Source organism: Homarus americanus, unplaced genomic scaffold (genome assembly GCF_018991925.1).
Source record: "Homarus americanus isolate GMGI-L3 unplaced genomic scaffold, GMGI_Hamer_2.0 scaffold26351, whole genome shotgun sequence".
Lineage (NCBI taxonomy): Eukaryota > Metazoa > Arthropoda > Malacostraca > Decapoda > Nephropidae > Homarus > Homarus americanus.
In genome coordinates, this window is record NW_024724368.1 from 5,475,109 (window position 1) to 5,531,216 (window position 56,108).

The 56,108-nt window shown below is 40.5% G+C and overlaps 5 protein-coding genes across 6 annotated transcripts; 2 read left to right on the plus strand and 3 right to left on the minus strand.

Annotated features, from left to right (window-relative positions):
• Window positions 1–1,031: 1,031 nt before the first annotated feature.
• Window positions 1,032–2,548, plus strand: LOC121864217 (41 kDa spicule matrix protein-like). 2 transcript variants are annotated; one of them, XM_042363261.1, is made up of 2 exons: window positions 1,032–1,138; window positions 1,544–2,548. In XM_042363261.1, the coding sequence occupies exon 2, from the start codon at window positions 1,544–1,546 to the stop codon at window positions 2,378–2,380; it is 837 nt and encodes a 278-aa protein (XP_042219195.1). In that variant the 5' UTR covers window positions 1,032–1,138; the 3' UTR covers window positions 2,381–2,548. The 2 variants fall into 2 exon arrangements, with proteins under 2 accessions (XP_042219195.1, XP_042219196.1); XM_042363262.1 differs by lacking the exon at window positions 1,032–1,138 and adding an exon at window positions 1,167–1,241.
• An 8,620-nt stretch (window positions 2,549–11,168) lies between these two features.
• On the plus strand, window positions 11,169–12,315 carry LOC121864294 (keratin-associated protein 6-2-like). The gene is made up of 2 exons (XM_042363380.1): window positions 11,169–11,220; window positions 11,635–12,315. The coding sequence occupies exon 2, from the start codon at window positions 11,635–11,637 to the stop codon at window positions 12,175–12,177; it is 543 nt and encodes a 180-aa protein (XP_042219314.1). The 5' UTR covers window positions 11,169–11,220; the 3' UTR covers window positions 12,178–12,315.
• A 9,878-nt stretch (window positions 12,316–22,193) lies between these two features.
• On the minus strand, window positions 22,194–25,163 carry LOC121864218. Its single transcript, XM_042363263.1, has 3 exons — window positions 24,968–25,163; window positions 23,716–24,136; window positions 22,194–23,040 (listed from the first exon to the last, which is right to left on the minus strand). The coding sequence occupies exons 1-3, from the start codon at window positions 24,968–24,970 to the stop codon at window positions 22,859–22,861; spliced, it is 606 nt and encodes a 201-aa protein (XP_042219197.1). The 5' UTR covers window positions 24,971–25,163; the 3' UTR covers window positions 22,194–22,858.
• A 4,150-nt stretch (window positions 25,164–29,313) lies between these two features.
• Window positions 29,314–35,276, minus strand: LOC121864219. The gene is made up of 4 exons (XM_042363264.1): window positions 35,160–35,276; window positions 33,353–33,482; window positions 31,443–31,639; window positions 29,314–30,565 (listed from the first exon to the last, which is right to left on the minus strand). Exons 2-4 carry the CDS (start codon window positions 33,457–33,459, stop codon window positions 30,402–30,404), a joined length of 468 nt encoding a protein of 155 aa, XP_042219198.1. The 5' UTR covers window positions 33,460–33,482; window positions 35,160–35,276; the 3' UTR covers window positions 29,314–30,401.
• A 3,154-nt stretch (window positions 35,277–38,430) lies between these two features.
• Window positions 38,431–41,738, minus strand: LOC121864295 (glycine-rich protein A3-like). Its single transcript, XM_042363382.1, has 4 exons — window positions 41,634–41,738; window positions 40,550–40,710; window positions 39,896–40,197; window positions 38,431–39,132 (listed from the first exon to the last, which is right to left on the minus strand). The coding sequence occupies exons 2-4, from the start codon at window positions 40,708–40,710 to the stop codon at window positions 38,960–38,962; spliced, it is 636 nt and encodes a 211-aa protein (XP_042219316.1). The 5' UTR covers window positions 41,634–41,738; the 3' UTR covers window positions 38,431–38,959.
• Window positions 41,739–56,108: the final 14,370 nt, after the last annotated feature.

A 56,108-nucleotide genomic window follows, 5' to 3' on the forward strand; every position in this document is an offset into this window, starting at 1 on the left:
CTAGCCCCCCCCCCCTCCCCTCACTGATCCAGCCCCTCCCCCCCTCTCACCAACCCTCCTCTCCCACTCACTGACCCAACCCCTCCCCCTCACTGACCTAGCCCTCTCCTCCCCTCCACACCGTAAACCGTCTTCATCCCACACTACAACATGTTTGGAAGGTCTTGGTTATTTCCTGTTGGTGTGGGAAGTTTGTGGGTCTTAATTCAGGTACAAATCTTCCTCTTTCAGTGTGTGTGTTGTGTGTGTGGGGAGTGTGTGTGTGTGGGGTGTGTGTGTGTGTGTGTGTGGGGGGGTGTGTGTGTGTGTGGGGGGTGTGAGGTGTGGTGTGTGGGGGTGTGTGGGGTGTGTGGGTGTGTGTGTGTTGTAAAGGTTGATATCATGGGCCTTGTGGAATATAAAAAGGGATAATGTTAGATCTTTACCTCCATAGGAGTGCTGGGGAGGCAAGGTGGGGTGTAGGAAGGGTGGGGAGACAAGGTGGGGTGTGGGAAGGATGGGGAGACAAGGTGGGGTGTGGGAAGAAGATGAGTATGGAGAAAGGTGACAAAGATGACAAAGATTTATCTGGGATGAAAAAACTGGAGTGAATATCAAGGTCATCTGTAGCTGTGTGCAGGTCCCTTATCACTCCAGGGGCTCACCACGTCGCTCTGTGTAGGCCTGTTATCCCTGCAGAGGAATGGCGCCTGCAGCTGTGGGTTAAGGAGGCGCTATAATCTAAGGAGAATTCCCACCAATGTTGTGTGCTGGATGGACGGCTGGTGAGTCACTTCCTGGGAGCACCACCACGCTGAGGCTGCCCTCCCACCAAGCCTCCGGACGTCCTCGCTTGATTATATGATTGACTGAATATTTGTGAAATTACTTGGGATCATAAAGCACCAATATACAACTACCAGGGATATTTCTCAGCTGATGCAATAAACAACAGTGGAAAGTAAATACCCATACGGGGCTTTTTGTGACTAAGCCAAGGCGGATGAACGATGTGAGTGGTAGAGCTGCGTTAGGCACAAGGTGGGCCGGAACTAGTGCCGGCTGTATCCCACACAAGGCCATGGCCCCTCTCCTCACTACAAAAGGAGTTAGGAGTTCCTGTGAACCTTAAGTCAGTTCCCCAGCTACTACGGCAGAGGTAAGTTCTGCCGACTGCGGTTCAAAGTCGATACTCAGTAATCAGTTGCCACGTTCCTCAACTCTTGAAGTGGTATTTTGTTCACAATACAGGAACATTCTAAGTGAGTTTATCATGAATAATAGTTGTATTGAAATAGTAACTGGAAAATTTCATTAGAAAGCTAACACAACCAGTAAATGGAAGAATGGGTTATCAAAACAAACATGTGGATTAATGGATAAAAAATCCCCGGAGAATTTGATAACCAGTTCCGACCTCATGTTTAAGTATCCATGTGTGTGTGTGTGTGTGTGTGTCGGGTACGTAATATTTATCCTGAAGTTAATTCCGCACTTAACACAGGATGCCATTTTCTTTTCATATATCTGTTATCATGTAGTTAATGAGATTGTAACGTTGCAGATGAGGTCGCTATGGTTATTGGTTGTGGTGGTCGCTCTTGTGGCTGGAGACAAGGATTCGGACGCAGGGAACAACAACGCTGCTCAGAAGGTCGACTCGGGCAGCGATACAGCGGGACAAACACGTAGCTCTACAGGCAACAGTGGTGCCCGTAGCGGCCCTGGTGACGCAAGGATCCTGGGTCTGAACAATGTCATCGGAATTGGACAAGCTCTCTTAGGTGGACTTCTCGGGAATTCCGGACGGCCTGGCAGACAACCAGGTTTTGGTTCTGGCAGACCTACGTTTGGCTCTGGTTTTGGTGGTCAACCTGGTTTTGGTGGTCAACCTGGTTTTGGTGGTCAACCTGGTTTTGGTGGACAACCTGGTTTTGGTGGTCAACCTGGTTTTGGGTTTGGTGGTCAACCTGGTTTTAGTGGACAACCAGGTTTTGGTGGACAGCCTGGTTTTGGTGGACAGCCTGGTTTTGGTGGACAACCAGGTTTTAGTGGACAGCCTGGTTTTGGTGGACAGTCTGGTTTTGGTGGACAGCCTGGTTTTGGTGGACAGCCTGGTTTTGGTGGACAGCCTGGTTTTGGTGGACAGCCTGGTTTTGGGTTTGGTGGACAACAGGGTTTCGGTGGTAACAGCTTCAACCAATTTGGCGGCTTTAATAACCACTTTGGGGGGAAAAGGGGACAATGCCCGCCGGTGCGTCCAGTGTGTACTCACAACAGGAGCCTCGGGCCCCCATCGCCCTGTAAAAGCGACTTCGTCTGCAGTGGCGCCGACAAGTGCTGCTTTGACAAGTGCCTTCAGGAGAAAGTATGTAAAGCTCCATCAGGGTTCGGCCGCTAGAAGACTCTGCTTCCCTCAGTACCTACCTCCTTATACTGACATCTCTTCGTCTACAAGATCTCTCAAGTAATTTAATTGTATATAATTACTTTTATATGTACTGTTGTCCTATAACTTATTTGTATTTTAATTTATAATATTAACTGAATGAAAACGATAGGTATTTTGTGAATGGTTTTTATTCAACCCAAAACGACTGAGTAGAAATGCTACCTTCGACATCTGAGACAACGTTTTCTAAAGACTTAAAACACAACAGAGAGAATACTTGAATTTACTAAACTTGTAGTGTAATATTAATTAAAAATGAAAATCAGTGTCAGTATAGAAAATTGTGAAAGGAAAATACCTCGTAATTCCAATTCTGTAATCTTGAACTCTCTGCTGGTCTGATTTCTAACAGGAAGAGAGGGTCGAGGTAAACATGAGTGTACGATGAGTCAGTTACCGGGATTCAGATCCTTGTTCTATACATTATTCATCGCTTCCACTGTAAATCAGGACTGATGCTATATCATGAATAATTATCAAATCTCAAGTGACAAGAGAGGTTATTTATTAATTTGCGCTCTTGAAAAATCTCAGATATATTAAGAAGAAAGTGAAAATAATGTTTGCAGATAATCCTTGGTTACAGAGGTGTTGGTTAGTACACAACACCAGAGAGATGAGTTACTCAACTTCAGCCTGGTGGGAGGAAGGAAGGGGGGGGGGGGGAGGAAATAGTGTATGGTCACCCCCTAGGTACCCTGGGGCCTATAGAGGATGGTCGTAAAACAGTAAATCATTAAAAGACAAAAGGGTTCTTATTTATTACTTCATGGAGGCCTAACTAATACTACATATACAGGGTGGATATATGATTTTGTTTAGGAACCAAAATATTACTACTCATACGAACTAATTATAAATATTGTCGATGCGGTGGTTAATACATAACATGAAAGGTTCAAGGGTAAAAATACTGATGGTGTATTGCTGACAGAGGTGGAGAGTTAGGGTGACAACTCAGGTAAATCTGAAGCTGAGGGCGATATTAAGACGCCTGCTGAAGTTTACAAATATACTGCATCAATGTTAGGAATTACAGAGATTATGGTAATTTTATCTTCCTCCTACAGTAGACATTACAAGGAGTGATGTAAGTTTAGGTCGCGGGTTTGGACCTCGACTGTACTGTACATCATTGATTAAAAATAAGGTAAGTGATTCTTCTTATTTTGATAATTATTCATCAATAGCGATAAAAACGTTGATTTCTAAGATTTGACAAAAACACCTGAAGAAACTCGACTTGTTAGTTTCCTTTGTAAAAACTAGTTTGGATTTCGCAAGGAACATTCCATTATTATTGAATGAGTATTAATTCCCAGAAATTTACCTTTTATTTTCATAATGCGTTTAGTACATCGTCTTTTATATGTGTTAGACATTAAGAAAACATTTGACAAGATAAATCTTAAGTCGCTCTTACTGTTCATTGTCGAATTCATCCTTGTATAAGTCAAAAGCTGTTGGTCACTATGTCAGCCTCCTGTTGTGTGTTGGTTGTCAAGTTGTTGGTCACTGTGTCAGCCTCCTGTTGTGTGTTAGTTATCAAGCTGTTGGTCACTGTGTCAGCCTCCTGTTGTGTGTTAGTTGTCAAGCTGTTGGTCACTGTGTCAGCCTCCTGTTGTGTGTTAGTTGTCAAGCTGTTGGTCACTGTGTCAGCCTCCTGTTGTGTGTTAGTTGTCAAGCTGTTGGTCACTGTGTCAGCCACCTGTTGTGTGTTGGTTGTCAAGCTGTTGGTCACTGTGTCAGCCTCCTGTTGTGTGTTGGTTGTCAAGCTGCTGGTCAGTGTCAGCCTCCTGTTGTGTGTTGGTTGTCAAGCTGCTGGTCAGCGTCAGCCTCCTGTTGTGTGTTGGTTGTCAAGCTGCTGGTCAGTGTCAGCCTCCTGTTGTGTGTTGGTTGTCAAGCTGTTGGTCACTGTGTCAGCCACCTGTTGTGTTTTGGTTATCAAGCTGCTGGTCAGTGTCAGCCTCCTGTTGTGTTTTGGTTATCAAGCTGTTGGTCACTGTGTCAGCCACCTATTGCAAGCTAAAAACATGACTCTTTAGCATAGTATATGAGAGCTATTGCAACTTTCATAGTTAAATATCTTTGACAATAACATTACGAGTTATACAAGGACAAGTGTTAACTGAGCTGATTGGCCACGTCGGGTACGTTTTCAATCCCCTCTAGGCAACGATAGGGAGTTTAATCATCAGGTGAAATAAACTGGGGTGCCTAATCCTCAGGTGACACTTCCTCTTTTTTTTATCTTGGTAATAGTAGGAAGAGATAAACGAGGTAAATGATAGAGTAAGAAGAAAGAGAGGAATGTGGGAGAGGGAGGAGGTGGAGGAAGAGGAACAATAAGAGGGTGTGATGAAAGATGGGTTACGTAAGACTGGGTAAAAAAAAACGAGGAGGAGGAGGAGGAGGAGGAGGGGGAGGAGGGGGAGGAGGAGGGGTGACTGTGTTGACGGGCCGGAGCAGCGAGACAGTGTAATGTAGAATGACAAAAAAAAAACCGGAAAATTCTCTTTACGATGTAACTATTGATTTCTGGAGTTAGGGTAATAAGAACAGACTCAAACTCTCACGAATATCAGCTACACAAACACATTTATGCTGGAGGTGAAAATTTATCTAGAACCAGCTGCTAACACTGTTTTGTAACTTACGATTATTATCTAGTATCTATGTTTAGTGGTTTTTTGCCTCGTTTCTAAGCATGGGAAGAGGGGGGTTGTGACCGTCTCATGACCATCAGATATGTCTAATTGAACACGTAATTGAGCCAGTCGACATAGACACAGAGTTACGTGTGATCAGAGAACAGGTATACTAAAGGTCCATCAGGAATGTGCCCAGAGGCGAAATCGACATCCCACTGGTGCATCGTCAGCAACACTGTACAGTATACACGTCCCGGCCTCAACTCCCCAATATAGCATAGTACAGTAGTTATTGAGGGGGGTCAACTGAAGATTAACCCTCCTCCCCGCCCCTCCCAAACATAATTTACCTTATGATTAAAAAAAACTATGTTAGGTAAGGTTATCTTAGCTTATGTTAGGTAAGGTTATCTTAGCTTATGTTAGGTAAGGTTATCTTAGCTTATGTTAGGTAAGGTTATCTTAGCTTATGTCAGATCAATTTATCTTACCTTATGTTATGTTGGGTTAGGTTAGGTTAGCGTCAAAGTGATTAAACTTAAATCATTATTCAATTAATTAGGTAATGGGTGAAATAAACTTGGGTGTCTAATCTTTATGTGATCCGACTGATATTCTGTGTGAACCAGTACGACCATAACCACGACGTCTTAAAAATTCAGGTTAAACTCAGATACAAAAAAAAAAAAAAATAACGATAGACATATAGTTTGATATACTTAACCTAACCTAATCCAACAAAGCCCAACCTAACTTAACTTAACCTAACATACATAAGTGATGGTGTAAATCTGTAAATGCTTCCTATGTTAAGATTAAGGTTATGAGTGTCAATAAATCCGTGTTCTCGAGAGTAAGAATGAAAGGCGTCAACATTAATACTTGTATACTGACATAGACATATTCTTCACCTCTTCCTTCTTACTAACTCGTGACCACATTATTTACTCGCTAACCTTAACTTCTGTCTCAATGTTATCTATGTTACTTTTGCTGTATTTTGGGTGAAATCTTCATTCCTGTAATTCATAGTTTATCTTGGGCGCTTCTAAACTACATAAGACATACTCAGGAATCTGTTTTTGGCAACTTTATCTGCTCAATGCCTTTACAGTTGTGTTTCACAGGTTTGGGGACATGGCTACCTGTTTCATACCTCCACGTTATGCATCGAGAAGTTCCTACGCACCACCAGCTCGTCCTGTTTAAGGTGTCATGAATAGTTAAGAAATGTGACCTCAGAGCCTCACGCATGCTAACCTAACCTAACCAGACCCAACGTCACATAAGGTAAACCTGACCTAAACTACATTAACCTAAACGGAATAAACGACACCAGCGTCACGTTAGGAGGCCTCGACCCGACTCTTCTAGTCTAATACATCATAATGGCGGATAAGGTTGCGTTGGCTCCCTCCTGTAGTCGGTTCCCTCCTGTAGCCGGTTCCCTCCTGTAGCCGGTTCCCTCCTGTAGCTGGTTCCCTCCTGTAGCTGGTTCCCTCCTGTAGCTGGCTCCTTTCTGTAGCTGGCCCCTCCTGTAGCTGGCTCCTTTCTGTAGCTGGCCTGCTCCTGTAGCTGGCTCCCTCCTGTAGCTGGCTCCCTCCTGTAGTCGGTCCCCTCCTGTAGCTGCCCCCCCCCCTTCTGTACAAATAAACACGCGCACACACACACGCGCACATATATACGTACAAATACACACACACATATACGTACAAATACACACACACACACACACACATATATACGTACAAATACACACACACACACACATATACGTACAAATACACACACACACACACATATATACGTACAAATACACACACACACACATATACGTACAAATACACACACACACACACACACACACATATATACGTACAAATACACACACACACATATACATACAAATACACACACACACACACCACCACTTCTTTCCAGCCAAAACACTGAGGATCCACCCCGATGATGTCCCGTGGATTACACCCCGTATCAAAAGACTAACTGAGCAGCGCAACAAGGCATACTACACCAACAACCGCCTGTACAAAAGTCTACGTAACCAGGTCATCAGGGAAATCAAGTCAGCCAAGAAGTCTTATTATCCCAGGAAAGTGCACGGCCTCAAGGAGGTCGGCATCGGTCAGTGGTACTCCAAGGTAAAAGATCTCTGTGGTCTTAACCGTCAGTCTACAAAACTTCCTTTCAACTCACATTTACCTAGTGAGGAGGCAGCTGAGATAATTAATAACCACTTTGCTACCATATGTCATGCCTTACCCAGTCTTGACCTCACTTTCGTCCCGGCTTACTTACCTTCCCCCTCCCAGTGTTCGACTATTTGAAATCGCCAACAAAATCCTGAAATTTAAATCCAAACGCTCCACGACCCCAATTGACCTCCCAATCAAAATTTACAAGGAGTTTGCAGTCGAACTTGCCACCCCCGTCTGTTCTATTATTAATGCATCACTCAGACAAAGCAAATGCCCTAATGAATGGAAAACCGCATTTGTTACCCCTATCCCCAAGGTCACCACCCCACAGTCCCCTAACGACCTCAGGCCAGTTGCCATTACCCCCATACCCAGTCTACTCTGTGAAGACTTTGTTTTTGAGTGGGCATTTGCTAGAATCTATCAGTCAATTGATCCACAGCAATTTGGCAATATGAGGACCTCCTCTACATCACACTGCTTAGTAAGTTTCCTGGATTTCCTGCACAAAAACCTGCAGAAACGTAAGACATCACTGGCCGTTGCCCTTGTTGACTTGAGGAAGGCTTTTGACCTTGTTGATCACTGCACTGTTATCAACTTATCAACAAGGCCATTGCACTAGGGCTGCCCACCAACCTGGTCTCATGGCTCACTGATTTCTTGAGTGAGCGTCCAGGCAGTCAGGTACCAGGGTTCTGTCTCTACATTCCAACACCTCACCTGCGGTGTTCCTCAGGAGACCAAGATGGGAGGGACCACTGTGCTTCCTGATCAACGACGCTCTATCGGACACTCCTCACAGGTGGAAGTACGTGGATGACTGCACTGTGGGGGTTACAGTGGACAACACCTCACCGGACTACTCATCGCTACAAGGCACCCTGGACAAGCTACAGGCATGGACTACGGAGAACAAGGTCACCATCAACCACACCAAAACCGTAGTCATGCACATCAATACCGCCACCACTCCAGTGCAAGCTCCAGCAGTCCCAGTGGGTGCCCATCCTCTCCAGCTAGTGCAGTCTGCCAAACTCCTGAGTGTTACCATATCACCATAAACTGGACTGGAAGGCTCATGTAAACAACACAATCAAGGCAGTCTCGTACCGACTCTACATGCTACGACGACTTAGATCACTTGGGGCACCCACGCCAGAGCTGAGGACTATCTACAACGCCTTTATTCTCCCCAAACTAACGTATGCGTCACCAGCCTAGTCGTCTTCTCTCAACTCTACCCAACAACGTCAGCTAGAGAAGGTACAGAAAAGGGCCTGCAGAATCATGCTCGGCGCAAACTACTCCGGCTACAACAACGCTCTCTCCACCCTGGAAATGCCATCCCTCAGTGACCTCCACCACCAAGCACTAGCAAGGTTTGGCAGTGGGCTACTGCGCCATCCTCATCATCGCCACCTTCTGCCACCGGCAGTCCCCCGCCCACCTCGCGCAGTCCGCTACTACAACAAAATTCAGCCCATAAGAGCCCGCACTGATAGATATGAGAATAGCACCATCCCATCTATTGTTAAAATAATAAACAACTCCTGATTTATGTACTGTACAGCCCTGTAAATGTATTCAACGCATATCATTATGTCTAAATCCAACTTAAGCTTGTAAATTTTCAGCCACCGGCTGCAACTCTATTAATAAACCGTTTATTATTATTATTATTTAAATACACACACACACATATATATATATATATATATATATATATATATATATATATATATATATATATATATATATATATATATATATATATATATATATATATATATATATATATATATATATATATACGTACAAATACACACACGTACAGAGTGATAGAGAAAGGATTGTTTATATAGTAATTCAGATAATAATAGTTTCTGGAATATTGTGTTTACGTGTTACAGTACAATTTCAGTTCCTCTGTTTTTTAGGAAATGGGTGATGTAGGAAATGGGTGACATAGGAAATAGGTGATGTAGGAGACGGGTGATGTAGGAGATGGGTGATGTAGGAGATGGTGTGATGTAGGAGATGGGTCATGTAGGAGATGGGTCATGTAGGAGACGTTTTTTTTTTTTTTTCTTTTTTACGGGGATTAGCCCACCCGGGCACAGGTCACTGACCCACATCGGGGCCTGGGGGGCGAAAATGTAATAATAATAATAATTCATACAAAATAAAATTTATAATAAAAAGTAAAATAAAATATTAATGGTAATACTAACACTGATAATAATAATAAATACAAAGAAATACAAGAATGAAAAAAAATCAATAGTGATAAACGCTATATGTATTTTGTGTTGTCAATGGTAAGAGAAACAATTGAGACCCTGCAATTGTGTGTAAATGAGGCAGAAAGTCAGATCATCAACCTGGGACTTGGTCACAATTTTCGTGATGCCATCTGGCAGCACGGTCTACCATTAGACAACACATTATGCTTCCAATATCTTCCCAGGCGGTAGTACCTCCCTGTTTGGTAGCTGCCTACTACCTACAATGTAGGAGATGGGTGATGTAGGAGATGGCTGATGTAGATGAGTGACATAAGAACATAAGAAAATAAGGAGTCTGCAATAGGCCGGTTGGCCTGTGCATGGCAGCTCCTGTCGAGAGTTACTACCACTCTCTATCATCCATGAATTTATCCAGTCTCCTTTTGAAACTTTCCAGCGTTCCAGCACTTACTACATAGTTGCTAAGCTTGTTCCACTCGTCCACCACCCTATTTGTGAACCAGTTTCTTCCTAGCTCCCTCCTAAACCTAAACTTATCCAACTTAAATCCGTTGCTCTGAGTCCTATCCTGCTCGGATATTATAAGAACTTTATCTATATCCCCTTTATTGATTCCTTTCACCCACTTAAATACTTCTATCATGTCTCCCCGCACTCTTCGTCTTTCTAGGGAATGCAAGTTTAGTTTCTTTAACCTATCCTGATATGGAAGGTTTCTAAGTCCCGGAATCATTTTCGTCATTCTTCGCTGCACCGACTCCAGTGAATTGATATCCATTCTATAATAAGGGCACCAGAGCTGAACCGCATAATCGAGGTGAGGCCTGACTAGCGCAAGATGGGTGATATACCTGTATGGGATGAGTAATCTGGTCATTCTATCTGATACTCCCCGGACAATCCACCTGGTCACTCCCCAGACACTCTACCTAGTCACTCCCCTGACACGCTATCTGGTCACTCCCTGGACACTCTACCTGGTCATTCCACCTGGTCAATCCCCGGACACTCCATCAAGTCACTCCCCGAACACTACACTTGGTCACTCCTCAGACACTCCACCTCGTCACTCCTCGGACACTTCACCTGGTCACTCCCGGTCACTTCACCTGGTTGGGTTTTTCCTTTCCCCACCCAGCACCTGGTCTTGGCCGCCATCTTAGCTTATACTGGGTAATACTCTTTGTCGCCAACTCTCTTCGGGGGAAATCCTTGGCGGGAAATTCCCAGAAGACCTCAGTTACATAACACCCTGACCGTACACTTCATAGGAGTCAGCGGGCTGTCTCGTCTCCCGCCTAATTTTTTTTTTCTAAACCTCTTTAACAAGTTTTCATTGTTTAATATCTATTTAAAATTAGGATTGTAGGTTGTTAAAACATTAAACTTTGTTGGTTCAGTTACTAGTGCTGTAGAGGATCCAAACGTTAAGTAAATATGAAGATCAGTAGTTGTTGACCACGAGTAAACTTACTACCGAAGTTGTTATAATGGTTATTTTTTACATCTAACGGGAGCGAAGGGTAAGGACTACGTAACCGGCATTCAAGGAGGGAGGGGGAGGAGGGGGTGAAGGCCATTAAGTCCCTCAGCGGGTATATAAGTCGCGGCCATCCGTAAACCGACACAGACCTTCCAGTTCATCTCCCAACCAGTCCGCCGCTCCTCCTCAGGTGAGTCCATATTACTTTTCTATATCAAACATCTTTTACAGATAAATCTCATGTGCGTGTCTATATACATCCAATAATCCGTCTTCCATAAATTATTTTCATTACCCATCATTATATCTGTATCTTAACCCCCACGTCTATAGCCTTCTTAGTAACACACCCCATCAGTGGTTCACACACACCCACACACTTTCTTGTGATTAATTTTACAACAGCTGCAGCTACCACTGAGATATTTCTGTTAATGAGACCCTTCAATAGTGTGTACACAGTATCATTCATGAAATATTAAGAAGACTAGTAACTGTTCATTTACCGAAAAGTGAAGTTAAGTTCTCAGTTACATAACATAAACGCCAGTTGCTCTGGATAGATTATCGTTATAATTCTCTCCCATTTTATGAACTGTGACAGATGAAGTTCGTGGTGGTGCTCATATTGGCAGTGGCCCTAGCGGCAGCCGATGACGATGCCGCTAGCAACACTCCCCAAGGACGCACTAGGACTAGGGGCTCCGGCAGCGGCAGCCAGTCTTCTAAGATCTTTGGAGGTGGACTCCTAGGTGGACTCGGTGGTGGACACGGAGGTGGGTTCGGTGGCGGACACGGAGGTGGGTTCGGTGGTGGACACGGAGGTGGACACGGAGGTGGGTTCGGTGGTGGGTTCGGTGGTGGACACGGAGGTGGACACGGTGGTGGATCATCTGGTTGCCGGTACTGGTGCAGGACACCCCAGGGTCAGGCTTATTGCTGTGAGAACAGCAGCCAAGTACAAAGTCAAGTCGCTGTGAAGCCCGGATATTGCCCACCTGTCCGTCCTAGTTGTCCCCCTGTCAGGAGTTTCGGTCCCCCACAGACCTGTTCCAACGACGGTTCCTGCAGTGGTTACGACAAGTGCTGCTTTGACACTTGTCTTCAAGAACATGTGTGTAAACCCATTCAGCAATTCGGTCGCTAAAATGACGAACTTGGATAATGTCGGACAATTTATTCAGTATACAATGTAAAGGTGAGACATGTTACCTAAGGGAGGGACAGCTTCATATATACTCACCTTCCGATGTTTGTAATATAAAATAAAGAACAAGATAAATCCTATACACTTTTTATTTCCCCCTGAGCTGTGTCTTTCGTGCTGCCTAATTTAATACATGATAACATAGCAATACCAAGGTGCTTCCCCAGCCCTTGAGAGTAAATACCTTTAGTTCTGAATATTTATTGGGCGAATAACTGCTTATGCATAGAAATCCACGCCAGCCACTGAAGAAACTCTTTGGTCTGTTCAAGGATATCAACATTACTGGCCATTATTAGAACGTTAGATAGAAGAATGGATAACATGAAGATCTGATACCCCAGCTTATTTCATTTGGTGATTAAATGCCCTAATGCTAACCTAACCTAACCTAACCTAACCTCCCCAAGTTCTGTATACCAAATATGGTATTTTGTTTGCTACAGGAGTTGTTACAACAAATTTGGGGGAACTCAACTGCGCCATCACGGCTTAAAATGACCAAGTGGAGCATGGAAAAAGAGCCGACACCACCATAACACCAACACTGAGCCACCACCACGACATCACCACCACCATTTTGTCACCACCAATACCTTCACCACCACCACCACCTATAGCAAGGTAAACTAAAGGGGCAGCTTTCATATTTCATAGAGAAAATCTTTGTTCCCTCAAACTATAGACAAGCTGTTGTAATTGTGCTCCTGTTTGTCATTTGTCTTTCTCTCTCTCTTCCTTTTTTTATCTTTTTATCTATCTAACTGCTTATGTATTCTTGTGTCTATCTTTCTATCTGTCCGTGTTTGACTTTCAATATACTGTTACGGATTATTAAAACTTCAAGTTTACAGTATGGTGATTTGTTACAGCACTTCCAATAATCACTTGATAATTAGGCAAGAGTGTCAACCAGAAGTTTCAACACAGTACACAGGGCAAAGTGTACTCAAGGTAAATAGCAGTCAAGTAAATAGTTACCAATTTAGTGTGGTGGAGGATACGGAACACGATCAGCGAGTACGGAACACGATCAGCGAGTACGGAACACGATCAGCGACAGTTTTAATATTATACAGTACTTAAAATATTTAGTTACATACAAATGTTAATCCTAATGAAACCTAAACACAGGTCAGAACATAATAATAATGCTTACTGAAATCACACAAGTACTATATTAAATATTAAGTAAACACTTGTAAGAATGATAGAAAGTGATTCTTTGTGTATTGGCACTAAGAACCACTTAAGTAAAGATAATGATTCACTTCAGTTATAGTTAGAATTACTTGTATTGGTGACACTCATATAAGTACACTATTAAATGACAGTATGTAAGGTAAGGTTGTCCCGTCACAGGGTGTTGGGCGTTTCACAGTAAGTAGGGGAGCTCTTAGAAGTCACTTATTACACATGGCATAACTAAGGCATGTGCAAGACCCCTACGGCGATAAAAAAATAAGGACTTAGTGTGTACAATGAGCCGATGTAGGTGTGGCCACATGAAGGACTCGTGGGTAAACCCAGCAGAGACGTAGTAGCCCTGAAGAGATGACCAGTCAGTCGAATACTGTACGGGTTTTTATATTAATCTACGCGGGTAAGGAAGTCAATGCCGCTCCTGGGTCTGTGTGGTTTTTTTTTTCACCTCGTATGGGCGTGGCTTGTGAATGACGTCACTTTTCTCTCCTAAATGATTGGTTGAATTTTCGCTACGACTCACTTCCATCCACCTATTACACTGGTCTACAAAAAAATATTTTTTTTTCTGGCATGAAACCTTTTAACTGTTTTTTACTAACTTTAAGGTGCTGAATCCAAATCTGATCTCAGATTTGCTCCATCACGTAACGTGCCAGAATTTACTGAGCTACCAGAGATTGAGGATATAGACCGGAATTCACCTGTTTCTACTGATGAAGATGAAGAGACTGATCTTTTCAAGCCATCTGGTGAAGACTGTGAAAAGCCAACGTTGTTTACTCAGTCAGAATTGAATGATCTGGTCAGAGATCTAAATTTGCCAAAACAGTCTGCTGAATTGTTAGCTTCCAGGCTTCAAGAGAAACGACTCTTAAAACCTGGCACGAGTGTCTCCTTTTATCGCAACAGAGAAGAGCAACTGCGGAAGTACTTTCATTCATATGATCAGCTTGTTTTTTGTAATGATACTAAACGCCTGGGCAATATTTCTATAATGTGGGTTAGTTTTTATAAGACACAATTGAGGTGATTGTGATTGTGGTGACAGTGTAGTGATTTTGGTGATGATGAAGATTGTGGTGATGGTGGTGAAGCGATTGTGGCGAAGTGATTTTGGTGATGGTTAAGTGATTGTGGTGATGTGATTGTAGTGATGGTGAAGTGATTATGGTGAAGTATTTAAGTGGGAATGCAAGATTAATTTATTTAACCTATCTTGATAGGGAAGGTTTCTAAGTCCCGGAATCATTTTCGTCATTCTTCGCTGCACCGACTTCAGTGAATTGATATCCATTCTATAATACGGGCACTAGAACTGAAAAGCATAATGGAGGTGTGGCCTAACAAGCGCAAGATATAGTTGCAATAAGACCTCTGCATTCTTAATACTTACATTTCTAGATATAAAACCTAATACTGTTTGTAATGGCCCATGTTTCATAAACTTAAGAATTATATAAATGGGTTATTTACATTTGATTTATATACTGACTCATCCCTGTAACTTTCCATTGGCTATGAGGTGACATGTTGAATGCACGTGATAAGGTGTGCCCAAGGGAAGCTGCGTCATACTATGCTGAGTAAAGGCATAAAGTAGCCGGCTCCTGGCCACCTAAAGTGGGCAGTAGCTTGATATCCTTGACTAGAGGAAGACGTTATTTGAGAGCCGCAGTAGATGGCTCCGTCTTCCCTCGAGGGAGGACTAAGCGTCTATTCCGTTCTCCCTCGATGGGTCACTACTCAGTCTCACTCACAAACTTACATAGAACGGACGTTGATTCACGAATATTTACATAGACGCTGTCCTTTCTTATCACACTCATATATAGTGGAACTTCCGGTTGATCTACACTCAGAAATTATGCAAATAACACTTTTTAATAAAGGAAGAAACTTCAATTGGGTTTCGTTACTAAAGCCTAATAATAATATACATGAACTAACCTGGTAACTTTGACTTAACCAGCTGGTTCATGTTTGCCTTATTTCGAACATTAACGCACTGTTTTCTAGGCCGTAGGTCCGTGCTTACAAGTACACCTAAGTCTCTTTCACAAGTCGACTTCTCTAGGTTGATGTTGTTAAGGCTGTATATATTGACAGAATTTGTTCTTCCAATATTAAGTACACTACACTTGCTGGATGTTGAATTTCATTTGCCATTTTACTGACCACTCCTGCAGTTCATTTAAATCTTCCTATAGGGCATTTGCATCCTTCCCTGAATTAATCTGCCGCCCTATTTTGGTGTCATCCGCAAACTTACTTATGTCACTGCTGATCCCAGTATCTAGATCGCTTATGTAGATTATGAACAAGAGTGGGCCCAGTACTGACCCCTGGGGAACCCCACTGGTTCCACAGCCCCACTCTGACTTAACACCATCTACGTTGACCCTCTGTGTTCTATCGGTAAGCCATGATTTTATCCAATTTAAAAATTCCCCTCGATACCATGAGCCTTAACTTTTCTCAGAAGCCTCTGATGCGGTACTCTGTCAAACGCTTTGCTAAAGTCTAAGTAAATAACATCGTAATTTTCGTCATTATCTACTACTTCGAAGACTTTCCTAAAAAAAAAAGTCAGCTGATTTTTAGAGAAGATTTTCCCTTTGTAAACCCTTGTTGAGAATCGTAGATTAATTTTTGTTCTCTAAATGCGATCGGATGTTATTTGCTATAATTGATTCAAGAAATTTCCCCACTACTGACGTCAAACTAATCGACCGGTAATTTGACGCTAATGTTCTGTCACCCTTTTTGAATATGGGTACTACATTTGCCTGTTTCCACAAGTCTGGCACAATTCCCGTGTCTAATGATTTTGTAAATAAATTTACGAGGGGTCCGCTAATCTGTTCCTTACACTCTTTCAAAACTCGAGGGAAAATTTCATCCGGACCTGGGGATTTTGTCTTCTTTAATTTATTTATCTTCTTTAGAACATCCTCTTTTCTGATAGTGATATTCTTTAATTTGTCTTCTTCATTTCCCTAAATATCAGTGAATATCTTGCGAAGGTCACAAATATTTTTTCCCAACACAGTAAATACGGTGATAATGGAAAGTAAACTGTTTATTTGACCATTATGCTTCACTTGACTGTAATAATTTATAACACAAAAGTACGGCACAACGAATTACCCAAAAGTACCCAAAAGTATATTAAATCAGGGTAAATCTTAACGAATATATGTTTTACATCAATAAAACCTGATTAATAATGTTTTCATTGAAATGTAGTCAAAATAATGAAATAATAAACAGCGAAAAACGCTACATTCCAAAGAGTCACCTATCCAAAATGGAGATATAATTACCGATGTTTCTGTTACTTTGGGGTATTTAACGTAGCCGTAGGATTTACTTTTCGTTAGGTTAGGTTAGGTTAGCGAAGTGCATCACGATGGATCTGAGTTATCTCCCTTGTTCACGAACTCTTTGAAATTTAGCGTTCGCCAATACTGAAAGTATTTCGCTGTTTATTATTTCAGCTTAAAAATTATTTCTACAAAATTATACTAAAAATAATATTAAATATGTTTTGTGTATGTATAACAGATATTCGTTAAGATTATACTCTTATTTGCTATACTTTTTTGGTACTTTTGGGTAAATCGTAGCTCCCCCAAAAGTATATTATTCTACTTGTCGAAAATATTACCTTTACACTGGTGATTGGAGGTTGACAAGCGAGTTACCTACCACCACCACAGACACTTCCCCACCACCACCAGACACTTCTCCACCACCACTATAAACACTTCCCCACCATCACCACAGACACTTCCCCACCACCACCACTATAAACACTTCCCCACCGCCGCCACCACCACAGACACTTCCCCACCACCACCATTCCTCCACAGTGACCACTGATGTACTCAAGATGGATCTGATTGTTCCTGGCTACAATATTTGACTGTCAGGTGAACAAGGTAACACCGCCTCTTACACTGGGATTTAAAACGTTCATATAAATCGTGTTTGGTTTAAACAAGATAAAATTATGAAATCACGAAGATATAGCAGCAGCCCATCTTATATCACCTGAAGATTAACTACCCTAACACACCACCAAAAGTGGCACTTCTGTGTATAACAAGTAAAATCTGATTGGGTGCCTAATATTCACGTGGTGGCCAATGTCGAGCTGAGTTTGGCTGCGCTGAGTGCTTAGTTACTTATATTGTTACATACGTTTTAGCCTAAAAGTGCTGTTTACATTTTGTTCCCGACAATCATAGACCACTTAGAACACTTAAGAATACACCAATGAAGACTGAAGGCATAATGTACACAGTTGAGACATTATTACGCCGACTGGGAACAACCACTTATAAGGTTTGATCATGGACACGATTAGGTGTTAATCTAATGTTCATAATCCTCTAAAGCCGTGTTAAAGGACTCCGTATAAATGGTAAACTGGATAATGGTCTAGGGGAGAAGGTCGGATTAATCAGCGTGGGTGGTCGCCTTGTTCTGGTACCTAACCTTAAACTCCTACAACCAAATCACGTTGAAATGGATTTCTACCCCAGTGAAGCTGTCAAGATCATTCAGTATAATTAAGTCCCAGTCATCAACATTTCTATATAATTAATGGGCTATCGAATTGACGTAGATTGGAGAGAGAAATAAGTTGTAAGGGAAATATACACAGCGACATACCTTATATTTTTCAACACCAACACACACATGATGGCGTCTGTATTTTATAATCCTTGACAACTGGATGTATTAATTTAGGAGCATTTTATAAACGTTAACTTTCGTCACACATCCACTAATCGCCTCGACCGTCTCACTACTGGCCGGCTCCCTCCCTCCACGTCTGGCTGTCCCTGGTCTAAAGGTCATCCACATCTCCACCACACACTGAACCATCTCCAGTACGAACATACGCTCTTGTGGTGTTGAAGCACATGATATAAAGCGTCACTTGGGAACTTAGTAATAACACTTAATCGGATGGCTGGCGTGGCCATATTTGTTTTGCTTAATTTGACACCATAAGAAAGTACTGATACCTTCCAAAGTGACAACTGAGAGCTCGACTCCCAGACACTGAACCACCCGATCGAAACTTCTATCTAATCGACGCTCTTGTAATGATAAGGACCGGATATTACATGTAAATGCTCACTAACAGAAAAACTGAGTTGCTTCTGCAGGAAATAATAGGAAAAGTTTTTTATTCAGCTCATCAACAAAAATCACAGATGGTTCAGAAAAATGTGGCCCCAAGCTCGACTCCTGATTCAGCGCTTCGTTTGTGGTACCCAGCCACTCATAACTCTCGATACAGATTCAGCCCTTCCTTTGTGGTGACCAGCCACTCAGAACTCATGATACAAACGACAGGTTGACATATTCCCATAGGTAGAGGTTCTGCATGATGAATACACTCTGAATAAATTACACGTAATGTCATGTAGATAATCAGAATTTATTGCATATGCCAAACAAAGATTTTTATTTGGTATGTTACGATATATTTATTTTTTATGAGAAAAATCTACAAAATGTCGTAAACGAACCGAAATAACCACTAATTTGTACCAACTGACACTGCTGGTAGTCAAGGCGGGCGGGGGAGAGGTCTCAGGGGTGGTAATGTGTGGTGTGTGATGATGATGATGATGATGATGATGATGATGATAATGATGGCGTATATGTGATGACGATGATAAATAATGAATGATGACGATAATGATGGCATATATGTGATGACGACGATGATGATGAATGATGATAAATAATGAATGATGATGATAATGGTGATGATGAATAATGATGATTGATGCTGCTGAATGATCCCCAGTTATTATAAGACAATTCATCATCACTACAGACACACTTGGTTTGATTTACAGGGGTTAGGTTAGGTTTCATTTCACCCCACATTATGGCTTCGTCCCCGTGCAATAATAACCTACCTCAGAGTTCCTCATTTACTATTTATGAATGTTCAGTCATACTAATTCCCTCAGTGGCAAACCTCTGGATGAAAGGCTAAATATAAAATGATAATACACGCGTAGTTGCTAGTGGCGTAGTTGCTAGTGGCGTAGTTACTAGGGGTGTATCCAAAGGCTGAGTATTTTTGTTTACCATATGTAAGAACACCTGATATCGGGACATAAGCCATCTGGGAGGTTAGTTTATCCAATGTTGGTGCAGGCGAAAACCGGAAATCGTGCTACGTCAGACATACATTTAAACCAGAGGCGATTCGAACCCTGGACCTGTGGGAGAGAAATACGCACGTTACGATATACAACCCAAGATCCAAGTGAATCCCTGCTGTTGGTTCGTCTCCTTCTCCCTGGCTGGATTTTCAACCTGAAGTGATTGCCCTCGGTGGACCGCTCCCGAAATCCCACGTGAGCCCTGTTATTTTCTGCAAATACCACCACAACTCCTGTACACACGGCGGAGAGCTACACTACCTCCTCCTCCTCCCTGGACCCCACAGTACAACAACACAACTTGTTATCACCTTACCTTCACTCAACTGCTAATAACCACAACGTAGAGTCCTGGAAGTCCTCACGACGCCACAAACACGAGGTAATCCAAAAACAGCAAACGTAAAACATGGAAATAGCGATCAAATACTGTATGACCTCACACACACATGTTGCCGCCACCACTGCCGTACCTCTAATGATCACTGGCGAGTGGCGAATCTGAGGTGCTTCGGTTCCTTAATTCATTGGTTCGCTTTACTGATTCATATGAAAATAATCGACTGGACGGCGGAAAGAACACCATACACGATTGGTCCGTCATCTATAATCTCATTAATTTTCTTAAATCACTTCTATCCACCATTACCTAAAATAAAACTGATAAGTATTAACGAAGGATAGTCATGAGTTTCGAAGCTTCGTCAACGATCCGCTCTTACGTCACTAAACTAGTCCACAACCAAACAAACAGTTGGCTTCCACGGTTAACATAAGCGTAATACTTCCATTACTATTACTATATGAGTTCTCATATTCTATGTTATTATTTCGAGGTAAACTTATATATTTTTGTAAATATGTTCAAAGTTAACTTAAGTATAAATTTAAAGAGTTACATCACATTTCCTTCTACTTCAAAGCCTTGCCCACTTTGAACAACTAATGTTGCGATGTGTTGTTAATTTTATCGGTCAAAATACTCGAAAAATATACATTTCCGACGGAAACGTTATGGAGTAAACTATTTATACTTTTTTCTTCTCTCCCTTTCAAAGACTCAATATATAAGTAAGTGTTGGCAACTTCTAAGTCTTAATTCATGTTTCCCCTTAGTGTAATATAATGTAATGTAATGTAATATTTGATGTAACTCCTTTAACTTATACCTAAGTCAACTTTGTACATATTACAAAAATATATAAGCTTACCTCGCAAATATTAGCATCATAGAATATGAGAAGGCAATGGATAACTCCCTCAAACCAGCAGCTTGCTAGACGTTATCAAAAGTTTAATTACCGACCAATATTAAGAGTAAATCCTGTGCAATATTTCATACCTGAGAATTTTTATGGGTGAAAGTAGATTAATTGTGCGCATTAACTATCCACTTTAATTATGGCATTTCAGCCTTAAACAGTTTTTCACCTCATGAAATCGAAGAAAAATACATGTTTTGTGAAAATCACTTTTATACTTTTTACGTCTTTTGTCTGCTAATGTGCTGACCATGTATAATCAGACGATTCATATTACGCTCAATAGCCCATAAAACACGTAGCTGTAACTTCTTTATTGAGTCCCCAGTTGAGACGTCCGTTTTCTCACCGGTTCAGTTCGCCTGAGTCCTCCGTTTTCTCTCATTTACCTTAAGGACTCTGATATTTATTAATACCTCATATGATGTTCAGAGATTTGAAACTGATAGTGAATGCATATGTTTTACATTAAGTTAGATAGGTCTGATTACAGATGATGCATTCAAGGTGTACTGAGTCTATGTTGAAAGCAGCATTTAACTTTATGTGTAGAGTACATGGTGTTAAGAGATATGTTTTGAGATCTTACACACAGCCAGCTGCTCAGAGGAGGTAGCCAGAAGTGTTTTTTGTCCTACTGTTGATCTCACATGTGGAGTAAATATGACCAGCTCATAAGCATTGTTACGAGAGAGTTACTTATTGGGTGTGTTATTCATCCGAGTATCCATGTATGTAGTTTGAGTTGTTTGGGTGTACGGAGTGAACAAGTGTATGCGGGTCGCACTTTACTTTTTGGCGAATGTAACAACGTAGCGCAGGGAGGCTTTTAGTCCTGGTGTTATTACTAAGAGTCCTGTTAGGAAGAGTAATTACACACTTATAAAATATAATATCATTAAATTGAATATTTGAAGCATCACCGACCCCTACAAGACTTTTAATTACTTTTATCCTCTTCGCCACTGATCGAGCACGTCTCTGTTACGCCCTGTTGGCAAGTACTGGCTCCAGAATATATCTGTACCTGTGCCAGTGTTGGTCAAATCTGGTCTTGAAAGAGCTCACACTCGGTGCCATCACAACACTCTGTCGGATTGTTCCAAGGGTTTGCAATTCTCACAATTTTCTGGACTTGTGGCATCTTCAACCTTCAGCTGTGACTGGAACAAAGCTTCGACTCCTGAATACATCTAACTAGACACACACTCTTAATTGATTTCATATATTTTCGATGCTCCCCAGGATTTTTGTTATCACATCCTCCCCAAAGGTTAAGGAAATAGAAATATACCGGATAAAATGTAAGTTAACAATACATAATTAAGATATTATTTTAGGCACACTGAGGCCGAAGTGGCTCATCGTAAATTGTGTACAGTATATTCTAGATTACAAGAAAATCTTTGACCAAATTCATAGCTGCAAAATTAATACTTTCAGTAACCATTTAATATAAAAATGTCTTAACTGTTTCTTGGGTAAAATGGCTAACATTATTTTTTCCTTCTTGTGTTACACTCACATGAACCCTAACGCTTATTGAAACGCTGTTATCTTACAGGAATCCTAATGCAGGTCAGCAATTTACCAGAGTTATTCATTAGCTGTGTTTATGAAAATTGAAGTACTAGCAACCTCTAAACCGCTGCAACACCTAATACATTGCGATCAATATATTGTGATTATTGTTTGGTGACGCCTACTGAAATTACTGATGGTCTGCGAAGAATCTAAAGCAGTAGCCATGGGGCACCACACACCTAGTAACCGCTGGTAATGGTCGCGGGACATCGCAGACTAATGTGGGGCCCTTCAGACATGGTGACGATTGATAACAGGAGTAAAGCTGAGAATTGGAGTGTATAAGTACCAAGAGTGTCTGGCGGTAGTAGTACTGTAGTAAAGACTGAATTCTTGGTGAGTGTGACTGCTAGTGAGGTATGGCAGGAGAGTTCAACCATACCGTCGCTCAGCAGCTTTACACACGTGTCGATGTACACACACATCGAAGCAGCATTTCTGACCATACTGACATTCTCTGTCCTGTACGCAGTATTGCAAGGCGCTGTGACGAAAGCTGCCAGGGCAGGATTCTCTTATCTCTGGACACTGAAGTTTCCCGTATGAAGTTGACTCTGAAGGCAGTAAAGCAAATTGCAGTTGTAAATAATGCATCTAACAGTATAATCTCATTACTCAACGAGACACACCCTGAGTATCTTACATGTACAGTCGTGAACAGAAGTCCTGTCGCCCCTTTTGCTGCTCCACGAACCCCGAGATTCAGACTCATGAATCCGAAGCATTTATGGGCAGAATAATGCACCAGTGTCTACTGCTTCGGGTTCATGAGTCTGAATCTCTTGGTTCGTGGAGCAACACAAGGGGCGACTGTACCATATATAATCCACATTGGAAACAACTTTCAACGACTTTGGGTGAATAGACTTACCTAAAAAATTATCATTGTTTGTATAACTTGATTATTCAGGCACACGGTGAACCACTGTAAATTTTTATAAATATTTATCTTTATGTGCATGCTGAACTAATGCAAACTTGTATAACTTATAAGTCTTATATGGATCAATGTAAGCGTGTAGGACTACTTTACTGACTCTCTCTCTCTCTCTCTCTCATAAGTTTAAGACTTTGAGAGACTCACAATAAGGTGAATGCTAATTTTAGAAATCAAACCAACAGGTCGACGATCGCTGGCATCCTCATAAGTTGTACTGTATTGTATAAATTATGACTAAAATTTACCTCAGAATCTCCTTATACTTAAAAAAGCAGTAAAGTTGACTGACCTTCACAACAATAGATGTCCCAAGGGTTGTAACGTGAACAGTAGTATTTACACCCGGTTGTGGGGTACCTCGGCTCCGACCCATGTTGGCCGGGGTGCACCACTGGCCATTTTCCGGGCAAGTTTTGGTGGCCCGGGTACAGTCCTCCTGGGTACTGTTGACTGGGCATGTGCACGTTAGGTGTGTTCGGGTACTGCCCTACGCTTCCAAAGTTACCAAACCCATTACCTCCCAAACTGTTGGGTCCCCAGTTGAGGATGCGATCATGAGGTTTCTCTTTCGTATCATCAGAAGTTGAGTCACTTGGAATTATGGTCGTCAAGTCTTGGTGAGTCTCGGTCAGAGCATCGGAGGGAGTAGGTGAGGATAAACTCCCAACAACAACACAAGCTACCACCACGAGGACTAAGGTATTCATTCTCTGAAACAAGAATAAGATCAAGATGTACAGTAAGTCACATAATAGTAAATTAGCCACGTTGATCACCATTGTCAGTTGTTCTCCACGGACTATATTTCTTATACCCCCACCCCCAGGCAACTACAAGAATAATGATAACAAACAACAATTATTATTATTGAAAACAAAATGATAAAACCTGAAAGCTACTTTATTAACCTCTTACACATCAGTTTTCATATTAATAGCTTCACTTAACAGCGCACAGTATCTATGATTCACAGTTGAATCATAAATAAATTTTCTGTTGATTGTCAATAGAATAAAAGAAGAGTCGCTAACATGTTACTGAATATCAAATGAAATTCAAATAATTACTGTACCTTGCGAGAGTATGGGACACTTAAGTTAATGATGTAATAAATGATGTTGACAAGATACATTTATATTGTTCCAAGTCAAGCCACAACAACAGTAGTTTGTAACAAAAAAAGATTAAAACAAGAGTCGATTATGGTAACAGCCTGAACAATAAAGTTGTCCAGGAGTGTCGCTGAAGTGATACATAATTAGTACAAATACTTAATTGGCTTTCCTTAATATATAAAATAATGATGAATTAACATTTCAAATAAAAGTAAAGTCAACTCTTATGAAGATGAGTTGTCTAATTTTCGTTTTTTTATTACTACGATACTTACTGTATATTACTCTTTATATGACAACCTTTTGAAATCTAAATCATAGTTACAGAACAAAGAACTTAATGGGGAAATCTCAGCCATGTAAACAAATTAAAATAAAATTTACCGTGGAAAACATAAACTGTGTACAATGACAATGATCACTTACCATAGCTGTCGAGTGACTGTATGAGTAACTGGTGCTTGTACAGACTGTAGGAGTGTCTAGCAGTACACCGGAACCTCGCCTTCAGCTGTAGCAGCGTTGTCACGGCAAAGTACTGGGAGGGAGAGTGACTGCAGTGACTAACAGAGGAGTGTACCTGTTGTGGTTTACTTTCCACGTGTGACTGACGTACAGAGAGTTCTAGCGGCCTTTAAATACCCACAGAAACAATGGCCGAGGCAAATGAGGGACCCACACACACACAAAGGGACACCTGCCTGACGCCAGCCCGCCCTAATGTTACTCATCATTGTACAAAATTTGTCTGCTTCACTACGCGGTGGCCTTTGTATACGCCCAACACCACGCTCCGCTCCTTGTTTACTCCAACTAACTGGCTTTCCCCCCTTAACCTACCGCCCTAATGTTTTGTAACCACCCGTGGAGTTTTATCCACTTTCTACATTAGCTAATGACCCTTCACCCATTTGTTTATAATAATCAACGAAACTAATAACACTCCAGTCAAGTTTAAGCCAACTAACCACGCTCCTGTCACGTCTAGACCAACTAATTACGCTCCCGTCACGACTAAACCAAATAATCACGCTCCTGTCACGTCTGGACCAACTAATCACGCTTCGGTGTCATCTTGACCAACTAACCACGCTGCCGAAACGTCCAGACCAACTAAACACGCTCCTGTGATATCCTGACCTACTAATCACGCTGCATTCCCTAGAAAGACGAAGAGTGCGGTGAGATATGTTAGAAGTATTTAAGTGGGTGAAAGGAATCAATAAAGAGGATATAGATAAAGTTCTTATAATATCCGAGCAGGATAGGACTCGGAACAACGGATTTAAGTTGGATAAATTTAGGTTTAGGAGGGAGATAGGAAGAAACTGGTTCACAAATAGGGTGGTGGACGAGTGGAACAAGCTTAGGAACTTTGTATTAAATGCTGGAACGCTGGAAAGTTTCAAAAGGAGGCTGGATAGATTCATGGATGATAGAGAGTGGTAGTAACTCTCGACAGGAGCTGCCATGCACAGGCCAACGGGCCTATTGCAGGCTCCTTATTTTCTTATGTTCTTATGTTTTGATCACGCTTCGGTGATATCTTGACCAACTAACCACGCTGCCGACACGTCTAGACCAACTAATGACGCTGCCGACACGTCTAGACCAACTAATGACGCTGCGGACACGTCTCGACCAACTAATCATGCTCCGGTGATAGCTTGACCAACTAACCACGCTACCGACACGTTTTTTTGCACAATTATCTTTTGCTGGTAATTTTTTCAGACAAACAAACCGCTCTTCATGTTTACAGAAACTTGTTTAATTGAATGCTATACACATTTAGCGTATTAAATCCAACTGTAATTTTCATTTTTTTTGTCGTGTTATCGATATTGTTTTAATCTTTTATGCCAAATTAAAACTCTTTGTAGTCATATTAAACTGAAGTTCAATATTATTCCCCAGAACCATTGTGACTACGTGATACAGGTAGTGTCAAGGTGTGCACACAGACAGCAAGCTGACTTGCGGAAGATTTGTGATTTTATGTTCAGCTAGTCGATCTCTCTATTTGTCCAAAAATAATTTGCCTTAATGAAAATTTTATTTTATTAAATTGCAATTTTTATTTTATAAATTGTATTTGTAAATTTATTATCTACCTTTTCTTACTTCATAATCTAATATTTCTTAGCCATAATTGACCATTTCTTGCTTTATGTACTGTACAAGCGTCACTTCTCCACCTCAGTGCTTCTTAGTATTGTGAAATCGTAGTGCAGTTACGCAATATTTAAGGCGGAGGTGGCAGGTCGAGTTTACATATTGGCACATTGATTAGGGTTGGTTACTTCAGGGAGTTGCGACCATGCCACCTACCTTGCCAATAGTTCACACCCTGTGGGTTGATGCTAAGAAGGGCATCCAGCCGTAAGACTTTGCTTCAAAATGCCTGATGGAAACCTGGTTACCTGAGCTCTACCCATCCCTGGTCTGGGGTCTGGGCTGCATTTTCTGGTGGTAGTGAACTGACGGGGGTGGGCATCTCGTTCTGGTTTTACCCAACAGTTACCACCAGGTAAATCGCGGTTAACCCACACAAGCGTGAAAAATGGCTGTGAAACGATGATGATGAAGAATTTCGGTATTATATGAAAATTTATTTAGACCTTGGAGGTGTTATTTTATATTGTCCAAATTATTATTGCTACAATATAGGAGAATCATTATCAATATGCAACAACGGAGACGAACAATAATTATACCGTATAATGCGCAACAAAAATGAACTGTGATGAATATTATCAGCAGGTATGACATGAACAAAGGGATCTAGCAGTTTGTCCTGGAATTATTCATGCGCGAATTTTTGTGGCGGATGCGAGGCGAGGTACAGTATGATGCCAGGGAAATGCTTATCACATGCATATGCAGCAGTGACACTCACAGCTGCGCTTTTGTTTATATACAGGATGTTCTCAGAAGATTATGGTTATAACTAAATTATCTAAGCTCACGGTTCATAATACCCTTGGCCCTGGGAGTATGGATGAACAAAAGATCACTTATGATTGGATATTAGCATTTTTGAGTTTTATATTAAAAAGGCGATCGCCACTGCACGAATAACTGCAGGTCGGTGATTTTGACCTGTACAGTTATAAAGTATTAGAGAACATTAAAAGTGATGCCATGATGGACCATCTACAGTACAAGGGAACACCCTAGTGAAGGACTACCAGCACGGGTTTATGCCCGGACGTTTTTATTTGTCGCAGCTGCAGGAGGAGTTGGATAATGTGGCCATAGCTCCCTGAGCGTGGCGGCAATATTGGCACTATAATATATGCCTTGAATTGCCGAGGTATTTGAAAGAGTAGGCTACCCTACGAAAGGCCGAAAATTAAACTGGAAGGATTCATAATTTGGGGAATATTTTGGCGTGGATTGGAAATTTTAAGAACCCAAGCAGCGTGTGGAGATTAATTACCACGAGGTCGTCATGTGCAACCCATGGTAAGAGGTGAGCCACAAAACATTGTGCCGAGACCGATGGTGTTTGTTTCATAGAGGATATGCCAGGTGCTGTTCATTCTCCCGTCCACAGGCTAACAGATGACGCTAAGCTATTCAGAGAAATTAAAAACCTAAAGGACTGTTGTGAAATGCATGATAATGCACCTTGGTCGTGGTAATAGTAGGGTGGGTGTTGTAAGGGTGTAGAGGGGTGGGTGTTGTTAGAGGGTGTGGGTGTGGAGAGGTGGATGTTGTGAGAGGGTGTGGGGACCTGAGAGTGGGTTGGGGTGGGTGTGGAAGGGTGGGTATCGTGAGAGGGTGTGGAGGGGTGGGGCTGTGTTCACTCAGTATACTGGTGATACTATTGTGTGTCAGGTGAGTAAATGTTATTGTTTTCAACTCTCCCCATCACAGCACCTGTCCTAACCCCCCCTCCCCCCCACTCTCCTCCGTTTCCCTCGGCCTCCCACTTCCTCAGTGTAACGTCAACGACCGAGGTTTAGCTCCCCTCTCTCCCTCCCTCTCTTCCTTCCTGCTTCCCTCCTACATATATTTCCTATTCTCTTCTGTTAATTAACCTTTCTTGACTACCAACACTATATTTGGGGGGGAAACTGAGACGAAGTGAACCCACCCTCATGTGTACAACCAGCGAGACAGAAAACATTAGTAGTGTTAGGTTGTGATTCTCTTTTATTATGTTTATTTGTGATGTCCTATAGTCACAGTCCTTTTTCCGGAGAGCTGTTGACTGAGTGTAGCGCGAGCATTGAGATAATAAAAGACAACAACAGACTGTATAAGCTCATTATCACAATACGAGGTGGAGGATTTCCTCGACTTCGCGCAAGAATAATTTCTCTCACATTGTAACAAAGTTCATGTTGGGAAAAACTTATGTTTGTCAGCCACCACACTACTCTAAGACGGAACACAATTTTAAAAAGTAAAGCTGTGGTATTTGAGGGAAAATATTATGACGTTCATGATGACTACCAGCGCTAGAGGAACACATTACATGAGAGTATAAACTGGGAAGAATCTACAATTGGAGAGGTAAAGCTGAAATTTTTGAAGCTTGTTTATGCAATGTTTGCCCCGGAAGACAAGGAATATAAGAAGGAAGATAAAGAGCATTAATCTTACGGTAGGTACAGAGTAATTAAAAGCAAACATTACCAGCGGGAAAAAGTACCGCACAAACAACGAGTGGCGGACGAAGTATTTGGAAAAATTTACTTGAATAAAAAGAGTTTATAAAGTACTCAAGTACTCGGATAAAAATTACTATAATAAAACAAAAATTAAAGTGCCAATACTGTACTCAACATATCAGATAATTCTGATTCACCAGGTTCCTGTAGACAAAAAATTTATATTAACGGTAACAACAAACTAAGTACACATTATATGATTTTTAATTTACAGTAAATACTATTGTGTTGGACTTCCTGGCCGTCAACACCTGAGTCACATTGGCTATAGCATCCTTGGTCTTGAGTCCTCCTGGTGGGGTGTGGGGCAGTTTAAGTGTTCTGGAGATAAACACGGCCACTCGTTGTTCTTGTGTTGACTAGGCGTATTTTTATCTTTCTTTCGAGAAACACAAATCCTCACTGCACCATAATAAAGCAGGCTACATCACGGAGGACAATACCGCACTGTTAACATTAATTATTATAGTTTATTAAGGCAGCACAGCTAAAATAACAATAAATGTATAAATTAAGATAACTTTTACAGTCGACTGAAACTTATTCAACTTTATCGCCAAATAATAACAAATTCAATAATATAACTTTGTGATTGGAAGTGAACTGCATAATACCTTGTAGTGTGTGTACTGGACATGTTCACTGGCTGAGTTGTTCGCTATCATAACGGAAGGCAATACATGTTTTATATTAAAAGGAAACAACTTTTCTTGTGGTTACGATCCTCACTTTAATGTAGTTAATTATTTTTTGCACAATGTGGTTGAGAAACGAGGCAAAAAAATGCAAGCAGTACAACACTCCTGATGCTCTCAAATGTGCAGTGTAAACGAACGTTCTTGTTGATAATACGGAACTATAGAGACACTGCAGCGTTGGCTTGATACTTCCTGTGTGTGATCTTTCATATGATTCTCTATTACACCCAATACTCTCACCACAACAAACATCTCTGACCTGCGCACATATCTGGCATATGTGAGACAGGTCCTCATCAGCCAGCTGGAATATGAATGGCCATCTCTAATACCAGTATAGTAATATACAAATACAGTTTTTACTCGTGTAACTTATGAAGTTAACATGAAAAATTTACACCTGACTCACTTATGGGTCAGTCTAGTAGAATGTGCGACAGACAGGAGAAAGCACACCTTTGTTGATGTCTGCAGCTGTCGTTACCCAAAACAAGGCCTGGCTGGCTTACACACGTGTTGTTCGAGGCACCTGTCGAAACAGCATTTGTCCGCTGCGTTAGCGCAGTCGAAGTCGTGAGTACAAGGCACCGGTGGCCCGAGTCTGGGGCAGTTTGGGCGGACTTTGGGGCAACACCCGGGTTTATCTGTAGTGAGAAAATATTAAGTTATGAGTCCACAGAAGTACCATCAAGCATCCTGAAAAAACTTTTATTTAGTTTACATTGATTTATTTAATGAGACACTTGAGCGTAGTGACTATCTATACAATACGGATTCCGAGCACCAATATTTTGCCTCAAAGCCACTTACGACATTGTGCAATCCGAACGTCTCAATATTTCAGGTATGGCAGCGTTCGTCTGGTCAGTGCTGGCTACCGTGTAGAACCCGCACAGCGCTAACTCCTGCTGTGACGAGATGGTCAGCAGGAGGAAGGTAGCCACGCAGGCCACTCTGATCGCTTTCTTCAGGTTGTGGTAAGGTAGTTTAATTTCATGTGACTGTAATACTGGTAATTAATCTAGAGAAATTACTATTTAAACGAACTATAAATGTAATGATTTATAACCTAAAAACAGTAAAGTACTGTTATTAAGGTTTCATGTGATTGTTGATGGAGTTTATTGTGTGCCGTCGATACTGAAATAAATTTTCCGGAATTAAGCTTATCAAATTTGCTTGGTGATTTACCTAGTTTTTTTTTTTTTTTTTGCCATTAAACTCTATATTACACCATTCAGTTAACTACCTGTTTAAAATGCAAGTGAGACTGGTCATAAAGTGGTCCAATGGTCACGTTTATATATCTTTCAGTTTTTGTAGTGTTGTGTTTATGACTTAATAACCAGATTATATTATCAAGAAAATTGAGCTTTATTCGTTGCGCTAAATATATGATAACTGTTGCGGTAGGTATTCATATCACATTGAAATAAAGAAAAATTTGTATATACTATATAACTATGTTGACACATTATACGTTACAGTAGCACAAGAGTAGGCCATGCATGCATCACTGACCGGGCCTGTGCGTGGTGGGCTGACCGCAGCAGTAGAAGGAGTTCTCCGGGGTCCTGCACCAGTAAATACAGCTCGATGATGTATATTTGTTAGGTCGCAAGCCGTGGTTAGGACGACCTACTGTTTGGGTAGATACTGACACTTGTACATTTCCTGCGAGAGAGCTGAAGATGGCCTGGAGAGCCCCGAGGGAGGACCTGTGGGAGCACGGAAGTTGGAGGTCGGCGTTAAGGAAGGCGACAATCATGAACTGCTCTTTAACTGTGTGTTGGAGTAAGGTAGGTAGACATGACATTGTCCTCTAAACGTTAATATAACTGAAAATTTACTCGTATTCAAACTGGACTTGCCTAGTACTCTGTGGATAAGAGAGAATAAGACGTATAATTGAACAGCGTAATAGGAGGTGAGTGTACACCCCACATTTAATGTTGTAAGTTGCATGTTGTGGCAAGACGTGAGAGGAAAGGAAATTCCAGAGATGGGGAAGAAAACAAATGACGTAGTAGTGCTGGCAGGAGCTTCGTGTATAACCTCTCCACCTTATCGGCCCTTCAGGATCACTCGGTAAAGTACTGGAGAACTGTATAGAAAATGACAAGGACTAGCAAGAAGAGAGAGGGAGAGAGAGGTTAATGTGGAATATAAAAGAATTAAAAGAAATTGTTCAAGTGTTAGACTGTAAGTAAAGGGTAAGTAGACTGTTAACAGGTGAAACAGGACAACAGGAAGGGTGTGTGCCCTCCCATTGACTGCTCCCGCCATTGTTCTTCGTCGGCCACCTCAGGTTTACAGACTCTGTAAATCTAAAAAGTGCATTGTCTTGTGTGTGTGTGTGTGTGTGTGTATGTGTGTGTGTGCGAGCGTGTGAATGTGTGTGTGTGCAAGCACACGCATGTGTGTGTGTGTGTGTGCAAGCACACGCATGTGTGTGTGTGTGTGTGTGTGCAAGCACACGCATGTGTGTGTGTGTGTGTGCAAGCACACGCATGTGTGTGTGTGTGTGTGTGTGCCAACGTGTGTGTGTATGTGTGTGTGTGTGTGTGTACATATTAGTTTCTTTAGTGTTGATGATACTGGCGGGAATATTTTAAGTAAGATCTAAGGGATACATTATGAGGAATGTTTGACTGTTCTAGTGTGACCAGACATTGTATACGTCACGGGTGTGATGACACAAAACATCAGTTGGTTTTGTTTTCCCTGCCGGTGAGACCGAGAGATTTTTGTTTACCCACGGTTTGTTTGTAGACGTCCAGTTGTATGTTTTAACGTTCTTCGGTCGTCCTAACCATCGTCAGTGTACTAGCTATTGCATTTTAAATATTTGATAAAGGTGTAACGTGCTATTGTACTGATGCACGCCGAGTGACTTTTGGATCTGATAATAAAAGATGATTTGACCTCAATTTTGCTCAAGTGGAATTTCCATAGAGATGACGAGGCTCAGGTGAGGATCTCTTCCATCATATGAATTCATTACAGGTGAATTAAGTTACCAAATCAATTAAGAATTATTTCCTCGTACTGGAATTTAATAAATAAAATTGTTTGTTACAAAAATGTAACATAATACTAACTGGAAATCTGCATGCGGACGACTGATACAATACCATACCAAGTTTTGTTGAGCACTTCATGGTAACAATTGTGTGAAAAGTTTGCAATTAAAAGTTTAGTCCTCGCTGCCTGAATACACCTGAAAATGATTTTAAGCCTTTTGTTAAGAGTAGATGCCATTATTCTGTAAGGAAACCAAACTTTAAGAAATGGGAAATAAAACAATTATCGTATATCGTAAGAAGACATTAAATGAGCTCTGAGAAGAGGTTATCTTGAGGTGATAACCAAGAGTGATTGTTAGGAGAAGAATATAAGAGAGTGTTATCTGGGGATTCAGGATAACATACCGTGTATCGGAGGCAGCATGAGGATCTTTGATGATGATCTTGGTATTCTGGGCTGCACACCCCTGGATCAACACCGTCAAGGCTGCCAACCACACTGTTACAACCATCACTCAGCAGGCTGGTCAAGGTGCTGAAGGGCAAGAAACTGAATATTAAAGGTAAATATAAATTATTATATTTCTGGAAGATTTAGCAAAATACAATGGAATTGTACGCCGTCTTGTCCTTAGCATCTCCTTCGTGTGGACAGATTTTCTTAAAACCTGGATTAAAAATGATCTGATTATTCTCGACTTAAAGCGTAACTATGTACGGGTGGTGAAGATTGTAATTTAAATTGAATTGAATTGAATTGAAACAGTTTATTTGGCCGGAAAAAACACAGATACAGAGTGGATAATAATAACAATATTAACATGGCTGAGCCAGTTGAGAACCTGAGCTCTCTTTTAGGTACCTGATATACACTATACATTTATCTCAAGGAAGTATTATGTAACATTTAGTAACATCTGGAATAGTACAGTAGTATAATGGTAATAAGAACATATCATAATGTTACCGCGGTTATCACTTCAATATTTCTTTATTTTATTTATTTATTATTATTATGAAAAACATAAGTATAATGGGGAAGCTTTATGTTGGTTTCCTTTATTTTCTATAAAAAACGAAAAATTACTGACTGTACATATTACAGGTAACAGCTATATAAAATGGTATCACTTTGACTGCTCAGTGATGCCTGAAAAATAAGGCAAGAGTACAGGAACACACCAATGACATCATCACCGCCAGGCCAGCTAAAGTGAGGCTTGAGCTTGGCCAAACACACTCATAAACTACACACATTCACACACCCATGCATAATCTTGTCCTCCCAGCCCCCACAAAATAAGAGAAGAAATTTTGCTTCTTGAACAAAATTTTATACCCCCCTTAGACAAGCTACACACAGCACACGCATTCTTCCTCAAGAATTTCCACTTTTAAACAGGTACTATACATCAACCTTGAATCGTCATCACAAACAATATTTAGTTACAAGTACCACAAATTCCCCTTAATTACAAACCTCACAAGCTTCTCTTTCACTACAAACACCACAAACTTCCCTTAATTACCAACACCATATCTTCATCGCAAACCAGCCTGGTCGTCTTCTCTCAACTCCACCCAACAACGTCAGCTAGAGAAGGTACAGAAAAGGGCCTGCAGAATCATGCTCGGCGCAGAATACTCCGGCTACACCAACGCTCTCTCCACCCTGGAAATGCCATCCCTCATTCCCTCAGTGACCTCCACCACCAAGCACTGGAAAGGTTTGGCCGTGGACTACTGCACCACCCTCGCCATCGCCACCACCTGCAGCCCCCCACCCTACTCGCGCAGTCCGCCACTACAACAAAATTCAGCCCATAAGAGCCCGCAGCGATAGATATAAGAACAGCACCATCCCATCTATTGTTAAAATAATAAACAACTCCTGATTTATGTACTGTACAGCCCTGTATATGTATTCAATGCATATTATATCATTATGTCTAAATCAAATGTAAGTCTGTATATTTTCAGCCACCGGCTGCAACTCTATTAATAAACCGATTATTATTATTATTATTAGTATTATTATTATTAACACAGGCAGGAGACTGACCACACCACAGCGTGATAGCGAGTCATAGGTCCACGACACAAGTACCTCTGAACCCACGTAAACACGGCAAACTTATTATTTTAACTGAATATCCCCATTAACTTCAGCACAAACTTCCTGTCTCTGTATTAAAACGTCTGAAACGCAAACCTTCTGTCTCCAGCGAAGGTAGAGTAGAATGTTAGGTATAGCTGGTGGTGATGTCACGGTAGCTGTGGGTGTAAGCTGTCACGACTCGGGTGGTCCTGGGGTTTATATCCACGATGAATGAAAGCTTCTGATCAGCTAATGTGAGGTTCCAACTTGTCTCTTTAGTTAAGATTTTATCACATTTTGTATCCAAGCTCGTCGCCATAGATGTTACAGTGAATGGTAATAGCTCCTGGCACTGACATATCCTATTGTTTTCCTAAGTACTTATTTTTTTTAATGCCGAATTTATAATCTAGAATTGTTCTTGTTGTATGTTTTTTTTTCACTCGGCGGAGATATACCATACAGGAAACTCAGGATAATTTGGGTGATCCCTGAAGCCACTGTCAACAAAGCCTCGACCGAGTAATTTGAGGAAGCAATTCAATACAATATTGCACAAGGTCGCAGGAGTCATGGGGAAACACAAGTCATTATTCCTCAATGCTATAGATCTTAGAGGGGAAATTTCCTTGTTAATTTTGCTGATACAAGATAATTAAAAAACTTTCATTGCATCGTAACACCTTTACTTTACGGATAATTAAGAGCCTCTCAGTTTTTAAAATTATTACTGAGGGATTCTTCCGACAGATTACATTGTTGCGTTTGTGATGCTGAACGATGGCTTAATGCTTCATGCACGTCAGAATCACATCTTCCAACAATGAAACAGGCAGATGGAGCTTGACGCTTATCATATAGGTCAAATCTTCCCTGGCAGATAGAGTAAGTGTGTGTGTGTGTGTGTGTGTGTGTGTACAAAAGCGTACCGGTAATTACATCAACAAACATAACCAACTTCCGGAGCCTGGAGATGGAAGGTTGTGACCAGGAGGGGAAGCGGGGGTTACCCAGGTGTACCCATAATGTTTGACTGTTTCAATCAAAGCCTCGAGGTTAGTGGTGGATGGTCGACGGACACCACACAGTTAATGGTGGTAGTGAGAGCCAGCCACACCTCCCTGGCTCTCAAGGATGACCCACCAACAACAGCAGTAACTCTTCCCCCAAGTTTTTACTGATGTTTACCAAAGTAAATAAAATTCCCAGTGTGGTTTTTTCTTGTTTGTCGACGTAGCCATATCTCAGCTACGAACAGAATAATAAAAAAAGAAGAGGTACCTTAGTGAACCATCCTTCACACTTGGCGAAATTTCTATGTATTAATTGAGTGGAGTGACCTTCATCCATGACCTTGACCTTTGACCGATATTGACCAAAGTTGTGTGATACTTATACTAGTTCCAGAACGACTTGCGTTGATAACTTGATATAGATCGGATCATGAATGTTGATGCTTGAGTGTGGTAACTTTGATCTTCATCTTAGACGGTCACTTGAACAAGATGATCAAGACTATGATGAACGTTTGGAAAACTTATAATATTTAATCTGTAAAAATTACATAACGATCGATCAACAATGGTGGAAGCTTCCTTGACTGCGGTGACCTTCATTGCTTACCTTTGTTCGAGGTTGACTAAAAATGTAATGCCTGTCAACTGGGAAGTCTAATCAGATGTGAAATTTTCGTGAGAATCGATGAAAACTGATGACGTTTGCGGGTAAACAGACTAACAGAAGGACAAACAGAGAAACAGGTCGGACTGTTCTACATATTTGGCGACTAATCACTTACGACAAACACAGAGTCTACGAGCGGCCAGGAGTATATTAAACTCGCCTACAGTGGTAAACTAATTCCCTCATGCGCCCGGCCCTCTTACGTCGACGACTAGTTTTCGGAAACGAGAGTGGAGAGGCGAGGAAATGTGTGGGGAGGCGAGAAAATGTGGGTAGGGAGGCGAGGAAATGTGGGTAGGGAGGCGAGGAAATGTGGGTAGGGAGGCGAGGAAAAGTAGGTAAGGAGGCGAGGAAATGTGGGTTAGGAAGCGAGGAAATGTGGGTTGGAGGCGAGAAAATGTGGGTTGGGGGGTGAGGAAATGTGGATTGGGAGGTGAGGAAAAGTAGGTTGAGAGGCGAGGAAAATTGAGTGGGGAGGCGGTTGTTTTTGGCTAGGATTTTACGACAATTGGAATTATGTCTTTTTTTTATACTCTTTATGTGTCATCCTCGGTAAATGTTTATACATAAATTAATATCGAATTCCCACCGAGCAAATCAAACATCTCTCCTCCTCCTCCTCCGTGCCACGTGTTGTAGGCACTGCCTGATCTAGGGTGACGTGTGGCAACAAGGCCTCCATCGTGGGGTCAACCTGCATATTGACCTCCACTTATAAATTTTACCGACATTTTCTCACACCGCCTCATCTTGGTGTAAGTGGAGACTCGCGTAAACGTAAAAAGACAGAAAAGTAAGTAGTTAAAAAAAATAAAATCAAGTTTGGACCAAAGTATATAAAAGTTTGTCTTTCATGACGTTGTTAATACTGGCGGAGAATGACGCTGCTCATCATGTCTTGTCCATACTTGATACACGTACAATACGTGGTGTTACATTCAGGTAGAAAAAAGTATTTCCGGGTTAGAAGAAACAGGTCGTGTGAGTCACCCCGCACTCCCTTCATTACAGTGTATGAAAAAATATACAGTAGTAACCGACGTCATAAAGTTTATCATGTGTAGTGGCTGCAGTCATCATGAAATTATAAAATGTGACGACTGCAGCTTGTGTCTGTATCTGAGTAGATGATCAACAAGGAGGTGTTGGTTCAATTATCTTACATGACAACAGAACATCTTGGGAAGACACCTACACAAGCACAGGCCTTCTTTCTACATAAACAGATAAGCAGATGGCGTAATTTCTGACTACAGAGAGGAGTCCATTAAAACAATGATGGTTGTTGTATTTCTAAACTTCTCCAGTGGTGTGGCTCTGGTTGTAGGCCCCAACAAGGTTATTGGAGTAAACTGCTCTTAGCGTTCCTTCACGATATTTATCATCAACGTTTTATACCATTTTCCAGCTTAAGACGGCAGCTGGTGGGTAGAACCAGACTGAAACCCTCCCTCATCCCCCCCCCCCTCCTGCAAACCTGGGGCGCCAACCCAGAAAATGCAACAGAGACCAGGAGATAGACACAGCTCTGGTGACCCGGTTGCCATCAGGCATATTGAAGCAAAGTTTAACAGATGGATACCAACCGACAGGGTGGGAACAGCTGACAGAACATGTCTCAGAAATTCTTTCTTTTCAATTTCAGGTTTTTCTTAGTGTCAAGATAGTTGATGATGTATTTTGGAAAATTCATAAAATAACACCAAGTTCAACAACAATTTATTGCATAACAGTTTCACAACCTAAAACTCAAATAAAACACGAACACAAATAAATAAACAACAACAACTAAAAAAATCAGCTTTAAACATAAAAAAGTTGAGTAAGTATTAGAAATATTTTTTCCTCTTACAAAAGGGCCAACTGTGAAAAAGGTTATCTGAACATTGTGTTTACGTCTCGGCCAATACGTGATACAGTTCCCGACAACTGTGCCAGAACATCGTCACCATTACTGTATTTTACTAGTGGAACTGAATTTATCTTGTCTTATATCTTTCACTTTTCCTTTTGAGACTTATAACTCAGACTGTGGGGAATAAATTCTAAAAAACAACAACAAAACTTAACATGTCGGTAACTCTGTTGGAGAAGACAGCTGCCTCAGTTTATCCAATGTAATGCAAGACGGTATTTTTTAAATCACAGTGTTGGAAACTGGTGGTTGTCGTGAGACAGTTCCTATAATGACACTGTCGTGCCCAGTTCCGGAGAAGCATAGCCTTCCCTTGTTACCCGTTATTATTGCCAGTGTACTTACAGATTTTGTAGGTTAAGCATCTATCTGAACAACACGAGCTTCCGTGACTACACTCACCGTCGGTGTGACAGTGGGGCGGGTGTGAGGTGTGGCCCGAACCACAATAATGTGATGAAGATGGGCACCGATGTTGTTGAATCGACTCTAAAAACAAAAGAAAAAAAGTGTTAATTAATTATGTAAAATTATATGTTAGAGAACAATTACAACCCTCCCGTACCTGGTGCTATTCTAATTCCCAATAAAGTAGTTTCCTCACCTTCAGCTGTAACTGTGACCCCTGATATAATGTCTCAAGAACTGAATAATTTCATCTTTGATAAACTCTTAATATATTTGTTTCCTTTTTTCCCCATTTGTGTTAACTTATTTCACACTATTCTGTATTCTGGTGTGTGTGTGTGTGTGTGTGTGTGTGTGTGTGTGTTTTGAATGTAGAAAAAATATGCTTTATTTTCCTGTCACAATATGGAGATGCTGCTGTTGATCAAGGACAGCCCCTTAATTTACTGGTGTGACTTTATACTCGTAAGATGACAACACGTCCACAATGTTGAGTCAACTTTAACTGTTTCACACAACCTCTACGTACAACAAGTGAATGTAGGTACTACTAGATGTGACATGGATGAGTTTCCTTCACATCATTATTCGATCAGGTTAGATTTAAATTAGATTAGATTGGTGTTAATAGGTTAGGTTAGATTCAAGTTGACTTGGGTTGGTGTGCGAAAGGAACACAAGGATATTTCACCCCCAGAATACATGTAACGGCTGACAAATTTTACAGAAGACAGTTCGCACTCCCACGCACGCACACACACACACGCGCGCTTGCACACACACACACACACACACCTTCTGAGGCTGTGGTCAGGAGATGTAAAAACGTTGAAATTAAACTTACGAGAACAGCACACTAAATGTCCATGTGAATCTTGGCATTTTTGGCAGCCTTGGCTTGGGTGGTGGCCGATTATTGGTTGTCCAGGTTGTGGGTAAGGTCCAGGTTGTGGGTAAGGCCCAGGTGGTGGGTAAGGCCCAGGTGGTGGGTAAGGCCCAGGTGGTGGGTAAGGCCCAGGTGGTGGGTAAATCCCAGGCTGTGGGTAACGTCCAGGCGGGTAACGTCCAGGCGGGTAACGTCCAGGCTGAAGTTCCTTGATGATGTTGCCGACGGTGTCCAGTATAGTACCACTCCCCCCGGGGCGGCTGGTTTAGGGTGGGAAAGAAAATTGATCACAAAAACACTGAGTTCCATCCACTATTATAACTGCAGTTGGTTAATTTATTGATGGTGTCAAACTGAAGCCTTAACAAGTTTCAGGCGTCCTTACTACAGTAACACTCGTCTTATAACTCCCAGCGTAAAAGTAATTACAAGGCATCCCCATACTGACAATTCCTTTCGATATTACTTTACTGTACAATAGATACTTATCTGTGGAATTAACCCCTTGAGAGCTTAAATCTTGATCTACTGCAACAAAACCTTTCAAAACTGCCTTAGTTCTTGATCTACTGCGGTAAAAGATAAATTAGAACCTTGATTATGAAGACTTACTGGAACAAGGCACCGCTGGCACTGGACACACCGACCACTTCACCGTCATGTGCGAAGGTTGGGTTCTGATGGAAGATCTTAGTGTCGTGGCTGTCGTCATCAGCCTGGGCCTCAGATACTACCACCACCACCACCGCTACCACACACGACCACGCCCTCATCTGTACCACGACCACAACGTACAGAGTGAATCAAGTCGTTTACTAAGATATGGAAATCATACACACACACACATATATATATATATATATATATATATATATATATATATATATATATATATATATATATATATATATATATATATATATATTATAATATAATATATACTAGATCACGCACCTCAGATTTACTTTATATATATATATATATATATATATATATATATATATATATATATATATATATATATATATATATATATATATATATATATATATATATATATATATATATATATCAAACACGGTACTTCAGACGTTCAGTGATTTCCTCTTGATTTACCAGCTGAAGAGTGTTCTAGTAGGTGTTATTATCTGTACTGTACTGTTGGAATATAATTTGTTTAATGTGTTGGGTCTGATTTCTAATGGTGTGTGTGTGTGTGTGTGTGTGTGTGTGTGTGTGTGTGTGTTTCATTATTTTTTGGGGTGGAAGATTATAGATTTAATGTTTCGATGTAAAATTTATTTGTTTGTACAGTAGTAGGTGTTTATTTATGTAAATTAGTGTTTACATAAACAAATTTAAGATATATCTGTCCATTTTTTTTACCAATTGAGTAAAAACGTTTTGGTGTGACTGGGTAACAATTTGTTCATATTGTAAAGTTGTATTGACATATAAACGAGTACAAAGACTCACTTATATCTGTATATATTACGTGGCGTGTGTGTTTATAACATATTAGAAAATGATGATTATTGGCAACATAGACGATAATCAAAACTCCTTTGGACTAAAATATTGTAACATAACTTTATCTCACCCAAAACAAATAATGAATGACATTATATGGGAATTTTTTTTAGTAAAGCCTAACCCAAAACTTTTTATTTTTCAATAACATTTCTTGACCACAAACCTTAACAACGGAGATACTCAAGACAAGTTGACTCTCCGCTCAATGCTGCGACACTGACTGCCACTCCATAGCGACGGGTTATATATACAGGTAACCAGCCCGGTTGTACTGTACCTGAGGTGAATGTTTCCCGGCTCAAGATGTTACACTGGAATTTGCGCGCTCGTGTGTGTGTGTGTGTGTTCCTCTGAATTTTCGTGTGTGCACGCGTGTGTATTATCTTTCTGTATTTTCTTTATGTGTGTAAGTTTGTTTGTGAGTATAAGAGTGTGAGTGTTTCTTCGAACAACCGATAATGTAATATCCATCAGCCCTGTTAGGTAGATGTAGTATCGTCTTGGACCTGGGCTGGTGGCAGCCGGGGGAAGAGGGGGGGGGGGGTGACCAGCCTGGAGAGACAAATGGATGGGCTACCCTCATAATAGTGGCGTTGTATCTATGGGAAAACGATATTTATAAAGAAAAAACAAAAAGAAGACACACTCGGGTCATCTGGTTTTTGGTACTTGAAGCGGTACTAAAACTGCTAAGTCAGTACCCGGCAGCAGGACACCGGGAACATTGACAGGTGTTCCTGTTCCTTCAGTTACCATTTATCTGACGGTAGAAATGACCGGAGTTTAATGATATTTATCAGTCAGAAAAAGCGTTAGTAAAATCTGCATAGAAGTTTTGGTTTTCCTTTATTTCTGAAACAGTAACATTTATTGACGTTAAGCTCGAGTAAGTTTGGGTGGTTCTTCTACTGTCTGGTGCAGTTGATGACGGGGAAACCCCGGGGTGGGCGGGGTAGAGGACGGGTTGTATTCAGGAGTGGAACAGGTTTACAGTGACCTCTGAGGTATTATAACAGTACCTAAGATCCGCTCTCAGGCCACTCTTACCTCCTGGTATTTTATAAATACTTAGAGCCAAACTCTATTTAAATCAAAACAGTTGAAATTATTTAGTTAGAATCTTCAAGTAAGGTGTTAAGAAGACGCCAGTAACAGATGCAGTTAGTAGGTTAAGACCTGGCCGTCGGCGAGGGAATCCTGCCAGTCTTTTTTTATTTTGTTTTTTTTTTACGGGGATTACCCCACCCGGGCACAGGTTACTGACCCACATCGGGGCCTGGGGCGCGAAAATGCAGCAATAATAATAATAATAATAATAATAATAATAATAATAATAATAATAATAATAATAATAATAATAATACATGGTAAATAAACTTTTTAAAAAATTAATTATAAAATAATAATAATAATAATAATAATAATAATCATAATAATCATAATAATAATAATAATAATAATAATAATAATAATAATAATAATAATAATAATAATAATAATAATAATAATAATAATAAACCATAAATACAAAAATGAAAAAAAGATCAAAGGTAAGAAACAATATATTATGTTGTGTTGTCAAAGTAAGAGAAACAATTGAGACCCTGCAATTGTGTGTAAATGAGGCAGAAAGTCAGATCAGCAACCTGGGACTTCGTCACAATTTTTGTGATGCCATATGGCAGCAGGGTCTACCATTAGACAACACATTATGCTTCCAATATCTTCCCAGGCGGTAATACCTCCCTGTTTGATAGCTGCCTACTACCTACAACCCTCCTAACACGTAGTGACCACATGTGCACATATTAGAGAACTTGATTGTTTATTGCAATATTATTTACTATATTGGTATACACTACTGGTGGCAGCTAATGGTATGAGCAGCTACTCAGCTAACCTAATTAAGAAGTGGCGTCCCCTCTATCCGACTCCTCAGTTACTGTGAACAACAGACACAAACAGCTCGACAGATGTTGACATCAGTACACCAACTCTGGCTAAACTTGATGGCAAACTTCATACTGACCTTAACAAAGACCTTCTTAGATTGTGAAGGAAGTCAGTGCAGGTAATAGTTCAGCGCGGGGCGAAGGATGGCCCTCTGGTAAGCGTCTTTGTTGTTTACCAAGTGATTACTATACGTTTCATTATCAAGGGTCATCTCCATGGCTCGGTTTCAGATTGATTGTTACCACGTGAAGTTAGCACCAATATTACATAAACTAATAGGGCAAAGAGTTTACGTTCCAGAGCTTCCTAAATACAACTAGTTTCACTCCCATAAATGCATCAGTAACGGGAGTTGTGTTTCTCTTCATGACCAGAGTTTCCTCAGACCTTTGTTTTGGATATAAAGGGCGGGAATTTTGACCAGTATTGATATTATCACGTAAAAAAATGTAATTTACGAGTCTCTCTTTATTTCTGAACACCACAGAGTAGTTAAAAGATAATTGAGAGAGATGGTATTAAGGTTAGGTTATGTTAAGTTAGGTTGAAATTTTGTTGAGGATGCCAACGTTTGCAAAGATATTACAATATGTTCTATTGGTGGTTATTCCTCTGAAATTTTCATATGTTTGCTCTTTTACTTAAAGTTTATATAGAGCCAGTGATGGTGGGTCACTCGAGAAAGGGCAGTTTTGGCGCCCGTTAAAAGACCGCGAAACTAAATCCCTGAAGCTAGCATCTATAACAATGAAGGTCACAGTCCAGTTCTTATTGAGGCATTGTGAATACATTCTTCAGTACAGTTACAGTATTTATGGTTCTTTATTATTATTATTATTATTATTATTATTATTAATTATTATTATTATTATTATTATTATTATTACAATGTTCTGGTGGTTGACAAAATATTTATATCTACAGACCCTGCATCTTAGGTGGCTTCATCCTGGCGTAGGGATAGATGATGGTGCACGACAATCTCCCTAGCACCTTCCTATCCAAATTCAACGGTAACGTGTTTATGTTGTTACTCGTATATGAACGATGGTCTGGTCCATATACAGTAGGTGATATCACTGTCACACACATTCCTTTAGACTGTTGTCAGTGCGAGGGGAAGGAGCAGTTTAACGTATATGGGAACAAAAAATATAAATCAGGTAAACCGAGATCTTCAGATGCTGATGACGAACAAGTGAGAGAGGTGTTCACTCTCTTCCTTTTCAACAGCGAGGCTTCTTTTCTTTTCCTCTTTTGACGGATGGTTCAGCAAAGTAAATCCAATCAGCTGGCTTCGCCTATCTCCGGACGTCACCCACATTGGATTTTTATTTAAGGAAAAACGTAAGGGAAAAAATGCATATGAGTAATAATCTTAATGGATGACGACACCGAATTCGAGGAGCTGTGGGCAACATCACACCAGGTAGACGAGAGAGAATACGCCTGGAGCCGAGTTTCCACCTGAAAACACACACACACACACACACACACACACACACACGATACAGTAACCTGATGAAACTTTAAACAGAAGAAAAAATTATGTAACTTTCATTTTGCTGTAATTATCTTCTAAAGATCTATAATAATAAATATATTAAGGTTAGAATTTGAATGATTCTTTAGTGGACACCTTTTGTAGTAATTATGTACAGCAATATTAACACGTGATAAAGGTGAGTAGTGTATTGATGGTCACCATGACACACGTGAGAGAGCGTGACAAGTGTGAGGGAGTGTGACACGGGTGAGGGAGTGTGACACGGGTGAGGGAGTGTGACACGGGTGAGGGAGTGTGACACGGGTGAGGGAGTGTGACACGAGTGAGGGAGTGTGACACGAGTGATGGAGTGTGACACGGATTAGGGAGTGTGACACGGGCGAGGAAGCATTCTTAGTTACGAGTAGTTACCGTATGAACATTTGAGAATTAGCTCTCTCTCTCCCTCTCTCTCCTTCTTCTTCCAGTCTTTCTCCCGCTTTCTTTACCTTTCTCTCTTCCCTTAGTCTCCTCTTCACTTGACTTCTCTCTCTTCCCGGTGCTTTCCCCCTCATACCTCTTATTGCATTCTACTTTGATCTTCCCACCTTACTCTTGTTCCCCTTCCTCACTCCTCCTCGGACCATCTACGTCTTCCCCTACTCTTCCTGTTCTGCTCTTCCTTCTTGCTTCCCCTGTTTCATCTTCTCCCTCCTCCCTTTACTCTTTCATCTTCTAATCATCATCGTCACCATCTACACTTTGTCCCTTCCCGTCTACACATTATTACCTCCATTATCTTTTTCCTTCCCATCTCCTCTCTTCTCATGCCTTCTGTTTTCGCTTCTCTCTCATCCTCAGTGTTTACTTCCTCTCCCTTCCGCCTTTTCACTACGTCCTCTTCTCTTCCGTTTATCTCCGCTTTGCTTTTCTTCACCTCGTCCTTCTCTACGTTGCCCTCCCCCTCTCCTCCTCACTTGCTTCTAGCGCGCTCCTTTGCATGTCAATAATGTTTCTCTTGTCATGTAAATTTTTCCAGTGTTAAGAGCCTGGTGCCAAAGCCTCGGTCCGCGATAACCAAAGTGGACCACATTTTTGTTTATTCCTCGTGAATGAACGCTGCCACGCGCTTATCCTTTTATTCCCACTCGCTTTTTTTCTTTTGACTTGGCGTCAGACCCCTGATTTTTTTCTTATTAATCTTAATATTCATAGTGCTTTTATTTTCGTAGAATTTTGGATGTAATCGGGTGTTGATTTTTTTATGAAATGTGGGCATAGAGATATTAGAAGTAGTGATGAATATAAGATTTATATCACGAATGTAAATTAGGTATAAGTTTATAAATATGGTTCACACGAATGTATATTACATTTACCTGAAGATGAATTAGTTCGAGGTTTGCTCATTCCATTATATATATATATATATATATATATATATATATATATATATATATATATATATATATATATATATATATATATATATATATATATATATATATATATATATATATATATATATATATATATGCTTCCGTATACACATTTAAATTAAAGGTCTATATGTTAGTACACTATATACCTGCATTGTCTATAATAATATTTGCGTGCCGAACTGTATATATACCTACATGTCAGTATACATGCTGAAACAGTTATAAACTTGTATTAAGATTTTACTGACTATCTATCCATCTGTACTGTATAGTAATCAGCCAGTTAGTGTTATCCTACAAATATCACGCTGGTAAAACCTCTGTACAGGTTTCTTGTAGCGATATCGAAAATTTTCTTAGCCATTACTAATGAGAATAATTAGCAGAGCAGAAGCTTATATTAGTAGACTAATAGATGAGTGAAGGAAGTAAAGGGAATCAGCGTTTCAAAACATTTCAGTATTGGTCTCTTGAAATATACGAGAAACAAATGGGATAGACACTGTTGTCAGGTGGCGCTGGTCTACACTCGTGAAAAATGCTAATTGGTCAAGTATTGCCGAGTGGCCAGAGAATTGAAATCCCACAATATAAGTAACAATTTAACCTGGGAGAGTTTAGTGAGGGAGGTGGTGGAGCCCTATAATGTGTCGTCGTCGCTAGAGGTGTTGGCTAAATAATGACCGAGTTTGATGAAACTTCTTAAATAAGCTTGAAGTATAGTTACTGATCCCGCGGCCACCAAAACAAGAAGATTGATTTTTTATGAAAATGTCGAGGTTATGTTATGTAATGTTAGGTTAGGTTAGGTTAGGTGCTACTTGACACACACACACAGCATTATGGGTCAGTAAACAATTGCCAGAGATCAAGATCACGGCTCTACATCAATTTCCTTAGACTTTCGACATAAGATAAAACGAAGCTGACAGGCAGGTATAGGTGCTGGTTAAGAATTAATTGATTATTTCGCTGAAAACAAAAACAAAACCTAGGTCAAAATTCGTCACCGAGTTTAAGTTTGCTGTGATGATCGTCGTGACCACCTCACATGACAGCCACATATGAGTGAATCGATTGTGAGGATGACAAATTACCCCAGTGATTGGAACGTGAATAAACTGAATAAAGATGATTTTTTCCTCGTAAATCATAGTAAACTGAGGTAATTTGTCTGATATATAAACTCATGCCAGCTAACATGTTGGCCGTAGATATTAGAAATTGAAATTCCTCTTGTGACAACAAAGAGATTTATGTATACATTATTAGATAATATTTGTGTACTTCTTTCATATACTGTATTTCACCTAGATAATAACGAAGAGTAATTATAAGAAATACTTTTTATTTTCTGCATTTAAATGTCGTCTACACATTTTTTTCTTCCGGGGACCATGATGTAATTTAACTTAGTTCTTTGTGTGTGTGTGTGTCCACCTTTCCCTAATTAGTCTGTTTATTCCATTATAAAATAACATGAAAATGGGTGACAGTTTATTGTATGTAGCAATACGCATAAATACCATAAGAAGTGAATGTACAGCCACTCAAAAAGCTATCTCAACTTGGGGTTGGTCATTGAATTTCAACATGAACACGACGACTCCTGTTGTCTTGGTAGGGTTGCCAAAATCTTTCGTCCGTTGTGTCATTTTTTCAACGCAATTTTGTATAGATATATTTTTTTTTAGTGACTGTGCGTATGGTTTTATGAGGATTGAAAATTCACACGCTCGGGGAACTAACAGGATGTGAGCCATTAGTATAGTCATGTGTCTTCTGCTACCCAAAATATAGCCATACGATTTGTGTGACGCCCACGCACTAAGACATATGTTTTAACTTAAACCAAACAATGTAATCATCACATTGACGGTGAGAGACATAGGTTCTGACCCATCTTAACCTAAACGTATCCTAGCTTAACTCAACCTAGTCCAACTTAACCTAATCTAACCTAACCTTTTGTTAATAAACACTGTAAACTTACAGCTATGTCCCCGGCCACCACACATGTAGTTAAGTGTTTACGTAAGTTTAAAACAGACGGAGAGGTAAGGCTCATTAAGTCTGTGTGAGTCACTCTCTTGGCTAACGCCGGTCAGCTTTCTCTAGTACTTGTCCCAGTAACCGAAGCTTAACAGCACAAGTTCTATAAGCATTGGTGGCTTTCTCGCCGAGGACGAGTTTTTGTCTTGACCCTGAGTGAGGTCAAGGGTAGAGGAAGCGACGGAAGGGGAGGAACTGATGTGTGTTTAATTCAGTACAGTACAACAATATACTGTAGTCTTTTAAATTATCGCGTAATAGTACTGCATATAACCATAGTTCTTTAATACTTAGAATATTGTATAATTAATTTCTTGCGTTAGTTTACAGTTTCGCTGTTGTGTGCGTGTTGGTGTGAGTGCATGATTTGTGTTTGTGTGTTTGAGACATAATCTGGTAAGGGACACAGGTGGTGATGGTCGGTGGTGGTGATGGTCGGTGGTGGTGATGGTCGGTGGTGGTGATGGTTGGTGATGGTCGGTGGTGGTGATGGTCGGTGGTGGTGATGGTCGGTGGTGGTGATGGTCGGTGGTGGTCGGTGGAGGTCGGTTGTATTCGTGGTGGTAGTGGTGGTGGGTAGAGGGGATGGAAGGACAGATGTTAATCAGTAAACCTGCACAGCAACACACGGGGATAAATGAAAAGTCACACCCAGGAGGGGTACCACAAGTAGAATCACGTCCCTGTTGCAGATGGAGTCTAATCAGTCACTTCTGGTCTTATTGTGCACTAACTAACCGACGAGGATACGAACGTAGGTACTGACTGGCTTACGTGGGCACTTACTAGTATACGCGGGTACTAATATGGGCACTAACCGGGTTCCCTAACCTGGTTTGTATGGACACTACCATACCACATGTGTCTACGTCTCTCTGGGAATTATCTGTCCTCTCAGTCTACCTTAGTCTTCCCGACACCACACGGCACTACCTGTCCACTATCTGGCCTCCCCTTTACACCCTTTACAACCATAGACCAAATCACTAATACATAATTAAATATTTCCTTATATTCCTTAACTATTCAAACTATCCTGGAGTCTTTCACGAACAATACTCTAAAGCCTTGGCCAAGTCACGGTGTACATGTATACTAGCAATGTTACCGCCACGTTCAGGGAACCGTTACCTTATATCGAGTTCCTCTTCCTGCAGGGGTGTCAAGCGGGAGCGTCCAACCGTAAACACGGATGAGAGTCAGTGTTACAGGGAGTCACAGACAGCGACACAGAGGCCACCAGTCACTCTGTCAATTACCTTGGGACTTCGCGCCACCAATCAAGCTTGGCAACACTGTCAGGTGTGTTGTGTTGTAGTGTGTGTGTGTGTGTGTGTGTGTGTGTTTTATGTATGTATGTGTATGTGTGTGTGTGTGTGTGTGTGTGTGTGTCGTATACTAGGGTAAAGAACAGATTTCCTCCTGCTGGGAAGTCAGGACATCCACATCGATGTTTCGGTAGAGCAGTGAATGGTAGTGCTCTTTCCAGTGCTGAAGGAGGCCTTCTTCGTCTTTATTTAAGGAGTTACTGTCGGAGGAGTGGAGGGGGCTACGCCATGAGTGATTGGCCCATAAAATGTTTTAACGGAATTTAAAAAATCGCGCATCTTGTGCTATTAAAGACGCCTCCATCGTCAATATTTATAAGAACAAGGGAGACCGGTCAGAATGTAACAACATCCGCGGGATCTCGCTGCTGTCCATAGCTGGCAAGATTATCGCCCGAGTCATCCTAAACAGACTTCTCCCTGAGGCGGAAAACTTCCTTCCAGAATCTCAATAAGGCCTTAGACCATCACGTGACACACTGACATGATCTTTGCTGCCCGCCAGATACAGAAAAAGTGCCGAGAACAGCGTTGTGTCCTGTACATGGCCTAAATCGACTTAACCAAGGCCTTCTACTCGGTTAACAGGGAAGCCCTCTGTGTGTGTGTATATACACACATATATATATATATATATATATATATATATATATATATATATATATATATATATATATATATATATATATATATATATATATATATATATATATATATATATATATATATATATATATATGGACTATTCTTCACTCTGTTTGCCAAACCCTTATTTGAACGGGGAAAAATTAATATATTAAACTGGCAGGTTGATAATGAGCCGCTATTGTGTTCAAATTAACGGCGAGTGGTGGTAATTGAGTTACACGCTCTGCTCCGAAAAGCATTTGTCTAATAGTGTCTGCATGGAGAGTGCTGACGTATATATTCCTTTGACAGCCAGATAGTAATTCCAGTTCTCTAATTTTCCACTCATAAATATGTAGCGACCCTTTTGTCATGCTTGTTTTCAGTTTCTTTTTCAATTATCACTTTTATATGTCAAGTTTTTCGTTTATTTATTGTTTCCCTTCCCGCAATTTTTACTTGTACGTATTATATCTCATTTCTTTGGGCACTAAGACAGTTATCCATGGACGTTCTCCTTATTGACTCACCCACACAACACTACATCCACCATCACACTGTACAACACATTCTTCAATCCTCTCCTCTCCATCCTTTCCAGTGGTACATATATTCTCGCTTACGACACTACCAACACAAAAGTCTACTGTACTCTTTCTATGCCCACATCCGTTAAATCTCCAAGTACAGTGAAACCCTAAACTACTACTACTACTACTGCCGCATTTAACACAGTTCTTAAATGTATACCTTAAAAGGGGTACAAATAACCAAGTTACTTTCAGCGCTAACAAAACACTTGCTCTCAATATGGTCGGGAATTCGGATCGTTGCCAGCCTCTACTTGTATTCAGTAGCATCCCCCGTCGTAGCTATTAGCCATCACTGTCAATATACCCCTGGTCGTACTTCTCTTGGTATCACTGTATTTGTAATATTATGAATAAGGCAGCAAATAAATAGATATCCTTTTCCAGGTTCACTTGTAGAGTACAGAAGTCTGTTTTGTCATTAACCCCTCGAGTATGATGACTTAACCCCTAGAGTACGATGACAGCCCTAGAGTGCGATGACAGCCCTAGAGTACGATGACAGCCCTAGAGTACGATGACTTAACCCCTTGTGTACGATGACAACCTCTTGAGTACGATAACTTAAGACACCATAAAACAAAACACTAATATCAGACGATCTATATTTTTTCCAGGTATCATTTCCACGGTCAGTGTGTCAATGAGACTCGGTCCGTCATTCCCTCCCTCTCATATCAATACTAATCGCTACACGTCATTTTCTATCATTCCATCAATACTCCGTGCAAGTTCCATTTAGTCGAATTTCATCCTAAATTACATCGTTCTTTCCTCGCACTTTTCTCAACTTACACCCAATATTGCACAGCGCTAACATAATATTACTTTAAAACCCCACGTAACATTTTTGTGGTTAATCTTCCAATGAAATAAGTTGGGGTGTATAATCTTCAAGTAATCTTATTGTTTTATCAATTATTCGGTAAAAATTTAAATCACTTATACATATACAAAAACAAATTAAAGAAAAGATAACGAACTGCCATTAATGATAACTGAAAATGGATTGTTTTATATTTACAACATATAAATTACAAACGACAAATACTGTACTGAACACCAGTTACAAGTGTTCAGTAAAATGATGTTTCAGGAACAGTGATCGATTAGAACGCCTGACAAGAAAAACCTTCCAAATGTAACAACCAAATCAATGCAATATAACTGAACCAAAATTGCCTAACAAAAATATTCTACATATTCAAAGTAAACTAACTAATATTATCTAAACTTTCAAAATAGCGCATTAAAAAAAAATTACCACCAATATGACCCAACTAAAGTAACTTAATTTACTAACTAATATCCAGAGCCAAGCTAATGGACGGCCACCAGTCACACAATGTACTGTAAACATACTTGTGACTGTATGTGTCAACAATATAAGAGTCGTGCTATAGTTATATATAGGATCAGTAGGAGCTCGCCTGATGGGTCCTTGTCTTAGGTGTAAGTCCTGTTGTAATGGACGAGTATTACCCACAAAGTTTTTTGTTAATGAGCTTCCTGTGACACTTTTACTCTAAACGCTCAACCTTCTGCGGTAAACAATCCACTCATAGATGTCGTTGTTTGCCTGATTAACAATTTGAGGTCACCGTAAGTCCCAACAGTCAACCTTAACTGGAGAGGGTTTGTCCTAGGGAAGTTTGTCACCCCCCCAGGAAAAGTACCAAAGCACGTGTGTATTAGTAGCTTCGAGGGTTTTTTTTTAAGTGGTACCCGAGAGTCATGCATCTTTATGTAATATCCTAGTTGATAAAGGCTTAGAAGACGAACGCTGCTTCATTAATAGACTAATAAAATTCCCTTAACGACCCCGCTACAATCTGGTACCCCGAAGTCGACAGGAAAATGTGGGGTTAAATATATAAAAAATAATATAATAGCATAATAAACTTAGTAAAATCATTATCTTACCCAACTAGCCTTAACGTTACCAAAAGAGTAAACATTTCTTATTTTATCAAAAACTCAAAACTCAGCGGATAAACTTGACATGAAAATTATATTTCCTAAAGAGCAAACCTTCAAATAAAGAAGCGTCCTCTTTCTGGTCAATTATTTCCAATTTTATATTAGGCCAGACTTCAACACTGTAAATCACCGTTCCTATTGTTTTTTTTTTTTTTTTTTATAGTAACATCAATAGGCCTAATACAGCCGCGATCTTGCACAACTACTGTACAGTACATTAGGCCTTAGACTGTAGACTAGACTTATTAGTCAATTTCATAAGCAAAGGTCATCACCACAAATATTATTAGGCTTACCTGTCATTCCTAAAATCACACATTTCCTTTTGGCAGCCGCCATAGGAGAAATTGAGGTGACTTTGTTTACGCCTTGACCCTCTATATCTTCTCACGTGTGACTTTGTCTACGCCTCATCAGCTGGGTAACTTATGATTGGTTAGTAGTCTATCAGAGTGTTTTGTTCTGGGCACGGTGATTGGTCTAGTGAAGAATCAAAACTATAGTCTTTGATCAAAACAAATACACCAAATCTCTCTGGCGTCAGCTTACTGAACTAAATTTCGCACGGATCTCCAAATCTTCTGGAGATGAGGAAAAAGTGTCGGCGCCTTAACTACCGTGTTAAACGGGAGCCACGCTGACTATATATTGACACAACTTGGTCCAACAAGAGCACTGGATTTTCGCCCAATCGTTCACTGGGAAGTTTGAACTATACCATCTTACCTGATCATGCTACCCGTTACCCAAAGACTGTGTGTATAGTCTTTGGGTAACGGTGGGCGATTAAATGTTATGAGAATCTGTAGTTTCCTCCCCTATTAAAAAAAAATAAAATATGTCCTTATATCGTACTAAGAATGATAAAACCATAAATGTATGAGCAAATTAGTATTCAAATGAAAAATATAATCAATTATTAAATATTGATCAAGAATTTATCACCCAACACTCGCTTGACCTCCGATACCTACGGCGAAGCTTAACTGAAACACAAATGTGAGATAACTGAAGCAATTTGGTTGAGCCCCAAGATCTATAAAACCTACTAGTATTTTCAAATTTCCTCGCCTTTCTCTTGCACTATCCACCAACCCCAAGGCCCCCAAAGTCAACCACCAATCTTCAAAGACTTCAAGTCCAGCTCCCGTACCACCAATCTACTCACCAGCGGGTCAAGATCTCTTCACTCTCCATCCATCGATTCGAATCCATTCGACCTCCAATGGAAACAATACGCCCAGCGGCCAGCTTGTGTTCATCATGGAGAAACAATTTTTGGGGTATTAAGCGGCAACACTTGGTCTGCTTGAGAAAGTTATTATCACTCTCAGAAGATCTTCGTCCATTGCAGTGGGTTGTTTTGAACTACTGAGTCCTGAGGCCTGACTGGCCTGGCGGTTCTTATGCAGTGTGACCTTAGCTTAAATAAATCCGGATTCCGGAGTGACTTCACAGATCGTAAGGAAAAGCAAATAGCATTATTTTACGTCATTTATTTAACAGAAATATACATATATATACTGTATATATATTTACAAAAATAAATTAAATCAAAATGATTCACACATTTTCTTGGTACGCGATGAAATAGATATCGATGTACTGTACAGTATTGAGACACGGTGTTGCGTTTTCAAATTCAAGAATTGATAAATTTTCACAATTAGATGTAATGCATTCACAGAACAACAAATTCAGTGTTTAATGAATTCTAAATTTGTGTTGTAATTCACAGAAAGCTAAAAAAACGAGCAACTGAGTATTCACGGGTAGTACTGTGTCTTAACAGAGTAAATGCAACCTATCATTGAGGATTTATATACTGGAAAATGGACATAAGTTGCAAGGAAGTGATCTAAGTACAAGTTACCACATGAGTGTGGCACGTGAAGAAATTTAAACCTATAATATGTTGTTAAGACTAGTAAATATTTGTTTTGAACACTATATAATTATATTCTTAAACATCGAATAAGGAAAGAGGGTTTAACAACTCATTACGTCCTCTCTGGAGATCCACAACTCGACGAAACAAACAACAACATAAATCTGGTGAGCCTCTATACCACCGGGAAAATGTTTCTACATAGACCATTTTCAAAAAAGGAGAATGACACCAGCCACAAATCTCCTCGAATCTGGTAATATTAGGTAGAATGAGTCGTCCTATGTTGGTTGTTGTCGCCATAAATACGCAACTTGAAAGTGGAGTTGTCACAGTAAACCAGAGAGCTCCTCTGTGACACTTTTACCCTCCCTAAGTAATTCTACAGATCTGTTGTTGCTCTTTCGCTTCAGTTATATATATATATATATATATATATATATATATATATATATATATATATATATATATATATATATATATATATATATATATATATATATATATATATATATATATATATATATATATATATATATATATATATATATATATATATATATATATATATACATATACCGGTACTGGTCGCCAACTGCTTGGCCTAGCGGCCATTTCATATCAAATCCCAGAGAAACAACAACAATAACACTGATAATGAATTTGTCACTTTCGCTTCTCGGAAAACTGACGACTTTTCAGGTACTAACTCAAGTATTGAAGACTTCCTGGTCCTTGTATGGAAAGCCGAGGATCCCTAACTTTTTATTCAAGATATTGAGAACCTTTAGATCTTCATTCAGAATCCTGAGGCTCCCGGATCTTGATTCGGAAACTCCAGGTCTTGAATCTAGGGACCAAGATCCTCCACTCCTCGACTAAAGGTACTTAGGGCCTTCTAGGCTTTACTCAAGATACTGAAAGCTTCCAGGCCTTAATTGAAAACATTGAGACCTCCGGATCTCGACATGAAGTACTGATTACCTCCATATCTTGACCGAAGAAATATGTTTTTATGTATACCTAGTGCTTCAACAGGATAATATTTAAGCACAAATGCTAAGTCAAGTCTCATCTTAGACAACAACAATGAGAAATTCTAAATATATGCACAGTGCACAGGAGACTTCCAGATATTGTCTTGAGCATTAAATACTGCCAAATTTTGGCTTGAGCCACGACACTGAAGAACTGTGAGTCATGATACTCAGGAGGGAGGAGGGGATGAACTGAGCATTTCCAAGTCTTCATATGGAGCACCTTCATGTTCACTCCAGCCTCTGCAGGAAGAA

What these genes read in the sequence shown, in the direction of transcription:
- LOC121864217 (XM_042363261.1), top strand. Translation starts at nt 1,544, where the DNA reads ATGAGGTCGCTATGGTTATTGGTTGTGGTGGTCGCTCTTGTGGCTGGA.
- LOC121864294 (XM_042363380.1), top strand. Translation starts at nt 11,635, where the DNA reads ATGAAGTTCGTGGTGGTGCTCATATTGGCAGTGGCCCTAGCGGCAGCC.
- LOC121864219 (XM_042363264.1), bottom strand. Translation starts at nt 33,459, where the DNA reads ATGGTTGTAACAGTGTGGTTGGCAGCCTTGACGGTGTTGATCCAGGGG. An exon ending in CATGCTGCCTCCGATACACG is followed by an intron (nt 31,640 to 33,352) that starts GTATGTTATCCT and finishes GTGCTCCCACAG; the next exon opens with GTCCTCCCTCGGGGCTCTCC. An exon ending in GCCCACCACGCACAGGCCCG is followed by an intron (nt 30,566 to 31,442) that starts GTCAGTGATGCA and finishes TTCTCACTACAG; the next exon opens with ATAAACCCGGGTGTTGCCCC.
- LOC121864295 (XM_042363382.1), bottom strand. Translation starts at nt 40,710, where the DNA reads ATGAGGGCGTGGTCGTGTGTGGTAGCGGTGGTGGTGGTGGTAGTATCT. An exon ending in GCCAGCGGTGCCTTGTTCCA is followed by an intron (nt 40,198 to 40,549) that starts GTAAGTCTTCAT and finishes ACCCTAAACCAG; the next exon opens with CCGCCCCGGGGGGAGTGGTA. An exon ending in ACATTTAGTGTGCTGTTCTC is followed by an intron (nt 39,133 to 39,895) that starts GTAAGTTTAATT and finishes TTTTGTTTTTAG; the next exon opens with AGTCGATTCAACAACATCGG.
- LOC121864218 (XM_042363263.1), bottom strand. An exon ending in GGACATCTATTGTTGTGAAG is followed by an intron (nt 23,041 to 23,715) that starts GTCAGTCAACTT and finishes TACTGCCTTCAG; the next exon opens with AGTCAACTTCATACGGGAAA.